This window comes from Electrona antarctica, assembly GCF_951216825.1.
Source record: "Electrona antarctica genome assembly, chromosome: 24".
Lineage (NCBI taxonomy): Eukaryota > Metazoa > Chordata > Actinopteri > Myctophiformes > Myctophidae > Electrona > Electrona antarctica.
Window position 1 is genome coordinate 4,559,288 of NC_136803.1, and position 65,131 is coordinate 4,624,418.

Below are 65,131 nucleotides of genomic sequence, written 5' to 3' on the forward strand. Positions count from 1 at the left end.
AGTGTCTATTTGTACGTCTCTAAATGTTTTGATGATTTGAACATGGTGGACCCTATTGGAAACAAGTGTAATGCTTAATTGGGTCGTCCACTCACAGTTAACAGCCTTTGTATTGAGTTTGTGCTTGAAATGTACTGTAATTCTGCAAACTGTTAATAAATTCTTCAATCAATCAATCAATCTACCCCTGCCAGAATGACTGAATCTACAGACCTACCCCCTGATTCATGATGTGAATTGTGAATCAGGGGGTATGATATGACTAAACTGAGATTTAGACTATTGTTTAAAACCATCTGTGGGAACATTTTTATTCTGTTACCCACATTTACTCTTTCATTGAGCAAAGATGTTTAGTTTGCCTATTGACATTAAGGTCTCGGGCAAGTGCAGGTCATGTTCTACTTGCCCAAAGGTCATGACCACTTGCCTGAAAAGTAAGTTGTGATAGGTAAAACTTGAATTACCATTAAATGTAACACTTATTTTTTTTTACTTTTTGGGGCTATGCCAAATACCTACATAGCTATATGACTATGGGTTCACATAGTAGCAACAGTGAAAACAGCACATTATAGGTAAACACTGCTCTTATTTTACATTATATAGACCATAAGTGCTCTGTACACATTCAGGTATTTACTGTTTAGACAGATCTCATGTTGTCCTCTCAAAACGAGCACTTGCCCGGTCGGGCAGCCTGAAAACAAACACCACCTGTTTTATTTACCCGCCAGGGGCAGGTGGGAAACAAGTGTCAATGCCTGGCTGGTCTATTCTCACAAGTCACAACACATTGTAATGCAAAGCTTGTGTTATCTTAGCAATCTAAAATATCTGATCTGATCTGTTTTGAACTCCCCTTCCTTTCTAATTATTTCACTTCTTTTTAATTGCAAAACTGACAAACCTGCACAAATAATAATTTCACCCACTTTATGTGATGTGACAATAGAGATTGATCTGATCATCATACACTCAACTAGCCCTAGAAGAATGTCTCCTGATGTTGATTCTAGGTCTAACACTCAACAGGCTTACTCGTTCATGTACATGTATTCTCACTGATACCCTGTAAACTGTACCAACATTACAGCCAGCCACCAACTCACCACATATAATTTAATTTCCCTCCCCAATTTTGACACTGTAGGACTATTTGTGAGAATGTGTTGACAAAGGATACAATATTATGCCCTTTACTGTAGCCTACAAGTACATGGGCAAAAACAACACATTTGCTAAAAATAAATAAAAAATACAGCATATAAAGTACAATAAATTGTCTCTGTATTGCACAACAGAACCCGCTTTATGGTAAAAGCTTACATTTATATTGGCAACTCTATATAGGCTGTAAAACTGAGGGTAGATTCCAGAGACACTACTCTTTAGTAATGTCATTCATTGCATACCAGTTGTCATCTCTCTTTTCTTAGTTTTAGATGACACTTTGAATCAACCAGAAATATAAATGTTCTTGTTTAATAAAAACTATAGCATTTTTAATCAACCAGAAATATAAATGTACTTGTTTGATACATTACTTTTGCTGTATACTCATTTCAGACTTTACATTTAAACAAGGCAGATTTATATTTGTCAACGTATGACAAATATCAAATTAATAATCAATTATAGGCTGAGACCCATACTTGTGAACTGCATTCTGTCTGAGTGACCCTGGATGAAAATAGAATCCAACCACTTACATTTCATGTATTTATTTCAACAAACACCAATCAAAACATCTGTGCTGTGAACAATTTAGGCTAACAAGAATAACACATTGTGACATTGTATGACTTTATTTTTTTAACTATAGAGCACTGTACTAAATGTTTTAACTATAGTTTTTTTACAACTTAATTATTATGACATAGTATATCATAACTTCATATACTATTCCGATGTCAATGTAGGGATTTTTAAAAGTGACACCTTTCCGCATGTGATGTTTGCAGGATTTAATTGAAAAGGTTCAATTGAATTAGAAAAATAAGCATACTGTAGGCTACATCATGAAATTATTAGTAGGCTAATGATAATTATTATGATGACTGTTTTCTTTTACAAGGGTAGAAGGCAGACAAGTGTACTGTATTTATAACGTACTTTTTAAGTTATGTTTTCCTTCCAGCAGGTTACTAAATCTATCATACAGATCGATACCTATAGGATTAAGTGTAGCCTAAGGAGCCTAACTAAGGCGTTTACCCATTTACAGCAGAAAGAACCCAAATATAATCATTGAATCATTACTAAGGTGTTTAACAACATATGTACTTACTGATAATGTCTAAACAGGAGAAACAATTTAAACAAACAAACATTTCTGAGCCTGCATGTTCTCAATCAAACTAATTACATCCTGCTTTCTGGAGTTGTCATGTGACCAGCCCACAGCAACAGGGTTGGGGTTTTGGACTTTATTTGAACCTAAACCACAGAAATACAATTCAATTTACAGCATACATAACTCAAATATAATCACTGAATCATTACAGTGTTTAACAAAATATGTGCTTGCCTTAGCCTACTTACATGTCTAAACAGGAGAAACAAATATTTCTGAGCCTACATGACGTAGCCAATGCTACCCTCTGGCGCTTGAAACCATGTATTACATGTAGCAATTCAAATTTGCCACAAGGACAAGGGCTTCAATTTTAGAGTCTGCTACTACAACTCTACAATTAAAGCAATTTCAGTTAAATTATTAACAGTGAAATAAGGAAATTATTCTCTGGACTTTGGATCACATCTCATTTTCATTGTTTTACGTGCACACTCTGTGTGACTGTAACGGCGGCTACCGAACACAGCTCTGCATAGCATGGAGTAAATAAAGACAGAATGTAACAAATCATGCATTTATTGAAACTATGCAGGCAGCTCAGAGTTATGCAGGGGGGACGCAGAGTTGTCTGTATTTCTTGGAAGGTGCGGACGTGCCGATCTCATCATACACCTAAATGAACAGATAAGGCACATTCGTTTAGGATTAAACAGTACAGCATAATGGTAAGACTTGTGAAGAAGGAATGTAAATCTCTGATGTCTAAGCGTACCTCTGTCTGTTCTAGTAATAAAAGGTTCTCATCCTCCTTCCACAGTGTGGTGTGTAGTGTTCGGGCAAAAGAGTTCCCCTCGGGTATACGCACCCCTTTTATTAGTTCCTGATGTTTTTTACATTAACCACTAACCATCCCTATTCTGGTGGGAACATTGACTGAAAATAGTCGATCTACAAGCTCACAATGCGAAAAAGAGCAGAACCAAGTGCCAAAGGTCATAATAAGGTTTTCTAAGTATTAAAGGTTTAAGCGGTAACTGATTGATTGATTTGTCTTTATTTAAGTGTCATGGTTCCAAGGAGTCCCAGCCCATATGGACACTTCATTAAAAATGTTGTAACATTCAGGGGTGTGGTGGACAAAGAGCAGAAACACAAAGAGCTGTAGCCTTAAATGACCTTAACAGATCTGTAACTCTTGAGAGTGCACAAATGGAACCAAATTTACCATTTTGTTCCATTGGTACACATTCAGAGTCATGGGGTCCTTGAAAATAAAACGTTATGGGGTCCTTGAAAATAAAAAGTTTGCGAATCGTACTGTCCTAGTGTCATAGTAAATCAGTGTCAAACATATCCTGAAGTAATCCTGGAGACTGACATTCAGTAATTGGGTCTTAAGATCAAAATAAGAACATTATAATGGTGTGTAAAACAGAAAATCTAACATTGTCCACGGGCCACAGACACATTAGTCTGTGTACGGACATGTTGATGACCTTTAGACATTTAGAAAATACACATTAACATGAATCCAACACAACTGTCAAACAAGTCTGGAGCCGATACAGAAAGAAAAAACAGGTGCAGCTTTTCCCTTCAGGGGTCGCCACAGCGAATCATCAGCCTTCATCTCACCCTGTCCTCTGCCTCCTCTCTCACACCAACTCACTTCATGTCCTCTTTCACTGAATCTATAAATCTCCTCTTTGGTCTTCCTCTAGGCCTCCTGATTTTAGTCTCTGCTACCTCCAGCTCTGCTTCCTGTCTTTTCCTCAGTGCAGCTGTCTCTAAAGCATACAACATAGCTGGTCTCACCACCGTTTGTTCTGTACACCTTCCCTTTCATTCTTGCTGATACTTTACTATCACAGGGTTCACACATGAACACCTGACACTTTTCTTTCTCCACCCATTCCAACCTGCTTGCACTCGTTTCTTCACCTATTTTCCACTCTCCATTGCTCTGAAAAGTTGACCCTGAATAGAAGGCTTATTCATAGTCCAGTTTTCGTTGAAGAGGTGACCACCGAATCCGTGGTTAAAAGAGAGTTTGTGCCTTGCATGGTTTCCTTTGCCATCGGTGTATGAATGGAAATGTGATGCACAGTCTATGTCAAGCTCTTTGGATAAAAGCGCTATATAAATCCACTGTAAGAGGCACGAGCCATATGATGTCTATGGGTTTATACTATTTGATGTCACCACAGGGCATGGCCAAGGTTGCCTGCGTGTATTTAACGCGTCCCCAATCAAGCAGCAGGTGTTACTGATTGGCAGAGGCACACTGTTTTTAACTGTGCAACAGGAGCTGTGGTCTGTATTCTGGACGTTTGATTGTTTATTTATTTAAGTATTTATTGAATGCTGAGGTGACAGATCGGCTGTGAAAATAAATATAGTTTCTTTATGAATTCAACGAACAGTTTGGACTTCAGTTTATCAGCACACGTCTGAACACCTCCTTGCCGTCAGTATACCACAGTGCCTTTTAGTACAGGACTTTGGGCACTACATTAAGGCCCAGGCCACACGTATATGGGTCTTTTGCAAAACGCACATTTCTCTGTGCGTTTGGGCCTTTCAGCCACACGCAAACGGCGTTTTCGGCCACTCAAACGGAGGTTTTTTGAAACGGATAAATAAGTGAAGATTTTCGAAAATATCCGGATCAGTGGAGCGGTGTAGTCATGCGAAACGGAGTTTTTGAGAAACGATGATGTCACCGCCACCGCCCACATGCAGCTTGTCAAGCAGAGGTCCTCACAAGTATAGGTAAAAAAAACACTGCCAGCCCAGTCAATGGCCCGTTGCGCAAAGAGGTTGAGATTTGACTCGTGCTATATTCAGATAATCTTCAACCGATTGTTATAATTCGAAGTGGTATATATTCCGTGAAGTTTATATTTTCATTGGGTGTACAAGTCATGTTTTTAATATGCCTTCATCAAATGATATAGAGAGATGGTAGGGTAGTGCCCAAGCCCGTATAGCCATGCAGCCTATATGAGCTGTGGTGCGCTTGCTAGGTCTACACTCTCAATTAGGGATTTTCCCAGAGGTTAATTTCACTGATGTGTACAACCTTTATTCAAATAGTTTCATTTGTATTGGTGCCGAGTGGAAGCCAATAGGTTCATTGCGGACCGCTACAGATAAACTGTGGATATTAACCTACCAATAAGGACCCAAATGCCATTGCGCAGTAGCCTACACCAACAAGTCTATGCGTGGTGTGTGCATAGCCGCATGTGAAACTATATCGTGCTGTATTTTGCATCATGGTCATGCGAGGAGAGAGAGAGAGAGAGAGAGGGTGCAGAGAGAGAGAGGTGTGAATGGGATCGCATCGTGCGTGCGCATTATGGCACATCTCTCTCATGTTTAGGGCGCACCATTGAATGCATGTCACTGTGCCTACATGCTGACAATGTGCGCGTGAACTTGTATTAGCCTAAAATATAGCCACTCTACAAGCTCACAACTGGTTGTGGACACTTCTATAGGTCTGACTCTGCTATTAATTTCTGTGCAGGACTTGCCAGGTCGCCAGAGCAATGGTAAAGTGTCTATCATTTTTAAATTATATGGAGAGAAAAGTCGAGTCGGGATCTGGAGATTTACGCACATAGTGTGACATGCTGACAGACAATGAAAGAAACATATACTTCCACTCACAATTTAGGTGGCTTTTAAAATGCGGTACTTATTCCTTCATTAAAAATATGATTGGCACCTCATAAGTGTAAATATAAAATCAAATATAATATAGCCTACAATTGAAACCTGCTACTGCAGTGATTTTATCCAGTGTTCAATGCGTTTCTGCGTTTGGGTGTGGACATAGATATCTCTGTCGTATGGCCAGGGATTTTTTCTAAAACGGAGGACGAAAATATCCGTTTTGCAAAAGATCCAGAGTGGTGTGGCCTGGGCCTAAGTTAAAAACAGTGTGCCTCCATTGTGCCTCTGCCAATCAGTAACACCTGCTGCTTGATTGGGGACGCGTTAAATACACGCAGGCAACCTTGGCCATGCCCTGTGGTGACATCATCAAATAGTATAAACCCATAGACATCATATGGCTCTTACATCCACCATTTACGATTCATCCCAGTTTTCTTTCTCCTTCAACTAACATTACAAACAAAATACACATCAAAATATTAAGATTTATTTTGTTATCGTTTATTGTGCCGTTGCTTGTTCGAATCTTTATGGAGCACAATAGCAACAATGGAAACAAGCCTCTGGCTTTTTTTGTTAACAATCCATTTGGCCTTTTTTACACAGCTGTGTTGAAACTTGAGATGCCCTACATGGTCCAAAGGTCCTCCTGAGTTAAAATCCTACAAATAGCGGATCTGAATTGTGAACACTCCAAATATTTTCAGATGAGTGTCTGCGGCCAAATGTGTGAATGTGGGCGTCAAATTACAATTAAAACTACACAACTACTGGGAGAGTGTATTTGTGGTAGAGCATGTAGCAGCCGATAATGTAATACCTGGTTCGAGGATCCCGGTAACCTCCATGTTGTGTCCAAGACACTGAAACCCTAACTGCTCCCGGTGAGTAGGTTGGGGCCTCGCATGGTTGCCTCCACCCTCGGTGCATGACCACTTTATTGTAATTAATTACATTGTAAAGCACTAGAAATACAGACCATTTAACATATATTACAGTTGAACCTGGCTGTCGTGATGTTTGCTACATGCTAGGTGAATTACAGGACAGAATCATTTAATATAGAGAATGAGAGTCCGACGGCTTATGCTGCATTCACATGGAATCAGGCAAGCGGTAGACGGCAAAACCTGCTGGACGGCACGGAACTGTAAAAAGATTAAATATTTTAACATTGATTGATGCCATCTGCCGTTACTGTCGCCGGTTCAGGCTGTCGGGCTGCCGTGCCGTCCTGTTCCATTTACCGTCCTGCTCCCGTCCACTAAAATGAATTCCGTCTGCCTGATCCCATGTGAATGCAGCATTATGGTTTAGAGACAGTCGCAGTGAGGAAAAGACAGGAAGCAGAGCTGGAGGTAGCAGAGACTAAAATGTTGAGGTTCTCTCTGGGATGGATAGGCTAAGGAATGAGTACATCAGAGGGACAGCTCATGTCAGATGTTTTGGAGATAAAGCCAGAGAGGCCAGACTGAGATGGTTTGGACAGGTACAAAGGAGGGATAGTGAGTATATTGGTAGAAGGATGTTGAGGTTGGTCTAGAGCAGAGGTTCCCAACCACTGGTGGTACTTGAGCCCCCTCTGGTGGTACAAAGGAGTCACCCAAAAAAGGAGAAAAGGACAAAAGTGGAATGAAATATTTGTATTACTACAGGTTCTTTTGACCAAGCAATTGGTTGAAATAGGCTCTCCAGCCATGCTGAAATGAGCATGACAGCACACCTCGCCGTTAATAGAAGATTTGAGAACGGATTAATCATATTATAAATATCATCAATAAGTGCTGATTAGTGATTTGACAGTTAGTCAGAGGAGCAGCATTATTGACTTAGGAATGGAACAAAAAGCGCAGGTATTCGCTACCTGTATTTCTTATTATGGTGGTAGTTGGAGAGCCAAATATTTTCTTAGGTGGTAGTTATAAAAACAAAAAGGTTGGGAACCAATGGTCTATCTAGAGGAAGACCAAAGGACATGAAGTTAGTTGGTGTGAGGGAAGAGGAGGCAGAGGACAGGGTGAGGGAAGAGGAGGCAGAGGACAGGGTGAGATGGAGGCAGAGGACAGGGTGAGATGGAGGCAGAGGACAGGGTGTGAGGGAAGAGGAGGCAGAGGACAGGGTGAGATGGAGGCAGATGTTTTGCTGTGGCGACCCCCGAAGGAAAAGAAGAGTCCGACGGCTGACCGACTTCCGCAAAAACAACCATAACACTGAGATGATCACTGTTGACATGCTTTACAAATATAAAAGATATTCTGAGCACAAATCATTTTTTTAAGGAGAAATTGAGCTGGCTAGTTATCAACCATTTCCCCTTTTGTCACCAAGTCACAAATGTTCATGACCTGGCTTCCACACAGCCAGTATCCCCACAGTCTCACTTTTAGAGGTGCTCCGATTGGTGATCGGCCGATTTTGTCACAAAATTACTCCATCGGTGATCAGCAACTTACCCGATCTGGACAAACCGATCTTCAGATATATAGTATAATTCCGTTTTGCATCTTTGTGACAGATCTAAACATTCACCCCTTCCTCCCCACACACACAGGAACAGTTTGACATCATTTTGGAAATATTCACATTCACACAAGATCGGTATCGGCCGATCGCGAGAAAAACTATCAGTGATCGGTCCCAAAAAAAACCTGATCGGAGCACCTCTACTTCTTTTTCCTGTCCTGCGTGGAGGTGGACCACTGGCCCAGCAGGCTCTTGCTGTACCAGATCTGCCAGCCGTGCACCTGCACGGCGATGACGATCACCAGGTACAGGACGGACACGGCGGAGAAGCCGAAGATGAAGCGGTAGGCCTTGCCGTGGCGGTAGAGCTGCTGCGCCACGGGGAACATCTCCATGGAGCCGTAGAGGAGCGGCGCAATGCAGAAGAGGCCGCCGCTGATCATGGAGGCGACCAGGTAGCCGATGTTGTTGCGCGGCAGCGCCGCAAAGCTGAACAGGGTCGGGACGATACTCAGGAGGTACGGGTACTCCCACTGGTACGGAGCTGCGACCACCTTGTGGGACACCAGGCCCAGCTGGCTGACCGTCACCTGCAGGGGACAAAAAAATGTTTAGCAGACGCTCTTCTTAATTCCAAACGTCCTCCTTATACATTTCAACCAGAGTAGCTTGTCTTTCTTGTCACACACACACTATGTGATTAGATTGTTAAGATCTTATCTGGATTGTGACAGCCATGTTTACCAATCATGTACTTTAATTGAAACAAATTATAACTAGAAAGGTCGCAATTTTAAAAAATTGCAAAGTGTGGTTGCCGCAGTCAGTGGCTTACATATGCCCCTCCCACTGATATTGCCAGCCAATTACAATGTCGCGTCACCCCTGCGATCATGCGTAAGTAATTCGGAGGGGATTTATCCCCCAAAAATCATGTTTTTGCGACAAACGGTTACATTTCTCGCATTTGCGGCGCCCCCTATGGATGAAAATGGAATTGCTTTTGGTACTTGGTTGATTTAACCACCCGCGACATGTGATTCAAATTTGGGATGGATCGGACATTTCGTTCGGGATTATAGGCATTTTTTGTAAAATAGGCCCATCCCACTAACTTCGGAAGCCGATTACGGCCGAACGATACGCACTATCAAAATTCCGCCTGTGGTGTCTTCATCGGAAAGGTCCAGAGATTATGTGTAAAACTTTTTGTGAGATTTGGACAAAATCTGTAGGAGTAGGAGCAAAAAGTGTGTTTTGGAGAGAATTCAAAATGGCGGAAAATCTATCATGACGCAAATGGGCGTGGCCTATATGGGGAGATGCGTCATGGCCCAAGGAATACAGGGAGAAAGGAATTTTGAATTTACGACCTACGGTTCAAGACTTATAAGCCAACACGTATAGTGGGCTGTTATAGCGCCACCATGAGGCCGACCGATATAATTATAAGTTAATTAATTTTAGTAAGTATTACGAATTATCCCTCCAAGTTTTGTAACTATAGCCCTTACGGTCTCCGAGGAAAAAATACTTGAACGTGATTTTTCGCATTTTCCCATTCATGTCAATGGGGACATTTAATTCACTAATAAATTAATATCAATTAAACTATACAACATTTCTCTTAGAAACGAGCAAGCACACGATTCCCGATTTTTACAGTCAATTTGACATATGGCTCAAGTGCGTACAGTCAAAACTGTGGGACTAGTAGTGGGACAAACTTTGTCTTACTCTAGTAAAATAATAAAAATAATAAAGTGTTACAATTACAATAGTCTGGTTGCCCTTTAGGGCAACCACACTAATAATTAAATAAGATGTAACATATCTATCCATCCTTATCCTAATCACAATGTCGGTTTAGGCTGTAAATCATATGATAATTTGTCCAGTTGATGTTCCATGGACTGCATGGCAATGGGTAGTCAAACTACTGTCAACAAAACTCTAGGTCAGTCTAGACCATTAAGTAAGTTTGGCCTTAGGTGACCAATATAAAGGCTAATTTAAGAAATGTATGGTTATTGGTTAAAAGCGAGCTGAGTAGCAGTCAAAAGACCTGGGGTCAAACTGTCTACTTTCCAATATAATATGGTAAAATATGTGACTCTACTGGCTCGCAGACTGATACTGATACTGTTGAATTGGAAGCAAGCACAGGTTCCGACTCGCACTACACTTATGAAAGATGTTATGCACTATTTGCAATTGGAAAAGATAAAGTTTGAATTGAGAGGGAGTGAAGATAGATTTTACCAGACTTGGCAACCCTTCATTGACTATTTCAATAGGTGCACGCTAACCCCTCCTATACAATAGATAACATAATCTAAAATTGGAAAGGCAAAAAAAAGGAACCGAGTTTTTCTTTATTTATTTTTTTCTCATTTAAAAAGACAAATGTCTGTAATTCAGTTGATTTACAGCAACTTGTTGGGAAAGTTTGAGAGCAAGAGTGTCTGTCCTGTTGTATTTGTTTTGTTTGTCTGTTCACATTTGTCACTGTTTAACTGTTTTTTTCTTGTTTATCACATTTATATACCTTTTTTATTATGTATTGTATTTGGAACAGTTACACTACCTGTCACTATTTTTTTCCCCATTTTATATCAGTTAATTACTCATTATCTGTCAATGATATTCTGAAGTTATGTCATATACAAAATGCCAAATAAAAACATTAACAAAAAAAGCGAGCTGAGCACAAGGAATATAATTTTAGACAGCACCACGATACAAAGCATGTTGCCTTCAAAGTGGTCTTTCCACACACAGATGCAAGAAAGTGAAAGATTGACAGCAGGTTATGCGCACAGCAGCAGGCTTTACATTTATAGCTTTATACAGCGTTCAGCACCATAATTCACTCCTCTGCTTGATTTGTCTGTGGCTGGTATTCACTCTCAACATGGATAGACGTATAACAAGCATTCATCCGGTGAGAACACATTCTCTATTTGGACACTACTGTATATAAACGTGTTTTCTACAAACATACATTACGGTTTAAAATCAAAGGGCTGCAGAAGAGCAGATGTTTGTCCGTTACCTGAGCTGCCACCAGCACCCAGATCAGGACATGGACAATGTTAAGTTACCTGAGCTGCCACCAGCACCCAGATCAGGACATGGACAATGTTAAGTTACCTGAGCTGCCACCAGCACCCAGATCAGGACATGGACAATGTTAAGTTACCTGAGCTGCCACCAGCACCCAGATCAGGACATGGACAATGTTAAGTTACCTGAGCTGCCACCAGCACCCAGATCAGGACATGGACAATGTTAAGTTACCTGAGCTGCCACCAGCACCCAGATCAGGACATGGACAATGTTAAGTTACCTGAGCTGCCACCAGCACCCAGATCAGGACATGGACAATGTTAAGTTACCTGAGCTGCCACCAGCACCCAGATCAGGACATGGACAATGTTAAGTTACCTGAGCTGCCACCAGCACCCAGATCAGGACATGGACAATGTTAAGTTTACGGATCTCAGACTTCAAGGCAACACTGTAGGAAAAAAAAAAGAAAAACAGTTAGAAAATGGTGGGACAACATTTCCGTTAATTCTCGTTATGGAGGTCAAATCTGGTGTCCTCTAGGTCAGTGTTTCCCAACCTGTGTGCCGCGGCACTTTACTGTGCCGTTTGATGTGTCCAGGTGTGCCGCCTGATTTGACCGAAAATAACACTAACCCTACCCCGAAAGCAATATTATAGCTACTGGGCTGCAGGCTTCCTATTGTTGCGTCGTTGTTGTTGTCACACGTCTAACCATTAGACGTGCGATAACGACGGAACAATAGACTCTAACGACCCTCGGCCATTGAAATGTTAATGCAAAAGAGATGCATCCAGAAGACGCTACATTTCGCGCATATGCACATAGACAGCAGACATACAGTCCTACATGTCCCGACCCAAACACTGAGGAGGTAAAGTAAACGTGACGTTGTTGTGATTAAACATAATGTGCCACGAAAAATAGCTGTCCAAGTGTCCATACATGATCGCCTCGTTCGGCCAACACAATATATCTCCCTCCCTCCACAGAAGCGCAGTGATGCCTGATTTATTCTTCGTCGTACACGTGTTCCATGCTGAAAATGGCTGATTTACAAGCTCAGCTTGTCGATCAGCTATTTTCAGCACGTGGAAATATGCAGGCTGTGAGAACTGAGACCCTTCACAATAAAAGCATGCAGCTTTCACAAGTTGGCCCATAATAAAGACAAGGAAAAGGATTAAGAATTAGGTGGCATTTCACATTCCATATGAGCTATTTATTCTCCAAAATGTATTTTTTTTAAAGGAATGATGAATATATATATGTGTGTATATTATATACACATACACATATGTATGTATATAGATAGGCCTATACACCGTATATCTAGGTGTGCCCTGAGATTTTTAGGCTATGAAAAGTGTGCCCTGGGACAAAAAAGGTTGGGAAACACTGCTCTAGGTACTAGTGCTGTATTTAGTAGAGCTGCACAATTAATTGAAAAAAGATCGAGATCTATGCAATCCCATTTCTAAATTTGATCAAGAATCGTGCAGCACCTCAGAACGAAATACATCGCTTGGATGCACCTGGGACGTATCCTCAGTGATCCTCACTAGTTGGCTGTCCAATTCATTTTAGTTACTCTTATGTTTTTGCTACAAGAGCGCAGCTTTAAGAGAGGTTAGCACTGATGTTGTCAGTTTAACCCATTTTGGGCGGGAACCCCTTTTGGTGTTAGCATTATTGTTATGCTTTAGCTATTGAAAGATAGCAGATCTACAAGCTCGTAGCGCGCCACCGAGTGGCGCGCTACGAGCTCGTAGGTCTGCTATTTTTGAAAAATCGAAGAACGACTGACATAGAAACATAGCTTTTTCAGAAAACTGTCAGGATGTAGAAGACATTTTTAGAATCTGATCTCAGGTCAAAATCGGTTAAAGCCACAGTATTTGCTCCAGGACCAGGTGCCACATTTTGAATGTATTAACATTCAGCAACTACAGACTAAATAGTAAGACAATAAATATGTTCATGGTAAAAAATAAGAATCGTCAAATCGTGTGAGAATCATGATCTCAATTCTGAAAATTCTCAATTTTGAGCAAGAATCGTAGTATTAGTGTAAAAACAAAGACAAACCTCATCTGGTAGTGTTTGGCAACCCTCTCGCGGTGCTGGAAATCACTGCCATCTGTGCCCTCTGCTCTGGGGCCGTCTCGCGAAGCCATGACTGATGCTCCTTCTGTTCTACCCTGAAAAGGATAAACGCATGAAATGAGAGGTGCACTCTTCCTATGCAAGCTCAATGAATTAGCCCAGGACGATTCTGAACCCATGTACCTGTCAAAAAACCACAATCACAACAAACAACATGCAACCCAGATTCGGCTCAAACAAGGGATTCAATTAATTTCGCTCCTATGCCACTAAAAAAAAAAGGTGGAACGCCCTAGTACCAACGGCCATTAACCGAATGTATGTCAAGAACGCGGGACCTCGTTCTTCTCTCCACAACTCACCTGTGCCAAAACGAGGGAAATTAATACATTTCATTTAATCCAGCAATTTAAAAAAAAGTTTTATTTTTTTGCTTTTACTCACATGTTAGACAGCCTCCACACAGAACAGACGCGCACACGCTTAAGAATTGTGAATCCCTAGAAAATGGCAGGATACAACACTTTTGTTGTTTTTCTTCTAATTCTTTGTTCGGCCCAAAAAAAAAATTGTGTTTATTGTCATGATTTGTCACCATCAGAGTAGGCTTTGTCTGAGGCTTACAGGTCTTTAAATAAATACTTTCTGAAACGTCTATGGGAAAAATGCATGGGAAATTATCTTCCGGGACGCTCTTCGTCATTAAAGGGGGCGGGACTTCGACGCTCTAGTCTATAGGTCTTGCAGGACGGTGAGGAAGTCCTCCTTCACATGTTTAGATGAAAACAAATGTGTGGTGTGGTTGTTGCGTTTAGTAGCCCAGAGCAGGTCGAGGTCACCACTAGAGGTTGTTCATAAACTATCTGAAAGGACAGCAGGTCATTTTGAAGCAACGATATTTCAGACTTTTCCCATCTCCCACTATAGATAGTATATATATATATATATATATATATATATATATTCACATATAAAAAACGTGGTCTGGTTCTTCACTCATGTCTTTCAACCAGGTGAAGCAGTACAACCACAGAGAAGCATTATTGTTTTAGCTTCTTTGATGTCATGTCCTAGTATGTGCGGAATCAACATGAGTGTGTTGAAGGTGCAAACAAAGGTGCTTATTGGTCAAATACCCGGATGTGTGTCTCAAATAATATGTCCACATAAACAGGAGGCAGGCACAATTTAACAGCTTAAAAGACTGGTTAGTTGATCACAGTTAAATACATTATTATTTATTGATAGACTGTAAATGTTAAACCACTCATTCAGAGGCCCAATGCGGATGTTTTGTGACTCAGAACTATTTTATTTTGTATTTATGTGTGTGTGTGTGTGTGTGTGTGTGTGTGTGTGTGTGTGTGTGTGTGTGTGTGTGTGTGTGTCTGATTGCTGCTTAGCCGAAAGCAAGGTACAACTTAGCATCCAAGTTGCTTTGCTAGTTGTTGCTATGACACATTTTTCCTGGATTTCTTAATCAAGATAATAAAGTGCATTCAACATATAATTGTGGTGGGAACTGGGGGTTGCATTGTAGCCAACTTCTACGTGTAGATGCATTGAAAATGGTGGACCCTGTGGTAAACAAGTGTAATGCTTCCTGGGGTTAATCATGGTGTCGTCCACAGTAAGTTTTTGTATTGGCTTTCAAAAGCACAAGTCAGTCAATGTACCCGTTGAATGTACCCATTCAACTAGCCCCATATGTGCCCTCTCCCTACGCTCATTCTGTAGCTCTCGGAGCTACAGAATGAGCCTAGTGCTGAGGGAACATACTGGGGCTACCATTGAACCAACCAATCATCATAGATAAAGCAAAACAAAAAGGTGCTAACATTTAAACTATAGAGTGATAACCGAGTCGGTCAGCCAGGTAGGTATTCTGGCATAGGCTATGGACCAGAGCTAGTCAGCCTGGTATACGTTATTGCTGCTTTGTGTACTGTCTGTAAACATTTAAACAAATCATTCGTACTGTACTAGTTGTAAGTAACTTGCAACAGCATCGGCACCAGCTGCCATTTCTGAGCAGCTATAACGCTAACAAGTTTTAAAAGGCTCGTGTCTGAGCAACAGATAAGCGCTAATAGCTAGCAGTGGATTTTGATTCAACAACACAAAACTACATCACGGGTTACAAAGGTTCGTTGTGGCACTTACGCGCGATCCGATGTAATTTAATGAACGTCCTTTTGAGATAAAACTCAAGCCAGTAAAGCCACCACCATGCTCCTGCAGCCAGCCAGCCGGCGGATGTGACCGTGACGTCACGAGGAACACAGGAAGTATGACGTGTCAATCTGTGGTTGGATGAGGGGATGTCCAATGACAACTGTACCCGGGATTAAATTATTACAGTAAACAATATTCTGTAGAATATGTTAGATAAACATGACAAAAAGGGAAGGTCTTTATTTAAATTATTATTCTCTCTCTCTCTATCGCACGCACACTGTAAGTGTAATGCAATATCATGTAATTCAACAATACAATTCACCATGAAATTGTATTATTGTAAACAAGTGTAATGCTTTATGGTGTCGTCCACTCACAGTTAACAGTTTTTTTGTATTGAGTTATACTGGAAATGTACTGTAATTCTGCAAACTGTTAATAAACCAATCAATCATTGTGAAACCCCCTGCCCACTTTAACAGGCTGGAACTGTTTCTATTTCTGTTCTATTCTGTTTCTATTTCTGTCTTTCTGTCTGTTTTTCTACTATTTCGTATATATATGCCTCAGATCAAACAACACTCTGACCAGCGGTGTGACACCTTTTCGGTCACTCACTCTGTCTGTCTCTCTTGTAATAACATCTACATCTGTTTATTGTTCATTTTCTTCGGACACTCTCTTTTAATAACATCTACATCTGTTTATCGTTCACTCCTTCGGTCACTCACTCTTTCTGTCTGTCTGTCTCTTTAAAACTTCTCTGAGCTCTCTTAGTTCCTTTCCTCTCCTCCCGTCTGTCTTCCCTGTGCCCCCACGCTATACTCTGGCTCACGACTGGTTAAATCTCCATCCTCATCGAACAAACTATTATCATTATTACTACGGTTTTTGTTCTATTATTATTACTACCACTATATATATATATATTACCTATTTTTCTCTGTACAATGTGTTTTCCCACCATCCCCATACTTTCCCCCTCATGCCGTCCTAGTCACTACTTCCCCAGTCTCAGAAATCCCTCAAATCTCATCTATCCAGCTCGTTCACCCAGTCACCACATGGTGGTGGAGGGAGGCCTCTGGAACTGCCATGCAGCTACCAAAAAGAAAATGCCTGAATTAATTTCCCAGCTAAGTCCTGCCCGATGCGGGAGCTAACTATTTCCGTAGACAACGCCCTAGTAACGTCTGTCCCAACAGCCAGGAACCTTGGTGTTGTCCTGGACAGTCAGCTCTCGTTCAAAACTCACATCACAGCTGTCACTCGATCCTGTAGGTTCACACTCTATAACATACGACGAATTAGACCGTTCCTCACCCAGGAATCATCCCAGCTCCTAATCTGTCTAAAATACTTACTTCATGTTAACAAAGTCCACACCCACAACACCTACTACCTAGGTTCCATCCTGGAGGCTAATCTTTCCGGTGATAAAATGGCCACCAACGTAATCAAAAAGGTCAACAAAAGAACAAGATTCCTTTACAGGATCTCCTCACTGGTCAACAAAAACACCTTGAAGACCTTAACAGGAGCCCTAGTACAAGGTATCTTTGACTATGCATGCACCTCAAAGGCCCTTAAAACTAGGCTCCAGACTTCCCAAAACAAACTGGTCAGGCTCCTACTTGGCATCACCCCTGCCCACTTTGACAGGCTGGAATGGCTTAGGGTCGACGACAGAGTACAGCATCTTGCAATGGGTCTGGTCCACAAGATTCGATACACCACCAAGATACCCATGTACCTGTCTAGATACTTCCTTAATGTTAACGAAGTCCACACCCACAACACCAGAGGGAGTGCAACGAACCATGTACAACCCAGATTCGGCACAAACAAGGGACTAAATTATTTTCGCTCCTATGCCACCAAAATGTGGAACGCCCTACCAACAGTCATTAAGACATGCGAATCCCTTGGCTCCTTCAAAACCGCTCTCAAGGGGCACCTACGGATGGCTGCAATTCGAAACTGGCCCCCGTAAAATCTGAATCCCCCCCCCACCGCCCCTCCCCCTTTTCCCCTCACTGTATATGTTTCTTTTCCCTTTTTACCTCCATTTTGATGAATTCCTGTTCTGTTCTTTGTCTATAAGTGTCTATTTGTACGTCTCTAAATGTTTTGATGAATTGAACATGGTGGACCCTCTTGTAAACAAGTGTAATGCTTAATTGGGTCGTCCACTCACAGTTAACAGCCTTTGTATTGAGTTTGTGCTTGAAATGTACTGTAATTCTGCAAACTGTTAATAAATATTTCAATCAATCAATCAAAAACACCAAAGGGAGTTCAACATGTGCAACCCAGATTCGGCACTAACAAGGGACTAAATTAATTTCGCTCCTATGCCACCAAAATGTGTAACGCCCGGCCTACCAACAGTCATTAAGACATGCGAATCCCTTGACTCCTTCAAAACTGCTCTCAAAGGGCACCTACGGACGGCTGCAATTCGAAACTCATGGCCCCCATAAAATCTGAATCCCCTACACCCACCCCTTTCCCCCCCTCACTGTATGTTTCTTTTCCCTTTTTACCTCTATGATGATTTCCTGTTTTGACAATAGTTGTGTATATTCATACGACTCTAAATGTTTTGATGAATTGAAAATGGTGGGCCCTATTGTAAACAAGTGTAATGCTTTATGGTGTTGTCCACTCAGTTAACAGTTTTTGTATTGAGTTGTAGGCCTACTTGAAATGTACTGTAATTCTGCAAACTGTCAATGGTGAATTCATGGTGATTAATATTAATCCAGACTGGACAAGACAAATATGTTTATTGGTTCATCTTTATACAAAAAAGAAAAAGGATAAAGAAGATGCTGTGCACCATTGTCCAGAGTACAATTTATCAACAAAATATATTTACATTTGAGTTTAATTCTAAAGTAAGTTAGATATCCACCATTGAAAGTGACAGATACTGATTATTGGTTACATTATAACCAAAATGATTTAATATGACTGACTTGCTCTCATATTCTTAACAATATAGTTCTGGATCGATTCATGTGCTTATGAAACTTTGGTTTGAAGTGGATATTCTTTTCATTTTACAATAAAACCCCTCACTCACTGTTCAACACAACATAATTCCAAGTAATCAGTAGTCATACAAATAAATTACATAAAGGATACAGACAAATAAGACAAGGAGCAATTATTGCTCAGGTTACAAAACATTAATTTGTGAAGCAAAATGTTCAAATGGCTCAAAGGGGTTTAACCACTTCAATCCAAGCATCCCTATTTTGGGGGGAACTTTGGTGGAAAATAGCAGATCTACAAACAACGCAGTGCGTTGTTTGACGAGACTCATATCATCGATATGAATTTGATCCCGGACCACCATCTGAAAATATGTTGTGCCAGGGACCCCCAGAAGATTTGTGTTCTCAAAATGTGTCAACATTTTTCAAAAACCTTAGGAAAATGCCTAACTACAAGCTCACGTGACATACCTGTAGAATAGATAGATGGACTATTTTCGCTAAAATATAAAATAGGGCTAAATGGTTAAACCATTTCGTGTTTGGAACTAAAACGGTTTTTGGAACGTCTCGGAATCCCCCAGGAGGAAGTCACTAATGTTGCTCTGGAGAGGGAAGTCTGGAGCACTCTGGTGGAGCCGTTGCCCCCGCGACCCGACTACGGATAAGCGGTTGAAGATGGATGGATGGATGGATAAATGGTTAAACCGATTTTGCTGGGGACCGACTGGAACCTTATCGAGGACCCCTGGGGGTCCCTGAGAAACACTGCTTTAAGTCAACAGGAAAAACAGCTAATTTGAAAGTGATCATCATGGATGCCTGGGTAATATGCCTGTCCGGATCCGGTCTTTTGCGGCATCAACAGTGTCAACATACTACTTTGGTGTTGGAGGAAAACAAGACGTGTTCTACTTTGGAGACTTTACTAGGATGCTCATATGTTCATCATATATGCTGATTCTCTCAAAAGAGCAGTTTGAGGGTAAATGGAGCGAGGAATGATGAGCAGGGCTGTCACGGTTACAACTTTAAGTTGACGATTGTCACACAAATAATTGTGATTAACAATAGTGTTTTTTTTGCATTGATCATTAGAACATTACAATTTGAATTTCTGTTTGCCTTTTAGGCTTCGTAATCACAAAAATGACATGGCACATATGGCAAATAACTTAAATATACAAAGAAATCACTGACACATTAAAATCATTTTTAATTAAAAAAATAAATCTTTCCAAAAAAATTACAAAATAGCGGAAATAATTAACCTACAAGCTGTAAGCTTGCTGATCTGCTATTCCTGCAAATTTAGAAAAATGTTTGATAATGTATGGATTTTTCAACATGGAAACAATTGATGATTATGCAAAGATAATTGCGATTATCTCAAATAATTGCGATTAGTCGATGATGTAATAATTGTGACAGGCCTAACGATGAGTTAGGCCTCGTCTCACGTGAAGCAAGATGAGGATAGTTTTCTCCTTGATCTCATTGCTGTGAAGTTTGAGGAGATCGAGCTTCACAGCAGCGGTCATCCCAAGAGAGTAGCCAGACCACATACCTTTAGGACTTTGATTTGGGAGAACTAACCCACATATACCTGTATATAACCTGTATATAACCTGTATATTGGATCACTTAAAAAAAAAAAAAACAATCTGGGCCACCTACTTAAAATATCCAAATACACACTTATTTAACAGTTAAACACTCTGATGCTTTGTAACCTAAACAATAATGTACATGACGGCCCCTACTGAAATGATGGAGAAAATGAATATAAGCCAACCATATATTGTCAGATATTGTTATAAACGGAGTAAATGCATTGTACAGTGAACACCAATAAGGTCTTATGTGCCAAAATATGTATAGTCAGAGTTAATGCAAGCAGATTTTCATTGCTCAGGGCAATCTCCAGAAAGGTATTCTGCACTGATATGAATAAAACAATAATGTATGACTTAAACAATATGAATCTAGATATGCAGCGATATTTTAAAACAACAAATCCTCGATTCAAACAATTTGAAGTCTCAATGAAAAACGATTGAGATACGTACATCGGCTGCTGAAAATGAGATTAACAATAGTACGGTTTGTGACATAGATTACATTTATTAATGAAAACATATTTCCTGTGAAGTGAAACTGATCCTCGTATCATCTCACAAATTCTTCCAAACTTTGCAGCATCTTTTTCCTCAGCCGGCAAGTCTCGATAGAGGCCTGTGACAGCACACCTATTTGTCAGAATATCTATATACAGATTCTACAATGATCCCATTTGTGCCCCTCCTGTAACATTCATTTCAGAGGTGATGCTGTACGATCTGTCAAAGTGTTATTGGTTTGCAGTTGCTTTCAAACTGACTACCCATCCAAATGGATAGCATTGGTTCTACATGGTACATTTGGACGTGTAGTACATTTCATCAGCCTCATGGTGTTGTCATAATGGGTAATTATTCCATCTCACTTACAGTGGGTACAATAAATATCCGGAGAACGTCGAGTGGACATACTGACCGGCATAAAGTCCCGCTGCCTGGTCAGAGGGCAGCTGTATGTGCACTGTGTCCCCTTGGTGCAATGGCAACACAGCACTCCCTGACGCTTGGTCCAGAGAGCCCTTTTTACACTCGTCGTATGTGTACATTACTGGCTCATTGTTCCTCATCAGAGCCACCCACACGTTCCCTCCTTTGCAGTGGACATGGTACGCAAAATAGTAGACCCCTGGCACGCTGCAGGTGAATAGGCCACTTTGGGGGTTATAGTTCTGGTTGCCGTTGTGCAGAAGCTTGTCGAAGACGATGGGAGAGCCCACGGGAGGGAAGGGGTTGGCGAGCAAGGCGGTGAACGCCGGCATCTCCAGGCCGCTTCCCCCCAGATCGCCACCATTCTTTGGCTTTGTGTAGCCTTGCTTTTGGCCGTTGTAATGGCCCGTCGCTGGGAGGACGTGTCCCAGGTCAGGAGACACAGAGGCTCCTGGGGGGCCAGGGGGTCCAGGCATGCCTGGCTGTCCAGGAAAGCCAGGGGGCCCACTGGGGCCAGTCGTACCTTGAGGGCCGCCTTGCCCAGGAAGTCCTGGTTTCCCTTCACCGGGATATCCAGGTTTACCAGGTGGACCGATTTCACCTTTTGGCCCCGCATGCCCAGGAGGACCGATCGGTCCCCCTGGTCCAGAAAATCCTGGTATCCCCTTGGGTCCCTGGGGGCCTTTCTCTCCTGGTTGTCCCCCCTCGGCTCTCTGTCCTGGTGCTCCCGGGGTACCAGGGAGCCCGGGCAAACCTTTGTGACCAGGCTCTCCTTTAGGGCCCAAGGGTCCTGGCAACCCTCTATGCCCTGGCTGTCCACCCTGTCCTGGTAAACCTGGCTTACCTGGAAGTCCCGGAGGCCCTAGCTCACCCTTACCACCTGGCAGCCCTTTGTATCCTCCACCCCCCGCTTCCCCTTTTGGTCCTGGGAAACCAAGACCTCCGGGGAGCCCTATCGGACCTGGTGGACCAGGTGCTCCGCTGGGTCCTTGAGGGCCACTGACCCCTGAAGGACCTCCTTGACCTTTGTCACCTTTTGGACCTGGTAGTCCAGGAAAGCCGCCATGTCCCTTGTGGCCTTTAGGGCCTGGAAAACCTGGTTTGCCATATCCTGGCAAGCCAGGACCCCCAGGTGGACCATGTGGGCCAAGTTCTCCTTTCCCCCCCGGGGGCCCAGGTTGTCCTGGTAAACCATTTAATCCGGGTTTTCCTATTCCTGGCAAGCCTGGTGGTCCTGGCGCACCACCTTCGCCTGGTGGCCCTGCCGGTCCTGAATCTCCAGGAGGACCAGGTTTCCCTGGTCCCCCTGGCTGACCAGGAAGTCCATTCAGACCGGGTTTACCAATTCCAGGAAGGCCCCCTTGACCAGGGGGCCCTGGAGGGCCGCTGGGCCCTTTCATGCCTGGCAAACCAGGCAGACCATGTCCTTTGTCCCCCTTAGGCCCTGGGAGACCGGGAAGTCCATGCAGACCCTTATGGCCAGGTTCCCCTCGAGGTCCAGGCTGTCCTGGGAGTCCCTGACCCCCTGGTTTCCCAATCCCTGGCAGACCAGGCGGACCTGGTAGCCCTGGAGGCCCAGATAGACCTATGGGCCCTCCGCCCCCACTAGGCCCGAGGTCGCCCTTTGGTCCATGCAATCCGGGCGGTCCGGGTTTTCCTGGCATTCCTGGAATTCCAGGTTTTCCTATTCCTGGATAGCCTTGGGGGCCAGGAGGGCCTAGCTTGCCTGGTGGGCCTGGCATCGCATGGCCTGGCAATCCAGGCGGGCCTTGTGGCCCTGAAGGCCCCTGAACTCCTGGAGGCCCCTCTCGTAGACCCTCTCCAGCAGGACCAGGGGGAGGTGGGCCTTTAGCTCCTCTGGGGAAGGTCTGTCCTGTAAATGAGAAGAGAAGGGTCAAAATTCACCTACAAGGTGATATGGATTGACTCTAGAATGACATATGTATTCAATATTTCAATATAGTTATTCATCATTCAATTCTCTTTCTCTTAATATTTTTTGTATTAATATTATCTCCACCAACAGCAGGGTGGAGAATTTCGTTTTCATCCATCCATCCGTCTGCCTGCCTGCCTGTCCATCTGCAGATAATCCTTTAGACTACTTCAAAAAACCTCTTGTGCACGGTGCCAGCAGGCCAAATAACTTAATCCCTGAATGTTTCACGGACAGTCGGACACCTGTTATTTTTGTGAATTCATAATCTCACACTCACTGTCCATCCAGGTTATGGGATACGTACATGCCAATCGGGCACACACTGTCTGTCCAACAAACACCAATGTTTTACATTTTGTCAGAGACAGAAAGAGAGAGGGAGAGAGAGAGACATGTAGAGTACACATGCATGCATGCACGTGACTGGCAGTATTCAATTATTGACCACATCTAACACCAACATATGTAACATGACAGGACAGTCACCACATAGTGACAGAGAGGGAAACAATTTGGAAATCTGGTGGCATCACACACTATACAGAATAATCTAATACATTTCTCTGGTCGATCTCGAGGCGAAGTCGTAGTGGAGAGGGTATACAGTTCAGTGGGCTAAGGGTTGGTTCACTGCTTTTTGCAGATGATTTGGTCCTGATGGCACCATCGATCTGAGATCTTCAGCTCTAACTGGACCGGTTCGCAGTCAAGTGTACAGCGGCTGCTGAGGATCAGCATGTTCAAATCTGAGGCCATGGTTCTCAGCAGGAAACCGATGGACTGTGCAGTCCATGTAGGGAATGAGAAATTGCCACAGGTGAAGGAGTTTAAGTATCTCGGGGTCTTGTTCATGAGTGAGGAGAGGATGGAGGAGGAGATCAGCCAGTGAACTGTTGTGATGAAAAGAGAGCTGAGCTCTGTCTACCAAGCAATCTTCGTTACTACTCTCACCTATATGGTCATAAAGTGTGGGTCATGAAAGCTTGCGGATACAAGTGTCCGAAATGAGTTTTTTCAGACGGGTGGCTGGCATCTCCCTTAGAGATAGGGTGAGAAGTTCAGTTACGCGAGGGAGACTGGCTAGTGGAGTTACGCATGTGGCTCTTACGACCTACTGTTGGACTTGGATGGCACACACTAAGGCTGTCCTTGAACATTCGGGGGTTCGAACGTTCGGGTTGGCACTCGAATCTTAATTAATGGGCTTGAACCATTCGTTTTTTTATTTTTTTTACTCGAAAATATATCTCGGCGAGAATGCGATATGCATAATAAGAGTACTATGTTCATTAACTGTTTCATTAAGGCTGTTGGAAATATCTTGTCTTATTATTAATACTATTTTGGATTTATATAGGCTTTTATAAGATTTAGATGTTATTAATAATGGTGCTTAAATCCTTCCTGGGGACGCGTTGTGAACTTAACCCTTATTTCACTGATATACTATATGCACTGTCGCCCCCATAGGATCTATTCATGAATTGCAGCCTGGTTAACAGCACTCGAGCAGCAGCTCGAAGGTTATTTTTTAAATTAATTAGAAACTAATGATTCGGATGTTCGAATTTCGAGTCCTAAAAACAGGGCTAGGGTACAGCCTTAGCACACACCACAGAGAATTATGTGCCACTATATTGACAAGGACTGCACGTTAATTCAGCCGTCAATTTGACACAGAATATGCCCGACACTATTGGGAAAGTAGTTGTTCACAACAATAACGCACGGCAATACCCCCGCCCGGGTGGACTGGGACACGGTTCCGTGTTTCACCCATACACTGCAAATAGCAATCTCAGACGGGTTTGTAAATATCGCATTTTATTATAAAAATAAATAAATAAAATGGTGTATTCGTCTTTTTTATGGGGAAAATAGCAATTTTTTTAGCACATAAAATGTCTCCAAATGGCCATCCCTGCTTTGGACATGGGCACATATGTGCTAGTCTACTAAGGGCAGACATGTGCAAAATAATGCATTTATTGCAAACTCTCCGGAAGTAGTGTCCATAATAAAGCGTTTACATGGTAAATATATCCCGATTCAAACGGTGTTATACATACAACCCCTCCAAACCTGAATGAAAATGAATTTGTGTCAGACCGGAATGGGATATTCTATTCCAATTGAGGTGTTTACATGAGCATTTTTATCCTGCTATTTGGAATTAAAAATTAATTCTGAATAAATGTTGTCCAATGACCCGTCTAAACTAAGTATGCACCCCTGTGTAAATAAATGCAGCCATTATGCATGTCTGGTCCATACAGTATGTGGGCATATGCAGTATGTTCACAAGCCACAGCCAGACAGACAGACAGACAGACAGACAGACAGACAGACAGACAGACAGACAGCCAGACAGACAGACAGACAGACAGACAGACAGACAGACAGACAGACAGACAGTTAAGATGCACTACTGTAAAATTAGGTGATACCTTTAACCCATTTTGACCTGAGATCAGATTCTTCAAATTCTTCGATTTTTCAAAAATAGCAGACCTACAAGCTCATAGCGCGCCACTCTGTGGCGCGCTATGAGCTTGTAGATCTGCTATTTTTCAATAGCTAAAGCATAACAATGCTAACTAAAAAGAGCAAATAATGGTTCACCCTCACCTTTGCCCAGCTCACTCAGTGGCCTCTCTTTGCCCTTGTGCATGGGCAGCTGATGAGGCAGTTCCTGGACATACTGAGGCTGAACGGGCATCTCGTTCCCCAGGTACTGTTGCTGGGCGAAGCCGTCGTTGTACTGCGGCATGGGCTGGTGCTGCTGGAGGGGCTGCTTGTGTCCATAATACGCCCCGCCGTGGACCGAGGACCACCACGTGCACAGCTGGAAGGCCACCATGCACACGTGGACAGGTCGGAGGAGGTTCATGGTTTCTGCGGCCGAGTAGAGAGAGAGGAGTCAGTCAGAGGGGGAGGCATATCAAGCAGTACAGATTAGAGGCCGATTCATCGTCCCTCGGCTGGGTGCATGTGTTTGGCCCGAGGTACCGACAGTCCGTCCGACGCCCTACCCAAAACGCAACCATAAACCTAAACTCACAGGAAGCCACAGGTTAGTTTAACCCATTTTGACCTGAGATCAGATTCTAAAAATGTCTTCTACATCCTGACAGTTTTCTGAAAAAGCTATGTTTCTATGTCAGTCGTTCTTCAAAAAATAGCAGACCTACAAGCTTGTAGATCTGCTATTTTTCAATAGCTAAAGCATAACATAATGCTTTAAACACCAAAAGGGGTTCCCGCCCAAAATGGGTTAAACCTGCCACGGGTTAGTTGGAACCTGCCACGCATGTCGGGAGCCAGGGGTTAATCTTAGCACGCCATGGGTTAGTTTTAACCTGACGAGCACCAGTCCGCGCATGTTGGGAGCGATGGTTTTGTGGGACTACTGCCTGTTGGACTGTTAGTATGTCTAACGTACTGTATGCCCCCCCTCGGCTCACCCGGTGTGTGTCTGGGCAAGACAATTAACTGCTCCCCGACCTGAGTGCCGCATTAATGGCATCCACTGCTCCTAATAATAAAAGCTAAATAATTCACCAGCAATGAGTTCAATAGAGGGTATGCGCATGCATAAAGTGAATGGCAGATCGAGTGTCAAAGTGAGTGACAAAGTGAATTTAACGTTGTTTAAAGTCATGTAATTCAATCAAATATGACTTTTCTGTGTGGATGTATGAGCTGTCAAGGCCAGAAAGTCGTTTTTTGTCACTCAGTAGGCATTCCTGCATAACTTCCGGGTATGATAATGATGTCACGCGCATACCCTCTATATAAATATAATAACGGCCGATATGACCCTGCAAATAATCGGAGATCAGATATCGGTCATAATTTCAACATTGTGCATCTCTACTTATAATATAAGAAATATTATCCTCTTACTTACTATAGTAATAATAGAATATTGTACTGCATACCATCCCATCTTTATTTATATAGCAAATGTAATAATTATATAACTACAAAGTTGTGCCAACCTGCTTTACAATTCATAATTAATTACCACACACCTCATTCAAAACATACAACACACACAGTGTCACTTTCAGCATCAAAAACAGATCATGCTGTGCTTGGAAATGCCAAAGTATAAAAATGAGACTTCAGACTTGAGGAGTGATTTAAACACTGTAATTATGTGTTTGGGTCACATAGATGTAGGCATGAATGAATATTATAGTTCATTAAAAAACTGCACGCCAAAGTGCAAAAACAGCACTGTGTAGCTTGATTTGCACACTTGAACGAGGGAGAGAGAGCTGGGTGCGCAGCGTGGTATAATAATGTTTACATTATTATTATTATTATATTTACATATTTACCATATATTTACCATATTTATTTATTTGAGTTGTGCTTGAAATGTACTGTAATTCTGCAAACTGTTAATAAATACTTCAATCAATCAAACACATACACTGTAGGAGCTCACTGAAGTGTGTCTTGAACAGACAGATGCCTCAGTATTGTAGAATTACGTTTGTATCAACTAACAGTTGAAAAAACACACGCGCACACACACGCACACGCACACACACGCACACACGCGAGCACACGCACAACCCGCTTCAACCTGCCCTCTGAATTGACGTGGCAGTGAATTATGAGGTTCTGCAGGAATATAATCATTTTGAACAAACAGTGCCATCTAGTGACAGGCAGACAGAATGCATTCTGTCTGAACCACATTCTCCACACTACTGGATCAGTGTGCTCTTGAACAGCCTGTCAAAGTCATTGTATACTATCTATTCTACAGAAAGTCCCCGACAGGGAATGACTGATAGTACTAGCCGAATAAATATATTTTTTGTGATAATAGTGATAATAGTGTTGAGTACATACAGTCACAAAATGCACAGACACTTTTGAATTGACTGTAGCTGGATTTCTAAAATGTTCTCATTGTCCAAGTTTTTGTATTTTTCAACGGTCAGCAGGAGGAAGAGGAATCAAATGTCTGGCAATGTTAAGTAAATACAATATCACAGCTGACGTACAGGACAATTAACCTGCTAATGTTTGACCTTGCTTTTGAAAATGATCACCCACACGTTTCCAACAAGGGCATTTTCCTACACCTACGGTGCACTTGCACTTTTTGTTGCGTGGACTTAAAGGACTTCACCACTTTTCAACCTATATATATAATTGGTCCTCACAAATTTTCATGATAAAATAGCATAAAAATAGCATAAATCTATATATATTTAGATTTTTATTACCGTGAGAACGACGGCTTCTATTATTCTATTGCAACTTTTTAGGAATAGAAAGCCTGTAGTTTCTATTAGCTTGGATTCCCCATGGTGGACAGGTTTCTGAACTGCCCATGGCAGACACAGACACAGAGTAGAAAATAATGGTGCTATTTTATCATGAACATTAGTGAGGAAACCAATTATATGAAGAAAATAGGTTGAAAAGTGGTGATGTCGTCCTTTAAGTGCAATTACACACATGCACATTACGTAACACTGGCTTTTTTGCATCTATCCTCTTGTTTTGATAATGGTGACAAATTGTCATTTTATTTATACTGTATATGTCTTATTGCCAGTAAACATGTCAAACCGCAGTTTCTAGAGTGAAGTGTGGTTTCCAAAATTAGATTGATCAAAATTTTTCAAAAATACAGATGTACAAGGTCGATTCTAAAAAGTACATCTGACAAAACCAGCTATCTCTATTGGAACCCTCAAACTCAAACTGTCTGCTAAAGCAGCCAACGCCACCGCCTCTTCCCCTCTCATTCAAGTATCTGACAACATATAAAGTCACAATACCAACTTTGATGAGGCAGCGTTGCTTTGTTTTAAAAATATAAGGATTTCTTCATTTCCTGAAAAATGAACATTTTGGAGTTAACTGGTTTCTGCCCGACAGCAGTGATATATGTGACTATGTGACATATTATTATGCCACATAGCTGCCTCTTATAACAGAGAATGGGACACTAAGCTCTCCCGCACCGCACCATGACTAGAGACTGCAAATGCAAAGTACAGAAATCCCCACTAAGGTACAATATGCAAGAGAATGTAATGCAAGCAGATATGTAATTATTTTATGTAGTTATGTGTGCTGTTTGCCACTGTGTTTAAATCTCTGTAATTATGACCGTTGAAAAAAAAAGCTACATAACCGTAGGTCGTCAAATCCTTCTATTATACACAATTGCCTCAGTTATCAAACCATGACATTTTTTGTTAGAAGAAAAGCTCACATATTGTTTCAGATGATAAGTGTAGGGCGGCAGTGGCTCAGGGGTAGAGTGGCTGGATGGCAACCGCAAGGTTGCCAGTTCGAACCCGGGCTCCCCCAGAGTTAGTGTCGAAGTGTCCTTGAGCAAGACACTGAACCCCTAATTGCTCCTGATGTGCTGGTGGGTACCTTGCATGGTTTCCACCGCCATCGGTGTATGAATGTGTGTGTGAATGGGTGAATTTAATGCACATCTATGTAAAGCGCCTTGGATAAAGGCGCTATATAAATGCACCATTTACCATTTACCATTTAGTGCACAATACGGTGTAATTCTTTTAAAAAGACAGTGTTTGGACATGTTTAACGTCCTGTGTCCGTAAGGTCATTTCTGTTTTCCCTGAGTTTCTGTTGCAAGCTCTTGTTTTTCTGCCATTAATAACCTACTTCGTTGTACAAGAGTTTTACGCAAACACATTATGTGCCGTAAGTCGACGTATATTGTGAGCTTGAAACATTTTGAAAGTGGTTATAACTGTGTCTGGGGTTTTATAAATATTTAACCAATGAAATGAATTAGAGCTTACGCTTTTCTACAGAGCTCATGCTTTTCTAAATTCCCTGAAAAGTAATCTCTCAAGACAGCTTGAGCTTAAAAAATATATATATTATTTTATTTTATTTTTTTGAAAATGGGTTCCCAGATTGCCTGAAAAGTTTTGGACATACAAGGTTAATTTCCACCCCACAGCAACTACACTCTGGTGGCAAATCTCAAACCCTCAGTATGTTGTTGATACCGTAGTTGACTCGTTCTTTAACCCATTTTCGATGGTCGATTAAAAAAAAAGGCTTCTAAATCCTAACATTTTTCTGAAAACCATGTTTCTATGTCAGTGGTGCTCAACCTCTTTCATGTCAAGGACCCCCAGAATTATCTCTATTGGGCCACAGACCCCCATCTCAAAATATGTAGTTCCAGGGACCCCTCAGAAGCCAATATTTTAGTTAAAAATGTTCACTCTGAAATATATATTCAAAGATTTGTGCCACATTTTCACGACTTTTCAAAAATAGCAGACCTACAAGCTATTTGTAGATCTGCTATTTTTCAATAGTTAAATTATAACAATGTTTAAAACACCAAAAGGGGTTCCCGCCCCAAAATGGGTTAAAGTTAAAGTTCAACACATTCCTATCCCTAAAAGGAAAGTACGTTGGCAGCTGGCCTGGCATCATGTAACAGGCCTGAACATCCACCTGTCAGCAGGTAAAAGGGAGAGGAAATGATCGCTTCTCCATTAGGTCAAGTGACTACCCCCCCCCCCCCCCACCTCTTCATAACCCCCTTCCTTTTTCCCCCAACTTGTACATGTCTTTATAAGTTTTTGTGATGATTTGAATTTTGTGGTTATCTTTCATGTCATCATGATTATGAATAGAATACCCAGGGTATGCTATTTTATTCTTGTGTGCAAACGAAATATCGAAACGGTGATTAAAATGACAGAAAGTGAGAACATTTTGAAGCTGGTTGCATCACTGTGGGAACTGGACTGACCTCAACCAAAAAGCTTTGCAGAAGGTCACGGAGGCAGCCCAGCGCATCGGTGTGTGTGTGTGTGTGTGTGTGTGTGTGTGTGTGTGTGTGTGTGTGTGTGTGTGTGTGTGTGTCCTCTGTCTAGGACACATACGTCATGACAGATATTTTTCGCTATTTTGACAGTTTGACACAGCACGAGCGCTTATTCATACTACCGGGAATTATTCACACAATTAGATTTTTTTGATGTTGATAAATCAGTAAATAAATATAGTTATAAAAAGAATATATATAAAGAAAAATCCTGCTGCTGCGGAAAATTAAAAACAAAACAAATCTAAGAAAACCCTTGTGAGTTGTGTGTTCACTGCAGACTGTTTCCATAGACTGTTCACTGCAGACTGTTTCCATAGACTGTTCACTGAGAGCCTGACTCTGCACCCGCCTGTGACGCCTGTCCTCTAAACCCAATAAGCAATCTGGGTACCCATTGGCAAAACAACGGAAAAACAATCTGTGCACACCTCATTGGATATTTGCCATCTCCCTACATTTGGTATCAAACTACTGCACGCAGCCACCAGTATTGGGACAGTGTCCACCCTGGTGTGCATACAAAAAATGCATATTGAGTCATTGTGGGAGTAGGGGGATGGGGGGGGGGGATAGAAAACAGCACTGGTCACGTGACCCATGCAGCGCTCAAGAGTGACAAGCTGGAGTTTTAAATGCATTGTTTTCAGTGAGAGCGGTGCAGATATCAGAAAGCGCCAAAAAAACACTGGTAATTAGCGGTTGGGAGATTAGTCGTGAATGATAGCCAACAATCACAACTACGTTGAAAGGACAAGCTATTAATATGGAATTAATACATTAGGAATCTTAGACCTTTGCTTCACAACTCACATAAACGGTTACACATACGCTGTATACAAGACCATTATTGCTGTAAGTCATCTAATAGTATTGGATTAAGACAGAACAGGAGTGTGGACAAATTCACGGATCCAAGGTTTGAAGACTTTGTGAAAGGACAGTCTATTAATAAATCTCCTGTTGACAATGAGAGGAGCACGGACAAACACGCCAATCCGTCTGAAGATTCAGAGCTGGGGAACGCAAGGAAAATATGCTTTGAAACTTATGGCAGTCAATGACACCGAGATAGCCTGGTCCATACTACAGAAGAAGGGATATACAATAGGGCTGTGAATCTTTGGGTGTCGCACAATTCGATTCGATTCAGATTCTTGGGGTCACGATTCGATTCAAAATTAAAACAAATTCAAAAGCATTTTTTTTCCAGATTCAAAACGATTTCAAAATGCTTCTCGATTCAATACATATAGGATTTCATCACAATCTACTCCAGCCAACTGAAGTGACTCACTACAGTAACTTGAAAATGACTGAAGACATGATGTTTACTGTGATTAGGGTGAGCTTACATTTCATATCACAAACACCATGTAGTAAAAACTCCTGTAACTGTAACCAGAAAAAAAGATTTTTGGAAATTATGAATCGATTTTGAATCGTGCATAACGGGAATCGCGATTCTAATTCGAATCGATTTTTTGTGTAGACATGTGCAGTTACTGCATCGTTCCCTTCACCCGTGGGAGAGAAAGGAGTCGACCTGTTAACTCCATCCTTGAGGAAATCCGGATCCTGTCTGAACATAAAACATCAGAGTATCCTAGTTAGAAATAAGTATTAGTAAAAACCAAATAAATAAATACATTTAAATATATACAAATGCAATTATTAGTAAGTAATGTATAAATATTACAAAGAAGCAGTCTATAGAGGGTCTGAGTCTTATCATTCCATACACAAACTCAATGTGCAAACTGTATATGACCATTTATCGATTCTCCACCTAGTGGTGTAGCTAGTGTGGTGTGGTTTGGTGCAGCTTGATGGCAATACTTCCATATCGTCACGCTGCAACGGACCATATTGACAATTAATAATAATGTATGAGGTTTGAGTTTTCTGTTACTCTTCTTTTTTACTTAACTCATTATTATTATTATTATTATTATTTTTGTTATTTTCTTAGCTTACTGTCTGACAGTTTTGCCAGCTCTATTATTATTATTATTATTAACTTAAAAAAAACTTTAAAAGGAAAAACTTTAAAAGGAAAAACTTTAAAAAAACGTAACTTAAAAAAAAACTTAACTTAAAAAAAATCTTAAAAAATACAAAACAAAGAGAACTTAAAAAAAACCTTACAAAATTACGTAATTTATTCTAATTGTTGTTTTTGCAATTTACGAGCTGCGTTCGCTTCCCGCGTTCGCGCGTCTTACTTGTGTTAAATGACACCACTATCTACCGGAAGTGGGCGTGGAAAGGGGGCTGTGAGATAGGCCTATTCAATGTAGTAGAAGAGCTGACAGTGTACCATGCCGATATCTTATCTCCGCCTACAGGAAATACGTTGGCTGCGACCAGGGGATCTGTCTCTGAATGTGTCTATACGTGTCTCTGTTCTGCCCCATGTGCGGTGTGGGTGGGTACTAGTGTATAAACTGTGGCCATCCAACACTGGAGGTCACTGCCTTCCTTTCCAGCCAGAACTAGAAAAGCTGAAATCTGTAGCACAATATTTCCACCACAAGGGGGCACACACGCATCACACAAAGTTGCCAGCCAGGATGATCTCTCAAGGATTGTTCCCCAGTAGTTCACAGTGGCCATACAAAAATATTTTGCAGCTTCCATGTCCCAGACTTCCAGTTTGAGTTGAGAATTAATCAGGAAATGATACTCATTGTGCAGAATATCCCATTTCACAAGTTTTCAAAAGTAAAAATACAGAAAATAGCACATCTACAAGCTCACAATGCGTAGAGCTGTAGATGTGAGCTTGTAGATCGGCTATTTTCAAATGGCTGAAATGTAATTTACAAAGTAACTGTCAAATAAATGTAGTGGAGTAAAAGTACAATATCTGGATCTGAGATGTAGTGCAGTAGAAGTAAAAGTGTTGGAAATTGGAAATACTCAAGTACAGTACAAATACCTCAAAATTGTACTTAAGTAAATGTACTTAGTTACTTTCCACCACTGCACACAAGCCCCTCCTTTACCGTCAGGAGTCAAGCCCACAGAAGAAAGAAAAAAATAATGAATGTCTGCATTCCTCATTCACACTACTGTACTGTACTGTACATCCATCCAAACAGCAGCCTTGACTGTACAGTAGTCACATTTCCTTGGGAGTTATGCATTGGAGCCCATGCTGCTAAATGAGATGTAACAATTGCACACTTGTGTCGTGTGCCGGGGGGGAAAAAGCAGATCTACAAGCTCACAGCGTGTCGCAGACGCGACGCATTGTGAGCTTGTAGATCTGTTATTTTCGGTGCACGCCACGGATCATAAATGAACAATTAGGGGCCCCGGAGAGTGCCGCCGTTCCGTTTGGTTTAGACCGCAGAGTGCTCTCGCAGGGAGACTTAATCCTTTAAACATGTCGGTGCTAAAGAGGCTGGCGAGACGCTGCCAGAATCAGGGTGTGAAAATAAACGCTGATGGTTGAATGTATGTTTTCCTCTGCGGTGGTATTTGTTGCTCTAAAAACTGAAAAAAGATGTCAAAGAGATCAAATATAATATTCTGATTGAGAGCTGGAAGTATACAAGCCCAGAAAACAAGCAATAGCCTTGTTTTGCCTCTCTTTCTGAATTAGTGATAAAGTAAACAGATCTTATGCATTCATTTGTTGCCATCAGAAGGTTTTCCCCTGCTTGTATGATCAAACCCACTAATTATACAGCTGGTGAAAAACTGTGTATATAAGAAGATTCAGAAGATTCTCAACCTAAGCAAGAAACTAGCAAGTTGGAAATTAGAACTCTGATTCTATTCAAATGTATATTGACTATACACTGACTGGTTGTTGAAAGAAAAAATATTGACCCAATCCCGATGCACATCAATAACTTACCTCCCAAAAAGCAAAAATAAACTTAAATCACCTTTAGAGGCCTTTCCTCGCTGCAAGCTGAAGGCCTCTGCGGTTCCCTTTGTCTAGTTCGATGATGAGCCAAGCCCTGTGTTGGCTTGCCTCAAGTTTCTGGCGTCCTCTATTTCCCCTGGCGTCGGGTCACTGCTCCTCCGGGACTTGCTCGAGGCATGAGCGAGGGCTCTGACACGGCACGGCTAGGGATCCAGCCAGGCGTTCGCTGCTGTCCAGCAGTCCCTGTGCAAAGAAGAAGAAGAAAAGCCAGGCTGAATGGCAGGCAGTGAGGCTCCATGGCGTTTCTCGGGAGGCTGGGGTTTGTAACACAGAGTTGCCATCCCCAACCAGACACAAACTTGGCCTTGATACAGTTTTCCCAAGACACACGTTTACTTGTTTTGTGTGTGTACGTGCATGTGTACGTACGTGTATTACTATACTTGTGAGGGCAACATGTAGAGTAGAATAGTATAGTTTAAAAAAGATTTTGAAAAGTTCGACTTACATAGGAAAAGATTCAGTTTGGGGTTAGGAACAGTAGACGAGAAGTTTCACAGATGCTGCCATTAAAATATATTTTATACACGGCAAAATCCTATTATTATCCACTTCTTGGAAGTGAGTCTCAGTGTTGGAGGCCACAGGTGGCTTGTAACGATGAGAATGGAAAGGGTTTGTCCTTCAAACTGTGACAAACTTCACTTCAAAACAGCATTTGCATAAATCATAGAAATGGTCTGATATTCAAGAGCAATCTGCATACTCCAGTTGAAATGATCTACTTTGTAGTATGTAGGCATTGATTATCAAACTTCAAACTAATTAAAACAAGGTCACTACAAACCAAACATGTTATAGCATGTTATAGCCTACCACAGGGGTGGGCAACTTTGACAATGGAGAGGGCCACTAGGCCTATATTTCCACACTCACTCCAGAGAACCACATTGGGCATAATATTACTTCGCAAAAAATAGCTGCATATAGCATATTTACTGGTAGAAAAAATAGCTGATAGCTTGTAGATCAGCTTTTCTTTTGCTATATTTGAATTGAAATCCTGATTCTTTTTTGCTATTTCTGAATTGGAATCCTGAAAAGTCCCTTTTTATGTTAACTTTATGAACAAATACATTGGACATAAAAAAGACAATAACATTGTAATACTACTAATTAAGCTAGATATATAGACTCAAGTAATTAATGCGGGTCATGTTTGCATGTTTGTAATTGTAACAGCTAAAATCGGATATTAACCTGAGGGCCGCATTAAGTGATGGTGGGGGCCGCATGTGGCCCGCGGGCCACCAGTTGCCCATCTATGGCCTACTATACTGCATTACAAGCAGCTAAGAAAATGTGAGTCTGTGTTCCCAACAGCCAGTGCCCAATGCCGTTTATGAAAACCTATCAATCATTAGGACCCTCCAAACTCCATAATCCACTACCTGCGCTGACATTATACTGAACCAGACCCATGGCAGCCATGTCATACAATGTTATACTCAAAAGTCAAATATTGGACTTTTCCACAGTCAGAAATCCCTCGCATTCTCACAACGCCACTGAAAAATCAAAGCACATGCTTGGCAGGGACATCAGGCGGTTTTGATAAAAGCAACGAGCCGGGACATGACAAACAAAGGAGGCTGAATCGGCTCTTTGAAATACTTGCCGTGTTCTTTCCCCCGTCCCGTCCTCCAAGGATACGTCAGACTCTTAAATGCCGAATTTACGCTCATCATAGGATGGAAAATAGCAGATCTACAAGCTCACACCGTGTCGCTGAAGGGGCACGTTGCGAGCTTATAGATCTGCTATTTTCAGTCCACGACACACGCCGTCCTACAAAAAAAACGTATAAATCGGGGCTTTCTGCTTGGTTGCTGAGAGAAACCAGACAAAAACACATCCTATTTCATTTACCAGACAGGACCCCGCCGTGAATCACACAGCTCATTTAAGAAGCTGGACAGAGCGTCTGGCAGTGTTCTCACACTTGTAGACATTCTTTCACAGCGAACGTTTTTAACTCAAATCTTTGCTTCTGGGGAGGTTCCTGGAACAAAATATTTTGAGATGGAGCTTGGCGACCAAATACATATAAATCTAGGGCTTATTGACATGAAAAAGAACCACTGACATAGAAACATAGGTTTTTCAGAAAACTGTTTTTAGAAGACATTTTGTATAATCTAGTCTCAGGTCTTATGGGTTATTAATGCATAAAATGGCAAATGCTGCATTTATATAGTGCCTTTATCTAAGGCGTTTTACAGAGATTGTGCATTACATTCATTCACCCATTCACACACATTCACACACCGATGCCAGAGGAAACCATGCAAGGCACGAACCTGCACATCGGGAGCAATTAGGATACTTCGACACTCTGGGGGAGCTAGCCCAGGTTTGAACTGGGAACCTTGTGGTTCCTATCCGGTCACTCTAACCCCTGAGCCACTGCCGCCCCCACATAGAACCTACAGTATAGTCAATCTGAAGGCATCACTGCATCGCCATTTTTCACCATACACTTTTCAGTAAACCGAAACAGGAAAAATAGCAATAAAAACTAAAAAGTGTGCCATTGTGTAAATGAAAAGGTGAGTAATTTAGCCCATTTTGACCTGAGATATGTCGATTTTTCAAAAATAGCAGATCTACAAGCTCGTAGCGCGCCACTCGGTGGCGCGCTATGAGCTTGTAGATCTGCTATTTTTCAATAGCTAAAGCATAACATAATGCTAACACCAAAAGGGGTTCCCGCCCAAAATGGGTTAAAAATGGCAATAACCAGTGGTGCGTGATAATGTTAACGCTGTCTTTGACTCATACAGTAGTTGATATATGCCCTTTTCATGTTCCATATTTACATAAGTTATCTGCAAGTTATCAGCTGCAGTGAAGGTTGAACCTAATGCTCTATATTTTGATAGCAATCATTGCTGTAAAGCCCAATGCAGGCTACACTATACACTATGAGCCGGAGAAGGTTTGGTTTGGGAGGGCTCGATCGCCAAACCAAATTTAGTTTGGCTCTAAAACCTGCCCCCCACTGTGGTGTCGAGTGGTTCGAGTCCACTGCAGAGTGTTTAGTATCACTGGAGGCCCCCCCTCTCTTACCCCGTCTCTCTCGGTTCCTTTCCTCTCTCTCACGCCGTTAAGTTACAACTTACACCTATTTCCTGGGTAAAATGTGCAGCAATGGGAGGCAAAGGGACTTTATTGTGAAGGGGTGACAGGATACAGGAGTGGTGTTGTTGCTTTGTCGAGACTCCTGCGCGCAGATTTAAACTGTCAAAACTATTTGTATCAATACAAGTTAAAATATGCCACAGACACTTTCAAACGAGAGGAAGATGCACAAGCAAGACGTTAATCTTAAAGGTGGACGGACCATGGGCACAACATGTACTGTACATTAAAGATGGAGTGCCACAATTTTTGTATTTTTCCAGTTTTTCATGTGTCTATGAGGTGACAGTACTTCATTAGACACCCTGGAGTCGATTTTATGTGCAATGGCGTATTAACTTTGTATTTAGGGTTTCTTCATGGAGGCTGAACCCTTGACAGTCAAACGGGCCAATGAAATAAACAGTAATATAGTGACATCACATTATCAGTCCCTCCCCTAACCCCTCCCCCTTTATCATACAACTTCAGCTGAGGGTGCAGCTTCAGTTCAGGTGGATCACCATCCATCAGGCAAACCAGGCATACTTAATGAACTGTTAGCGCACCACTCGGTGGCAGACCTACGAGCTTGTAGGTCTGCTATTTTTGAAAAATCGAAGAACGACTGACATGGAAACATAGCTTTTTCAGAAAACTGTCAGGATGTAGAAGACATTTTTAGAATCTGATCTCAGGTCAACATGGGTTAATTAGCCTGATCAGGCTAGGGGTGCTAGCTACGGTTAATGAGGTTCATCTGCTTTATATACAGATGTGCCATTCCAACTCTTCACGCTTTCCTGATATTTTCCTGAAGGTTTTCTGAAAATGCAGGTATTATTCACTGATTAGCCTCGTTAATTCTACTGCTTTACTACTGAAAAAAAGTGTCCAGCAGAGGAACTCTTATGTATTCAGGGGATCTGAATAGAACTAACATATAACACCTTGGCTAATATGCCCCCCATTCTCACCAACAATGTTCTGAAAATGCACTGACAATCTACTGAATTGCCAATGGCAGGACATGTGAAGTTCTCAAACGGCACATCTCTATGCATTACACAGAAAAATCAGTCTAATGTAAAACAATGTATTTCACGTATTGATTCAAACCCTGGTCTGGGTGATTTTAAGCTTCTGGGCGACAGGCAGGGCCACTCAGTACTGTACTGCACTGTGCATGCCATGCTGTGTGAAACAGAACAACAGAATCTCCTTGAGGGATAATTCCAGACGATGGGACTTTTGTTGTGTGACACCACTGTGTCGTGACACCGACAAAGCAACTGGGCTTAAAGCGGTTTCGTCTCGTAAACCATGTGGCTTCAGCTGCAGTTTACATCAGGGTTTACATGTTCAACAATTTAAGGACTTTTAAGAAACAAATATATGCGTACTATAAGGACTGGTCAAACATTGGCCACATTGCCAAATAGTATAAGAAAGAGGCAAACAAAATGAACAGTTGTGTTCCTCTTGAGAAGATTACTTATATTTTGAGAAATTCGAAAGGGTTTGAAACATTTTTGAAGATTTTTACAACCTTATTTGAATTATATGGAAAAGTAAGATGCGTCAACTCCCTACAATTCCAAGTGCTCGTCACTGGGGATCCCCAGTTCAAATCATGATTTGTTTTTGGGGGGGGGCAGCCTGAAAAGGTTGAGAACCACTGCTTTACAAGACGATAATCCCCCTCCTTTGACCAAGGCTACGCGCCCCACAGCGGATGCCGGTTCAGCCGCATGTCTTTGCCAACATTTACAACCACAGACAGCCCTCATGCTTGCTTGGTGATGAGCCACAAGTCTTCTATCACTCACTCCATGCATAGCTTTGAACAAATAATCACATTTCCATTTCTCCTCAGTCCTCAGTAGTGTGTGTGCATTTTTCCCCCTCCCTGACCGGTTCCAGATGGGCAACTCCAGAGCTCGATAAACAAAGCGGGTTTCGGAGAGGAGGCATGCGAGGAGGTACGGACCGTGTCATTTGCTTACAGATATGTGGCTGCCAGTCTTAATTGCCGGTGGTCAGGCCTGGAAGGGCTTTGTTTTTCGAAGAGCGGTTTGACGCCCTTCTCAACTGGTACTATGGACAGGACACCTTCTCAACTGGTACTATGGACAGGACACCGGACTGTAGGCCCTTCTCAACTGGTACTATGGACAGGACACCGGACTGTAGGCCCTTCTAAACTGGTACTATGGACAGGACACCGGACTGTAGTGGTACTATGGACAGGACACCGGACTGTAGTGTGCACAGTAAAAGCAAGGTTTCATGAACTCCCAACGAGAGATTTCAAGTGCACTACTGATTACAAAAAATGGGTGGGTGGATGAAAGGCAGACTATTATTATGTAATAGTAAAGAAATAAAGCATGCATGCACGGCTGCACGCACACACAATCTTTCTTCTATTCTTCTTATTTTTGCTTTGGTTTTTGAGGGATGTGTAATGATGATTGGGAAGTGTAATGACGATAGGGATCACTCATTTTAGGCACACTCTCACGCACGCACAACAAATGCTGTGTCTGCATACGTTGGCCCACGTTGACATGACTTAAAAGTGTTTTTTGTGACATCCATCTGGCTTGTGTGTCCAGGTGATTTAACTCGGCTCAAACAACTCCAAATACCACCAGGCAAAGGTCACATCTCAGACAACGCGGTGTCCTTGGCAGGAACACACCAAATTAATGCAAAAATTATCCTTAACTAATATCTTATTATCTAATTATCTCAATGACATTCAGCAAAACATGTGATTACTATCCCAGACCCTCATTTCTACACAGTAAATCCTCCATGTTCGTTTAAAGATTAGTGTGTAAATATCAACCCCCAAAAATTATATTAAATATAAAGATGGAGTGCAGCCAGTGATCTGTTTTGTTAGCCCCTCTCGGGACCCTCTGTAAAGTTTGTTTACACTAGACTTTACATAGGGTCCCTTCCCATTGGTCCCAGGCTAAATGGTATACAGACGGACTTAACTTCGGAAACGTCCGTGCTGCGCTGTTTGAGTGGTCGTGATATGTTTCAAAAGAAGCATGCGTCTGCTATAGGAGACAACGGAAACCTCCAGCACCGGAACTGGCTAGCTGCGACAGAGCAGATCAGAGGCAGGAACGTAGGGACGCGCAGCTAGCCAACCTGGTGCTGGAGGCGGTACAATGGGATGTCAATAAGGAAGTCAAGGAAGGAAGGAAGAGAGAATTTCAGAGCTGCCAAAACGGTCAAGCAAAGATTAAAAATACTTAACGGCTTCTGCGCCAAAAGGAAAATTCGTTGAGGTTTCCGTTAGCAGACACATGCTTCTTTTGAAACATATCACGACCACTCAAACAGCGCAGCATGGACGTTTCCGAAGTTAAGTCCGTCTGTATACCATTTAGCTTGGGACCAATGGGAAGGGACCCTATGTAAAGTCTAGTGTAAACAAACTTTACAGAGGGTCCCGAGAGGGGCTACTGTTTTGTATGCGTCTATGGAGTTAACATTACTCTATAATAGAGCCCCAGGTGTGGTTAGAATATTTAAATATGTCTTCCCTGACTGTGTATTCTTGGTTTCTTCCTGAAAGCTGAAAGCCTTTGAGTCAAAAGGCCCAATCAAAATACACCCCTTTAGTGACATCATTACCCTAACCCCTCCCCTAACAATTCAATTCAAATGTATTGGTATGAGAACGCATACGTTTACGTTGCCAACGCAACAAAGTGGAACGATACAATCAAAACAAAAATGTACGTACAATTGAAAGTCAGAATCTCCAATCTCGATGCATCATCATCACCCTAACCCCTCCCCATTATTGCATCATCACCCTAACCCCTCCCCATTATCATACAACAACAGCTTCCAGGTATACTTAATGTACAGGGCAATAACTTTCCGGAACTCTCTACCAGTATGCATCACAGAAATGATGGGTAAAAGCAGGGCCGGATTAACACCTCTGAGGGCCCCTGGGCACTGAAGCTCGAAGGGCCCCCCCTTCACGCGCGCGCAAAATGTTTGCGGTTTTGGAGCCGTTTTGGGGCAGTTTTATGCCGTTATATTAGCCTATTTCCGGTCGCCTACCCCCCCCAGACACCATTTATTTCAGGGAAATTTTATGTGGAGCTAAAAAAAATAAAAAAAAATAAAAAAAAAAAAAACTTTTTTTTTTTTTTTTTTTTTTGAGGCCCCTGGTGGCCAAGGGCCCCTGGGCACGTGCCCAAAGTGCCCTATGGTAGATCCGGCCCTGGGTAAAAGGCATTTTAAGAAAATACTGAAGGATTTTCTTGTCAATGTATTATGTAATATTTATCTAGAGTGAATGCACTAATCATATTTTTTATGCTGTAATGTATTATCTTCTTTTGTGATATCTGTAAACTTGTTTTTATTTTATTTACTTTTTGTATGTATATTATTCTGTGAGGAAGAATAGCCTGTTGCCAGGTGTAGCAGCTAATGGGAATGCTCCTAACTAAACTAAACTAAACTAAACTAAACTAAACTAAACTGGTGGATGTGGCCATCTAAAACATCCTTTTAACACTTTCTGTACTTTCTTTCTGTACTTTCTTTCTGTACTTTCTGTGTCACGACACGACACAACAAAAGGGTGCAAAGTGCAAACCGATTGTTGTTGTTGTTCCGTTTGCTCCTCGCATGTCAAAAACGAAAGAAAACATTACACTGATCCGCTCCGCCCAACCCAGTTCCTCTCCCGACCTGTGTGTGTGTGTGTGCACGTGCATGAATGTGCGCGTGTGTGCGTGCGTGTGTGTGTGCGCGCGCGTGTTTCCCGTATCCAACATTCCTTCACACCTACTCGATCTCTTCATAGAGCGAGGTCTGTGGGTATCGATGATGAGGTCTGTGGGTATCGATGATGAGGCCGAGTGGAGCGGTGGTGGAAACAGTACTCTATTGTTTTACTTAAGTAAAAGTATCAATACTGCAATGCAGAAAAGTAAAAGTCTGGAATTCAAAATGTACAATGAGTAAAAGTACAGAAGTACTCGCATCAAAATGTACTTAAAGTGCCAAAAGTAGAAAGTACTCCATGTGCCATTTCAAGTTTGCAAATGTATACAAATATTTTGAAAATAGCAGATCTACAATATTTATTTATATACAATATTTTGGACAATATTTGCCTCTGAGATGTAGTGGAGTAGTACAGTATTTAAGTAAATGTACTTAGTTACTTTCCACCACTGATTATGAGGCAGAGTGAAGGTCAGTAGAAGGAGGAGGAGGAGGAGGAGGAGGAGGAGGAGGAGGAGGAGGAGGAGGAGGAGGGCTTTTTTATGGTGGCCCTCCTCGCATTTTTAACACTTGTTCCAAATTACAAGGCTGACCACAAAGCATGTTGAGGGAGGGGAGGGGGGGGGGGGTGCACGCTTGCAGTGTTTGCATACACATATACTGTTCTCCTCCCAACCACTGACACACACACACACACACACACACACACACACACACACACACACACACACACACACACACACACACACACACACACACACACACACACACACACACACACACACACACACACACACACACACACACACACACACTCTTGACCCCTTCACCCACCTCTCACTGACAGACTTCCCCCTCCCCTGCATTTAGGGGGAGAAGAACCACAAGTCACTGGCGCTCCGACCACAATTTAGATTTCATGCGGAGAGCAGACTGGGAGCAGAATTATTTTCCTATTAGCCTTGAGTTCTGTCAAAACAGAGTATCTTGTATCGGGCCGGGTTTGGACAGTCAATGGCAACTCAGAGCTCAGAACTGAACCAAAACAGAGTATCTTGTATCGGGCCGGGTTTGGACAGTCAATGGCAACTCAGAGCTCAGAACTGAACCAAAACAGAGTATCTTGTATCGGGCCGGGGTTTGGACAGTCAATGGCAACTCAGAGCTCAGAACAGAGTATCTTGTATCGGGCCGGGGTTTGGACAGTCAATGGCAGCTCAGAGCTCAGAACTGAACTACCTCTTGGGGATTCTGTTGCATCCGAAAGCCAGCAGTTGTTCCTTAATATGTTTAGGAAAAGGCCGGGGGTGGGGGGGGGGGGGGTCACCGATGAATTCAACCATCCCACGACCGTTGATTTTACATGACATGCGTTGTGTATCCACAACATCCGTGGTTGTTCCACGGTCTGGGTGAGTGACAAACAAACAAAACGAACAAGGGGGCTTCACAATCTGTTCCAAGCTTTTGGTTTTGATCTGGCTGTTGTCTGGGAGCATGCAGGACTGTGACTTTCCAACCCACGTGCTCCTTGCCAGTTAAAGTATGCAGCGCTTTCCTCTACAGAGATGAAGGTATGCTGGGAATTTTGTTGGAAATGTTGCACCAAAAAAGAAAAAAAAGAAGAAGTCCTGCATAGTTACGCCTTTGAGTATCCTCTCTGTAGGGCGGACACCTTGTATTAATCTATGTTTATATTTATGTTTCTTTCATGAATCGCATCCTCCTACAAATTGAATATATTCGAACTACAGAAGGATGAGTTAAATGGGACATTAGATGAGCCTTAGACAGCATAGCTTCCCGCAATGAACTGCTGCTGGCGTAGTAGTGACTGGACACAGAATATAGTTCCATGGTTTTGTACTGCTGCTGTAGTAGTAGTGACTGGACACAGAATATAGTTCCATGGTTTTGTACTGCTGCTGTTGTAGTAGTGACTGGACACAGAATATAGTTCCATGGTTTTGTACTGCTGCTGGCGTAGTAGTGACTGGACACAGAATATAGTTCCATGGTTTTGTACTGCTGCTGCATAGTAGTGACTGGACACAGAATATAGTTCCATGGTTTTGTACTGCTGCTGGCGTAGTAGTGACTGGACACAGAATATAGTTCCATGGTTTTGTACTGCTGCTGGCGTAGTAGTGACTGGACACAGAATATAGTTCCATGGTTTTGTACTGCTGCTGGCGTAGTAGTGACTGGACACAGAATATAGTTCCATGGTTTTGTACTGCTGCTGGCGTAGTAGTAGTGACTGGACACAGAATATAGTTCCATGGTTTTGTACTGCTGCTGGCGTAGTAGTAGTGACTGGACACAGAATATAGTTCCATGCATGTGACAGAGGGGCCAAAGTTGAATGAAAGTTGCGATATATGGATAGAAATAGGTCAACAATACAAGTGACGCTATTTGACGCTAACTGACTGGAACTACTTAATATGCACCAAAACCAGACCAGAACTCCCACCACGGGACTCAGGCAATCAATTAATTCCTTTGCAACCACTATATTCAGTCCAAAAATCTGAACTAACGCTTTAAGCAGCTGCATCATTAAAATGTACTTTCAGTAGTAATGTATTCATGTGTTTTTAACATGAATACATTACTACTGAAAGTAAAGTACAGTACAATCCTAGCATAACAGCAGATTAAAGTGCAAACCAGTTAAAAGGAGTACCTTTGCCAGCGCTTATGAACAACGATGATAGTAATGGGCTGTGATCACTGCCCTTGGGAAGGCTAGGCTAATGTGTTACACAGCTACACTGTTACACAGATACACTGTAAAAAAAAATATGCCATTGAAAGAAATATACGGCCTCCTTTCCGTAGCAGTCCAGATGGTTTTAGTGCTGGAGTGGAACTCCCGAGTTATAGTAAGGATAATAAGGTGCTACTGTGACAAAGATATGCCGGGATAAAATGATTCTGTCATTATTAACCTGTAATTAAGACATAGTATTCGCCCCAGTGTAGCGGTTAGAGCGTATGCCTTTCATACGGAAGGTTGTGGGTTCGAACCCTGCCAGGGGCGTTCCCAACGTCAAATAGAATGGGTTCAGATCTGAGTGAAGTCTCCTGAGGAGGCGTGTCTGAAGCCTGTCCTGGACAAATTAAGACATACTGTAGTATTGGGAATTTATCTACTTCATCCTTACAAAATAAAAACACACCCGTGTGAACTGAGTGGTGCAACTCCCCTCTCCCTCCCTCCCCCCCCCCTCTCTGTCTCTCATTAGCAGGCAACAGTGCAGCACTATCTCTCTCTCTCTGTTTCTGGCACAACAGCGCCACTTTTTCCCCTACTGGTACTCATAGTCACACACATAGGTTAACAAACACGGACATTGCTGTTCCTTGGAGTGGTTGTACCACTCAAAAACGTAACCAACATTTGGCAGGTGAAAAACTGCAACATATAGGCCTACTGCACAGTATCCAAAATACAGAGGGGGGTCGAGTACTATCTTTTAATTAATTAACCACTTTCAACCGGGCATCCCTATTTTGAGCATGTCGTTATAGGCCTACATTTTCACAATTTTCCGTTCTTTTTTTATTTCGAAATATTAAAAATAGCATATTATCTAAAAGCTCACAAGGCAATCACAATGCGAGTCATGGTGAGATTGTGGATCGGCTATTTTCACTATTTGGCATACAGCAAAGGCTTAAAGATACATTTTCTGTTTTGTATGTGTCTAACTATGGCGTTAACATTACTCTTACTTTTGAGTCAAAAGGCCCAATCGGAATACACCACGTTAGTGACATCATAAAATCATCCCCTCCCCTAACCCCTCCCCCATTATCATACAACACACAGCTGTGGGCGAGGGGAAAATCACGGCACTCCATCTTTAAGAGGTTGGTTAAATAAAAAATTTAACCAACCAACGAAAAACACTACTTGGGCTTAAAACGGCCATAGCCAACATCACAAATGGGATGAGGTCAGCACATTTATGGACAATTGGCTATGGCCATTTTTAGCTCAAGGAGTGTTTTTCGTGCAAAACTAATGCTTGGGGCCTGGGCCATGGCTCAATGGTCCAGGCACCTTGGCTGGTAATCCAGGTTCGACTCCCGATCCCGACGGCCTTTACTGCATGTCACCCCCCATCTCTCTCCCCATTTCCTGTCAGCCTACTGTCTGTCCCTCCATAAAAAAATAAAAATAAAGGCGAAAGCCACAAAAAAAACATAAATAAAATAAAATAAAATAAACTAATGCTTGGAATGGATTCAGAATCATGAATAACCCCTAGTTTGACACGTTAAATACTACTTAAAGCATAATTCAAATTAGACATTTTGGATGTTAATGGTACCCAAATTTCAACCCCTGACTTTGCCATGATCCAAAATGTATATAATTCACAATGTTTAATATTTGGATGACCCTAAGGATCATACAAAACCTTGAATGATTACTATTGCAATTTATTTTGGGTCACACACCTTTTTAGCCTAGATTGACTGTGGGAACAAAGAGAAAAGCAGCTGGAGACATACGAGGTATCAGCCAGGTCCAACAGAACCCCCCCCCCCCCCCCCCCCCCCCCCCAAGACATACGAGGTATCAGCCAGGTCCAACAGAACACCCCCCCCCCTCCCCCCCTCCCCCCCGAGACATCGCAGTGCATATTTTAGTTGCTGGTTATACTTTAACGCCAAGCACACGTACCGCGTGCACCCCTGCAGCTATAGTTCATGATCATGACGGGGTCGTGATACTTCACACTCTGGAGACCACCGCTCGCTCACAGGCGCCGAAAAGAAATCACACCTCCGTCAACGTAAACATGAGAAAGCGGACGCAGGCGATATGATTTAATGCGGTGTTATAGGGGTCATGCTTTTCTAGCCATGATTTGGCCTGTTTGCAATTATCACTACTAGGAGCTGAAGAGTGAATCAATGAGGACGCTGATGGATGGCAGCTGTGTGCCGTTGACCAGATTCATATGGTGGTCATTTGGCTCTTACACAACACATGCAACCGCTTCTGATGTTATCAGCCTATAATCACGAGTATGTGCGTGATCAGGACGTTGGAATGAGGCCAGTATGTGATGTTATCAGCCTATAATCACGAGTATGTGCGTGATCAGGAGGTTGGAATACGGCCAGTATGTGATGTTATCAGCCTATAATCACGAGTATGTGCGTGATCAGGACGTTGGAATACGGCCAGTATGTGCGTGATCAGGACGTTGGAATGAGGCCAGTATGTGATAATCACACATACTGGGAAACGCGGAAGTGAAACTATACTGACAAGTGAGGGAGCGCTTGCTTTTTGTGACGATGACCATGACCATGACGGAGGCGCACCGTCTCTGGTCTGGTGGCCTTGAGCCACATGAGGCACCGCCGAGCGTTGCGACGGCCACCACAGCTGACTCAGCGAGTTGCGTACCGATAGGTACATAGTAAATATTAGTGCTCCCTACATTCCATGCCCTCGACACATCCAGACTCCAGCAGGGGGAGTGATTTAGAGTGATTTAGACCAGGCTATGTCCTGCATGCTTGCAGCCCAAGTGAACACAGCCGAGTGCCATCACTGAAAACAACGTCAATATGGCCATGATTGGCCAACGTCTTGATAACGGTTGATAAGGTGAATATAATGCAGTGATAACATATGAATCCGTCATACCATAGATATAAGAAAGGCTAAACTAAGACAACAAACAAAACTAAGTTATCCGCCTATAAAACAGCTTGTAAACCTTTGATAACCCTCCATGAGGATCCAAGGAGCAGTGCAATATAATTCCTGCACTGCTGGATGGCGCCACCTGCGATAATTACACCATCCATCCATCTTATCCGTAGTCGGGTCACGGGGGCAACAGCTCCACCAGAGTGCTCCAGACTTCCCTCTCCAGAGCAACATTAGTGACTTCCTCCTGGGGGATCCCGAGACGTTCCAAGGCCAGTGAGTCGATGTGTTTCCTCCAACTGCGCCTTGGTCTGCCCCGGGGTCTCCTCCCAGTGGGACGTGCGTTCGAGGACCTCCCTAGGGAGACGCCCGAGAGGCATCCTAACCAGATGCCCGAACCACCTAAACTGTCTCCTTTCCAGGCGAAGGAGCAGCGGTTCTACTCCGAGTCTCTCTCGTGTGACTGAACTTCTCACCCTCTCTCTAAGGGAGATAGGGTGAGAAAACGTTACATTCCTGCACTTCCACCTCAGATCCACCTCACTGAGCCCCATTGGAGATACTTTAGGCACGAGACGCCAGCGGCAGAAAACAATGGCGCCGTCCGGACACCAGTGCCGGGGGTCCCGGGTGCCAATACTTTTGTACTTTTACTCAAGTACATTTTGAATTCTGGACTTTGTACTTGTAATAGAGTATTTCTAAATTACAGCATTCATACTTTTACTTAACCCATTTTGACCTGAGATCAGATTCTAAAAATGTCTTCTGAATCCTGACAGTTTTCTGAAAAAGCTATGTTTCTACGTCAGTCGTTCTTCGATTTAAAAAAAATAGCAGACCTACAAGCTCGTAGCGCGCCACTCGGTGGCGCGCTATGAGCTTGTAGATCTGCTATTTTTCAATAGCTATAAAGCATAACATAATGCTAACACCAAAATGGGTAAAACATTGGAGCACTTTTTCCACCACTGTGGAAGCCCCGCAATACTGTACGAAATGTGATTTTAGAGCTGCCAGTCTGATGTAATTGCTCTCCCAACGAGTGGAGATCATTATGCAGTTGCTTTTAGGTAGATGCCAGGATTTCCATCTGATAACAGGGTTACGGCGAGGGCTTGGCGGGGTACAGCTGATCCCAGGCCAGTTATTATAGGCCCAGACTCCCTCTCTCTCCCGCACAGTGCTGGGAGAAAGGGAGGATGCAGCTGCACGTCAAGGCCTTGGACCCGCACGCATGCACGCGCACGTACCACACACACGCGCACGTACCACACACACACACACACACACACACACACACACACACGCACACACACACACACACACACACACACACACACACACACACACACACACACACACACGAGAGCATAGAGAACAGGGAATCTGTTAAGTCGGGGCTTCCTGGCTCTTTCTAAACTGTATAAATGTGATGGGTCATCATCTCTTTCTAAACTGTATAAATGTGATGGGTCATCATCTCTTTCTAAACTGTATAAATGTGATGGGTCATCATCTCTTTCTAAACTGTATAAATGTGATGGGTCATCATCTCTTTCTAAACTGTATAAATGTGATGGGTCATCATCTCTTTCTAAACTGTATAAATGTGATGGGTCATCATCTCTTTCTAAACTGTATAAATGTGATGGGTCATCATCTCTTTCTAAACTGTATAAATGTGATGGGTCATCATCTCTTTCTAAACTGTATAAATGTGATGGGTCATCATCTCTTTCTAAACTGTATAAATGTGATGGGTCATCATCTCTTTCTAAACTGTATAAATGTGATGGGTCATCATCTCTTTCTAAACTGTATAAATGTGATGGGTCATCATCTCTTTCTAAACTGTATAAATGTGATGGGTCATCATCTCTTTCTAAACTGTATAAATGTGATGGGTCATCATCTCTTTCTAAACTGTATAAATGTGATGGGTCATCATCTCTTTCTAAACTGTATAAATGTGATGGGTCATCATCTCTTTCTAAACTGTATAAATGTGATGGGTCATCATCTCTTTCTAAACTGTATAAATGTGATGGGTCATCATCTCTTTCTAAACTGTATAAATGTGATGGGTCATCATCTCTTTCTAAACTGTATAAATGTGATGGGTCATCATCTCTTTCTAAACTGTATAAATGTGATGGGTCATCATCTCTTTCTAAACTGTATAAATGTGATGGGTCATCATCTCTTTCTAAACTGTATAAATGTGATGGGTCATCATCTCTTTCTAAACTGTATAAATGTGATGGGTCATCATCTCTTTCTAAACTGTATGAATGTGATGGGTCATCATCTCTTTCTAAACTGTATGAATGTGATGGGTCATCATCTCTTTCTAAACTGTATAAATGTGATGGGTCATCATCTCTTTCTAAACTGTATAAATGTGATGGGTCATCATCTCTTTCTAAACTGTATAAATGTGATGGGTCATCATCTCTTTCTAAACTGTATAAATGTGATGGGTCATCATCTCTTTCTAAACTGTATAAATGTGATGGGTCATCATCTCTTTCTAAACTGTATAAATGTGATGGGTCATCATCTCTTTCTAAACTGTATAAATGTGATGGGTCATCATCTCTTTCTAAACTGTATGAATGTGATGGGTCATCATCTCTTTCTAAACTGTATGAATGTGATGGGTCATCATCTCTTTCTAAACTGTATAAATGTGATGGGTCATCATCTCTTTCTAAACTGTATAAATGTGATGGGTCATCATCTCTTTCTAAACTGTATAAATGTGATGGGTCATCATCTCTTTCTAAACTGTATAAATGTGATGGGTCATCATCTCTTTCTAAACTGTATAAATGTGATGGGTCATCATCTCTTTCTAAACTGTATGAATGTGATGGGTCATCATCTCTTTCTAAACTGTATAAATGTGATGGGTCATCATCTCTTTCTAAACTGTATAAATGTGATGGGTCATCATCTCTTTCTAAACTGTAGAAATGTGATGGGTCATCATCTCTTTCTAAACTGTATAAATGTGATGGGTCATCATCTCTTTCTAAACTGTATAAATGTGATGGGTCATCATCTCCTTCTAAACTGTATAAATGTGATGGGTCATCATCTCTTTCTAAACTGTATAAATGTGATGGGTCATCATCTCTTTCTAAACTGTATAAATGTGATGGGTCATCATCTCTTTCTAAACTGTATAAATGTGATGGGTCATCATCTCTTTCTAAACTGTATAAATGTGATGGGTCATCATCTCTTTCTAAACTGTATAAATGTGATGGGTCATCATCTCTTTCTAAACTGTATAAATGTGATGGGTCATCATCTCTTTCTAAACTGTATAAATGTGATGGGTCATCATCTCTTTCTAAACTGTATAAATGTGATGGGTCATCATCTCTTTCTAAACTGTATAAATGTGATGGGTCATCATCTCTTTCTAAACTGTATGAATGTGATGGGTCATCATCTCTTTCTAAACTGTATGAATGTGATGGGTCATCATCTCTTTCTAAACTGTATGAATGTGATGGGTCATCATCTCTTTCTAAACTGTATAAATGTGATGGGTCATCATCTCTTTCTAAACTGTATAAATGTGATGGGTCATCATCTCTTTCTAAACTGTATAAATGTGATGGGTCATCATCTCTTTCTAAACTGTAGAAATGTGATGGGTCATCATCTCTTTCTAAACTGTATAAATGTGATGGGTCATCATCTCTTTCTAAACTGTATAAATGTGATGGGTCATCATCTCTTTCTAAACTGTATAAATGTGATGGGTCATCATCTCTTTCTAAACTGTATAAATGTGATGGGTCATCATCTCTTTCTAAACTGTATAAATGTGATGGGTCATCATCTCTTTCTAAACTGTATAAATGTGATGGGTCATCATCTCCTTCTAAACTGTATAAATGTGATGGGTCATCATCTCCTTCTAAACTGTATAAATGTGATGGGTCATCATCTCTTTCTAAACTGTATAAATGTGATGGGTCATCATCTCTTTCTAAACTGTATAAATGTGATGGGTCATCATCTCTTTCTAAACTGTATAAATGTGATGGGTCATCATCTCTTTCTAAACTGTATAAATGTGATGGGTCATCATCTCTTTCTAAACTGTATAAATGTGATGGGTCATCATCTCTTTCTAAACTGTATAAATGTGATGGGTCATCATCTCTTTCTAAACTGTATAAATGTGATGGGTCATCATCTCTTTCTAAACTGTAGAAATGTGATGGGTCATCATCTCTTTCTAAACTGTATAAATGTGATGGGTCATCATCTCTTTCTAAACTGTAGAAATGTGATGGGTCATCATCTCTTTCTAAACTGTATAAATGTGATGGGTCATCATCTCTTTCTAAACTGTATAAATGTGATGGGTCATCATCTCTTTCTAAACTGTAGAAATGTGATGGGTCATCATCTCTTTCTAAACTGTAGAAATGTGATGGGTCATCATCTCTTTCTAAACTGTATAAATGTGATGGGTCATCATCTCTTTCTAAACTGTATAAATGTGATGGGTCATCATCCCGTGTCCTCCAGAGCTATACCAGACACACATCAAGTGTAACACTACACAGAGAATGACAAAACCCGGAGCTGCACTCCAGCAGCAGGATGGATGCGGGAGGTCCATGACCTTGACTCCTCACATCTGCTACGTCGTGCTCTTCTCAGAGTGCCGAAGCTTCTGTGCAGTGACTGAATGATAACACTGTGGAAGGGGAGAGAGCGAGAAATGATGGCCTTTTGGTAACGCCGAAAAATGGCAGGACCCAGAACTATATCCACACCCCTATGAGCCAGAACTTTATCCACACCCTCTATGACCCAGAACTATATCCACACCCCTATGACCCAGAACTTTATCCACACCCTCTATGACCCAGAACTTTATCCACACCCCTATGACCCAGAACTTTATCCACACCCCTATGACCCAGAACTTTATCCACACCCTCTATGACCCAGAACTTTATCCACACCCCTATGACCCAGAACTTTATCCACACCCTCTATGACCCAGAACTTTATCCACACCCCTATGACCCAGAACTTTATCCACACCCCTATGACCCAGAACTTTATCCACACCCCTATGACCCAGAACTTTATCCACACCCCTATGACCCAGAACTTTATCCACACCCCTATGACCCAGAACTATATCCACACCCTATGACCCAGAACTTTATCCACACCCTATGACCCAGAACTGTATCCACACCCTATGACCCAGAACTTTATCCACACCCCTATGACCCAGAACTTTATCCACACCCCTATGACCCAGAACTATATCCACACCCTATGACCCAGAACTATATCCACACCCTATGACCCAGAACTTTATCCACACCCTATGACCCAGAACTATATCCACACCCTATGACCCAGAACTTTATCCACACCCTATGACCCAGAACTGTATCCACACCCTATGACCCAGAACTTTATCCACACCCTCTATGACCCAGAACTTTATCCACACCCTATGACCCAGAACTTTATCCACACCCTATGACCCAGAACTATATCCACACCCCTATGACCCAGAACTTTATCCACACCCTCTATGACCCAGAACTTTATCCACACCCTCTATGACCCAGAACTATATCCACACCCCTATGACCCAGAACTTTATCCACACCCTCTATGACCCAGAACTTTATCCACACCCTATGACCCAGAACTATATCCACACCCTCTATGACCCAGAACTTTATCCACACCCTCTATGACCCAGAACTTTATCCACACCCTCTATGACCCAGAACTTTATCCACACCCTATGACCCAGAACTTTATCCACACCCTATGACCCAGAACTTTATCCACACCCTGTGACCCAGAACTTTATCCACACCCTATGACCCAGAACTTTATCCACACCCCTATGACCCAGAACTATATCCACACCCCTATGACCCAGAACTATATCCACACCCCTATGACCCAGAACTATATCCACACCCCTATGACCCAGAACTATATCCACACCCTCTATGACCCAGAACTATATCCACACCCTCTATGACCCAGAACTATATCCACACCCCTATGACCCAGAACTATATCCACACCCCTATGACCCAGAACTATATCCACACCCTCTATGACCCAGAACTATATCCACACCCTCTATGACCCAGAACTATATCCACACCCTCTATGACCCAGAACTATATCCACACCCTCTATGACCCAGAACTATCCACACCTCTATGACCCAGAACTATATCCACACCCCTATGACCCAGAACTATATCCACACCCTCTATGACCCAGAACTATATCCACACCCTCTATGACCCAGAACTATATCCACACCCTCTATGACCCAGAACTATCCACACCTCTATGACCCAGAACTATATCCACACCCCTATGACCCAGAACTATATCCACACCCCTATGACCCAGAACTATATCCACACCCCTATGACCCAGAACTATATCCACACCCCTATGACCCAGAACTTTATCCACACCCTCTATGACCCAGAACTATATCCACACCCTCTATGACCCAGAACTATATCCACACCCTCTATGACCCAGAACTATATCCACACCCTCTATGACCCAGAACTATATCCACACCCTCTATGACCCAGAACTATCCACACCTCTATGACCCAGAACTGTCCAACTTACTTACAAACTAGAAAAAGTGCCCTTCTGGGCACAGGTCTCCACCAGGAGGATAGGATTGTGTGTGATGTTTGGCAAAATGTTTAGGAGTAATATAAACATGTTTATTTGTTTGTTTAAGGAATTATCCACACATCCTCTATGTGTGTGTGTGTGTGTGTGTGTGTGTGTGTGTGTGTGTGTGTGTGTGTGTGTGTGTGTGTGTGTGTGTGACGCGACTAGGCCTGTTGTAGCGCCACCATGAGGCTGATTTGAAAACTGTCAAGTGGCATTTCTTCCTCAGCCTAGTAGTGGGAATAGGCATGCACAGTTTCACCGCAATCGGACGCTGCGTTGCGGAGTTGTGGCAATTTGTACAAAACGGGCTACTCCTGAAAACTTTAGAAGCCAATCGTAGCCAATCAGGATGGATAATTATGAGAAATCAAACAAATCACATGATCACATGACTATGGAGAGCATGTGTACCGATTTGCGTGACATTTGGATAAAGTCTGAAGGAGTAATATTAGAAAATGTGTTTTACATATGTCGGCCTCCTGGTGGCGCTATAAAGAGCAGATGTGAAAAATTCCAGGCAAAGGTTTTTCTTTGGCCTCTAGGGAGTGTGCATACATGGTTTTACACAGATCGGTGCAGTTATAGGTAAAAACACAAATCGGCCAGTTATAGCGCCACCATGAGGCTGAGTTGAAAATATTCAAGTGGCATTTCTTCCTCGACCTAGTGGGAATGTGCGTGCAAAATTTCACGGAAATCACACCATGTGTTCATGATTTGCAGCATTTTGTTTGAAACGGAGCACTCCTGCGAACTTTGGAAGCGAATCTTAGGCAATCAGGATGGAGTGTGAAAAATCTGAAAGACCCGTTTTGTTGAATGGCTCTAGAGAGACTGTGTACCAATTTGCGTAATGTTTGGACAAAATCTGTAGGTGTACTGTCATATTTTTTGCACAAAGCGGCCTCCTGGTGGCGCTATAACAGGCCAATGTGAAAACTTTGGGGCAGAGGTTCAGCTCTGGCATTCAGGGAGTGTGTGTGCAGAGTATGGCTGCGATCAAGCCAACGGTGCCAGAGATTAGCTGTTCACAGACGGACGGACACACGGACGGACGGACGGACGGACACACGGACGGACGGACACACGGACGGACGGACGGAGTGCAAAACATACTCTCTCCCCATGCCTTCGGCCTGGTGGAGACAATGAACGAAGGTACATAACCTACGGTATGTTTATGAAGGTATTAATGAAGGTGTCTCATCCTCTAATACTTTTTGTTCCCAGTGCAAGTGCTCGTCCATTATTCTACATGGAAATAAAATCATATTTATTAAACATCTTCTCTTCTCCCGTGTCACCCCATCTGCACATATTTCAAGATTACATTATCCTCCAAACTGTCCGTCTGAATTATATTTTTGAAGCCAACGCTTTACTTTATTGCAATGTCGAAGTCTTATTTTACTCTTTTAGTTTGTGACTGATTTCAGTCATGATTTAGGGTGTGGGCAGGCATGACACACACACACACACACACACACACACACACACACACACACACACACACACACACACACACACACACACACACACACACACACACACACACACACACACACACACACACACACACACACACACACACACACACACACACACACACACACACACACGACTTTGTGGTCAGATCATTTGTGACAAGCAAATGCAAAGAAACTGTTTTACAATGTGTCAAGCTGGGAGGTTAAAGCTGCAATCAGGAATGAATCTGTACAAGTTATATTGTATTTAACATACCACAGTCTAGTCACACTGCAAAGCGATTTGAGCTTGTAGATCAGCTATTTTAGCCATTTTTGAATTGAAATCATGAATTATTCTTTTGCTATTTTTGAATTGGAATCCTGGAAAAGTAAAAAAATGTTCTATTATTTCAAATGCATTTAGTTATACTTATGTTAACTTTGTGAACTTAAATGCAAATACATTGGAGTACTAGTCATTCAGCTACTAATATAATAGAACTAATTAAAGCGGGATCATGTTTGGAATTTAACAACTACAATATATAACTATTCCGATATGAACCTTCGGGCTGCATTAAGTGAAGGTGGGGGGCTGCCAGTTGCCCATGTATGCGCTAGGACAGTGGTTGTCAAAGTGGGGTCCGGGGACCCCATGGGTCCTTGAGAGACCCTAAATGATAGAAAGTTAGGAAACAAATGGACCCTCATGGTTCTGTAACTCAGAGAGTGTACAAATGGGTCCATTTGGTTCCATTTGTACACGCTCAGAGTTAAATTAACTGATTGATTTTACAATATAAATTGGGGTCCCAGAGATCAAAATATATAACATTACATGAGGGCCTGTAACCTAATGCATGTCAAACTGGGGGTCATTGAAATTAAAATGGTTGAGAATCACTGCAAGATCCATAAAAATCTTCTCTTATGGAGGTCCCTGGAGGTCTCCTGGAGGTCCCTTCTCTTATGGAGGTCCCTGGAGGTACCTGGAGGTCCCTTCTCTTATGGAGGTCCCTGGAGGTACCTGGAGGTCCCTTCTCTTATGGAGGACCCTGGAGGTACCTGGAGGTCCCTTCTCTTATGGAGGACCCTGGAGGTCCCTTCTCTTATGGAGGTCCCTGGAGGTCCCTTCTCTTATGGAGGTACCTGGAGGTCCCTTCTCTTATGGAGGTCCCTGGAGGTCCCTGGAGGTCCCTTCTCTTATGGAGGTCCCTGGAGGTCCCTGGAGGTCCCTGGAGGTCCCTTCTCTTATGGAGGTCCCTGGAGGTCCCTTCTCTTATGGAGGTCCCTGGCATATCTTTTCAAATGGGGTTCCGGGGGCTAATAAGTGTCAATTTGGAGGTTCCTTCCTGAAGCTCATGAAGTGCAACTTCTCCTCTGGACGAGCAGAGATCGCCTCTTGACTGAAAATGTGGCCTCTCTCAAGCAAGGAGGCTGCAGGTTTGAATCCCAGGTCAGGTTACGGATTGTAGCTTTTAAATGCTGCATGGTTTTCCCAACAAACGCCTACCCCGAGCAGGAATGTTTAGTTTCTACAAACCCTACAGTATGTTCATATCCGACTCCACATGGGATCCCGACCGCAAGTTTGGAAAAGCTTTTTTATAGGACATAACTTTAAAGATCGCCAACTATTCAATGGAGCCCATCCCATCCTGCAAAAAGAGAAAACATACAGGATATATGTGTGTGTGTGTGTGTATGTGTGTGTGTGTGTGTGTGTGTGTGTGTGTGTGTGTGTGTGTATATATTTTTTAAGTGAGAGTGTGTGCAACATATATCTTTTGTTGTTTGTCGTTTGTTGTTGCTGTGCGGTAAGGACGGCTCCCCATGCTCTCTCTAAAGTACCATTTAGAAGATTTCCTGTAATTTCTAGACCAACGTTTCCATTCCTGCAAAGTCATTTCAACTCAGACTGTTACCAGGAAACCATGACGAAAAGATGATGCTTCCCTTCAGCACCGATTTGTTCTAGGCTCGTTAGATAAAAGGATGTGGTGAATTACAGCTGTTTACTTGTCATTTGATGTGGAAATAAAGTCCTCCTCAAACCACGGGAACATTGCTACTGCTGTCCTACGGAATAATGCACAAACCCCCCCTCCCCCCAACACACACACACACACACGCACACGCACACGCACACGCACACGCACACGCACACGCGCACACACACACACACACACACACACACACACACACACACACACACACACCAAGTGCCAGATGAAAATAGACAGGAAAGAATACTACATGTCAACCGCGTATCACAATAAATGGGGTGGAAACATTGTCCACGTAGGATGTGCATTTACCTACATGCATAAACCTTTGACTGATTATTTGCAGGTGTGGCTGCACTGGATGTCCTTTGGCCCACACTGTCAGATCTTAATCAGATGAGAGTTTGGATGCAGTATCCCGAACAGTGGATACAACTTGCATGCTTCATCAACACTTTTCCGAGAACAAGACAGAAAAGGAGAGGAGAGAGAGAGAGAGAGAGAGAGAGAGAGAGAGAGAGAGAGAGAGAGAGAGAAAATTGGAAAGAAGCAACACAAAAGCAGAGTAAACTACAATGCTATCTCCATATAGAGAAGACAAACTATGCACCCACTGCACACAAAATGAAGTGGAAACAGATACATTTCCTAACCATCTTTCCACTGTACCAAGACATCAGAGACACATACTTCCCACAGATTACAATCACCCACAGAGATTTTGAAAACATGACCCTCCCATATCAATAATGTGCAAACACAGCAGCAAGATTCGTGAGCTGCCGTGATAGGAGAAGGATATCAAATGGAACACAACCACTCTAAAGACTAATCATTGTGGGTATTCCTGCACTATCTCCATTTGTAAATACATTTTGTTTTGATTGTATTGTTCCACTTTTTGCTTTGGCAATGTAAACATATGTTTTGTCGTTCCAAAAAAGCCCTTTGAATTGACAATTGAGAATGAAGGAAAATCTCCTCTGCCTCTTTCTTCAATCCAGTGTCTGCGTGAGTCGCAGGTGCGTACTGGTTGACCCTTCGAAAACAATAACCACGGCTCACGCCAAAAGACACCGGGCTCCTGCCAAAGCACACTCTCCCTCCTCTGCCAACAGAATGAGAGAGACCTTCTCCCTCCTCTGCCAACAGAATGAGAGAGACCTTCTCCCTCCTCTGCCAACAGAATGAGAGAGACCTTCTCCCTCCTCTGCCAACAGAATGAGAGAGAGACCTTCTCCCTCCTCTGCCAACAGAACGAGAGAGACCTTCTCCCCCTCTGCCAACAGAACGAGAGAGAGACCTTCTCCCTCCTCTGCCAACAGAACGAGAGAGACCTTCTCCCTCCTCTGCCAACAGAACGAGAGAGACCTTCCAAAACACAAGCCACTCCAGTCCAGACGCCGGCCCGGTGGACGATCCCACCACAGACACTGTGACACTAAAGCAACAACACGCCTACAAGTGCGTGCGCAAAAAAAGAAAAACATGCATAACCCGAATCCAGAGCAGACATATCATCAACAGCCCTCGGAGGAATTATCATCCAAGTTGATGAGGGCAGCTTAACACCTTGCCAGTGTTGTGAGTGACGTGCCACTTACCTTTCGTCGGTGTGTGCCTTTGTGGGTGTGTCTGTGTTTGTTTGTGTGTGTGTGTGTGTGCGTGCGTGCGTGGTGGTGGTCGCACGTCGGAAATATCACAGGCGTCAGAGAAGTGTGTGTGTGTGTGTGTGTGTGTGTGTGAGACAGGACAGGCAGCAGAATAGAAGAACTACTGCTCCAGTTATAGGCTTTTTATCTGCAGGTGGGCGGGGCCGCCTACTGAAGGCTTCTGTGGGAAGGTGGACTGAAGGAGGAGGAGGAGTGGGAAACTTCTGGATCTGTGTGTGCGTGTGCGTGTGCGTGTGTGTGTGTGTGTGTGTGTGTGTAAGAGAGAAGAGAAGGCCACAGAGCCATACCGGAGGAGGGGAGTGACACAGTGACGGAGCAGCAGGCGACCTGCAAGAGAGTGCAGAGAGTGAGAGAGAGTGAGAGAGTGAAGTTCTCAAAACGTTTTAGCAACACAGCAGCACAACAACAATACAGCAGATCCAAGTCATTTGACTTGGAGCCGGGAGTGCATTCTTTGCACGCTCGTAGCTTAATCCATTTTGGGCGGGAACCCCTTTTGGTGTTAGCATTATGTTATGCTTTAGCTATTGAAAAATAGCAGATCTACAAGCTCATAGCACGCCACCGAGTGGCGCGCTACGAGCTTGTAGGTCTGCTATTTTTGAAAAATCGAAGAACGACTGACATAGAAACATGGCTTTTTCAGAAAACTGTCAGGATTTAGAAGACATTTTTAGAATCGTTCCCAGGTCAAAATGGCTTAAAGGCAGGGTCTGTTCTCTTGGCCGTGGCTGAGAAAGCTCAGAGAAAATCTCGAGGTTTTCATCAGCTTCAGCAGCGGCGCAGGCAGCCCGTGCGCAGGCAGCCCGTGCGCAGGCAGCCCGTGTGCAGGCAGGGGCTGTACGGGTTGTGCTGGCCAGCCTTAGCGTGTTATGGGTATTATGTACATAACCCACAGCCCAGCCCAGGCTGCAGTACAGTACATGTACAGTTGATTTACTTCCACAAGTCTTGTTTGTAAAAACCGAATCGTCTGACTTGATAATGGCTCCGACTGAAAAATAATTTCTACTTTTCCAAAAAAGTCTTCGCTGGAGCTGCAGAGAAATCTAAAGGGGGGGGACCCTAAGAGGGGACGGTTCAGTGTTGTTTTCCTTCCTCTCAACAGCTGGTTTGTATTTTATGTGTTGTGCTTTAGTTTTTTTCTTTTCGCTTTTTCATCCCGCTCTCGCTTTTTCATCCCGCTCTCGCTTTTTCACTTTATAACATGTTCTGCCCATGCTGGTGTTTTTACGAAGACAACATTTTGATAGTCAACCACCCTCGATTAGTCTTCACTGTTGGGGGGTAAGGGGGGGGGGGGGCTAATTGCTGCTTGTTAAAGTAATTTGCCATACAAATACTAGTACACACTGGTCACTTTGACACCGGTATCACCCCCAGCCACCTGCGTTGCAATAGTGGAAAAAAGTACATTTGTTTTTAACTTAAGTAAAAGTATCAATGCTGCAATGTATAAATACTCTGTTACAAGTAAAAGTTCAGAATAAAAAAAAATACTTAAGTAAAAGTACAAAAGTATTAGCATCAAAATGTACTTGAGTACCAAAAGTAAAAAAAAAAAAATACTCATTATGCAGAATGTCTCATTTGAAGTTTTCAAATCTATAAAAAAGTATTTTGGAAATAGACGATCTACAAGCTCACAATGTGTCGCTCTAATAACAAAACAATTCAAATAAATCTAGTGGATTAAAAGTACAACATTTGGGTCAGAGATGTAGTGGAACTAGAATTTGGAAAGAGCGTACATTTACTGACTACTTTTTTAACTTTTTTTTAATGAACCCTACAAATAATAAATTCTTCCCCCAAGGGGTACCTAAGCCAAAAACGTTTGGGAACCCCTGATGTAGATTAACAATAATTTTAACTCTTGAGAGTTAATAAGGGTCCATTTGGTTACTAACTCCATCTTTTTGGATGAGGACCACCTGGAACCCCCTCACGGACCACTGGTGGTCCCTGGACCAGTGTTGAGCCAATTGATCACCATAGCAACCCCTGATTAGGTGAAAGGCTAAATCCTCCAAACCTGTATCTTGATTGGAGTCACACACTCAGTCACTCACACTCCTCTGTCATGCAGCTACACAGACACATCCCAGGCACACTGTGGTAGGCCTATAGCCCTGTCCTGTTTGGTAGGCCTATAGCCCTGTCCTGTTTGGTAGGCCTATAGAGCGTCGCAGTCCCGCCTCCTACCCGGGACCAGGAAATGAAATCCAATGCATTATTCTCATAGACATTTCGTAAAGTATTTATTTAAAGACGGTTACGCCGCGGACAAAGCCAACTCGAGTCGTGACAACTCATGACAACACAAACAATATTTTGGACCAAACAAATAATTAGAAAGAAGAAAAAAACGGCAGGTTACAACACTTTTTTTGTTGTTTTTCTTCTTTCTAATTATTTGTTTGGTCCAAAATATTGTTTGTGTTGTCATGAGTTGTCACGACTCGAGTTGGCTTTGTCCGCGGTGTAACCGTCTTTAAATAAATACTTTACGAAATGTCTATGAGAATAATGCATTGGATTTCATTTCCTGGTCCCGGGTAGGAGGCGGGACTGCGACGCTCTATAGCCCTGTCCTGTTTGGTAGGCCTATAGCCTGTCCTGTTTGGTAGGCCTATAGCCCTGTCCCGTTTGGTAGGCCTATAGCCCTGTCCTGTTTGGTAGGCCTATAGCCCTGTCCTGTTTGGTAGGCCTATAGCCCTGTCCTGTTTGGTAGGCCTATAGCCCTGTCCTGTTTGGTAGGCCTATAGCCTGTCCTGTTTGGTAGGCCTATAGCCCTGTCCTGTTTGGTAGGCCTATAGCCCTGTCCTGTTTGGTAGGCCTATAGCCCTGTCCTGTTTGGTAGGCCTATAGCCCTGTCCTGTTTGGTAGGCCTATAGCCCTGTCCTGTTTGGTAGGCTTATAGCCCTGTCCTGTTTGGTAGGCCTATAGCCCTGTCCTGTTTGGTAGGCCTATAGCCCTGTCCTGTTTGGTAGGCCTATAGCCCTGTCCTGTTTGGTAGGCCTATAGCCCTGTCCTGTTTGGTAGGCCTATAGCCTGTCCTGTTTGGTAGGCCTGCAGCCCTGTCCTGTTTGGTAGGCCTATAGCCCTGTCCTGTTTGGTAGGCCTATAGCCCTGTCCTGTTTGGTAGGCCTATAGCCCTGTCCTGTTTGGTAGGCTTATAGCCCTGTCCTGTTTGGTAGGCCTATAGCCCTGTCCTGTTTGGTAGGCCTATAGCCTGTCCTGTTTGGTAGGCCTATAGCCTGTCCTGTTTGGTAGGCCTATAGCCTGTCCTGTTTGGTAGGCCTATAGCCTGTCCTGTTTGGTAGGCCTATAGCCCTGTCCTGTTTGGTAGGCCTATAGCCTGTCCTGTTTGGTAGGCCTATAGCCCTGTCCTGTCCACTTTGGTAGGCCTGTAGCCCTGTCCTGTTTGGTAGGCCTATAGCCTGTCCTGTTTGGTAGGCCTATAGCCCTGTCCTGTTTGGTAGGCTTATAGCCCTGTCCTGTTTGGTAGGCCTATAGCCCTGTCCTGTTTGGTAGGCCTATAGCCCTGTCCTGTTTGGTAGACCTATAGCCTGTCCTGTTTGGTAGGCCTATAGCCTGTCCTGTTTGGTAGGCCTATAGCCCTGTCCTGTTTGGTAGGCCTATAGCCTGTCCTGTTTGGTAGGCCTATAGCCCTGTCCTGTTTGGTAGGCCTATGGCCCTGTCCTGTTTGGTAGGCCTATAGCCCTGTCCTGTTTGGTAGGCCTATAGCCCTGTCCTGTTTGGTAGGCCTATAGCCTGTCCTGTTTGGTAGGCCTATAGCCCTGTCCTGTTTGGTAGGCTTATGGCCCTGTCCTGTTTGGTAGGCCTATAGCCCTGTCCTGTTTGGTAGGCCTATAGCCCTGTCCTGTTTGGTAGGCCTATAGCCCTGTCCCGTTTGGTAGGCCTATAGCCCTGTCCTGTTTGGTAGGCCTATAGCCTGTCCTGTTTGGTAGGCCTATAGCCCTGTCCTGTTTGGTAGGCCTATAGCCCTGTCCTGTTTGGTAGGCCTATAGCCTGTCCTGTTTGGTAGGCCTATAGCCCTGTCCTGTTTGGTAGGCCTATAGCCCTGTCCTGTTTGGTAGGCCTATAGCCCTGTCCTGTTTGGTAGGCCTATAGCCTGTCCTGTTTGGTAGGCCTATAGCCTGTCCTGTTTGGTAGGCCTATAGCCTGTCCTGTTTGGTAGGCCTGCAGCCCTGTCCTGTTTGGTAGGCCTATAGCCCTGTCCTGTTTGGTAGGCCTATAGCCCTGTCCTGTCCACTTTGGTAGGCCTATAGCCCTGTCCTGTCCACTTTGGTAGGCCTATAGCCCTGTCCTGTTTGGATGACAATATTGCCTTTCCAACAGATTTTCATAAAAAAAAGGGGAAAAAAAGATTATCGATTATTCATTTTAATAATTGATTTCGGGTCCTGTTAACGATTATCGATTAATCGATTAATCGATAATCGATTAATCGATTAATCGGACCCATCCCTAAAACAAAGTGGATTCTTCTCCCAAATCAATAATCAGCACACATTTTCTTTGTACAGTATATTATTGGCACAGTCTGCATTGTTT

General features: G+C 42.8%; 2 protein-coding genes across 2 annotated transcripts; both read right to left on the reverse strand.

Annotated features, from left to right (window-relative positions):
* Window positions 1-8,201: 8,201 nt before the first annotated feature.
* LOC306917541 (protein jagunal homolog 1-B-like) lies at window positions 8,202-15,924 on the reverse strand. The gene is made up of 4 exons (XM_079495831.1): window positions 15,786-15,924; window positions 13,605-13,717; window positions 11,894-11,966; window positions 8,202-9,036 (listed from the first exon to the last, which is right to left on the reverse strand). The coding sequence occupies exons 2-4, from the start codon at window positions 13,691-13,693 to the stop codon at window positions 8,647-8,649; spliced, it is 552 nt and encodes a 183-aa protein (XP_079351957.1). The 5' UTR covers window positions 13,694-13,717; window positions 15,786-15,924; the 3' UTR covers window positions 8,202-8,646.
* Window positions 15,925-19,994: 4,070 nt separating this feature from the next.
* LOC306917012 (uncharacterized protein) lies at window positions 19,995-60,604 on the reverse strand. Its single transcript, XM_079495131.1, has 4 exons — window positions 60,482-60,604; window positions 35,051-35,274; window positions 25,916-26,182; window positions 19,995-23,221 (listed from the first exon to the last, which is right to left on the reverse strand). The coding sequence occupies exons 3-4, from the start codon at window positions 26,175-26,177 to the stop codon at window positions 21,288-21,290; spliced, it is 2,196 nt and encodes a 731-aa protein (XP_079351257.1). The 5' UTR covers window positions 26,178-26,182; window positions 35,051-35,274; window positions 60,482-60,604; the 3' UTR covers window positions 19,995-21,287.
* Window positions 60,605-65,131: the final 4,527 nt, after the last annotated feature.

Excerpts from the sequence above, each read along its gene's own strand:
- LOC306917541 (XM_079495831.1), bottom strand. The coding sequence starts at position 13,693 with ATGGCTTCGCGAGACGGCCCCAGAGCAGAGGGCACAGATGGCAGTGAT. Across the intron at positions 11,967-13,604 it reads GCCAAACACTACCAGATGAG|TGTTGCCTTGAAGTCTGAGA; the intron begins GTTTGTCTTTGT and ends TTTTTCCTACAG. Across the intron at positions 9,037-11,893 it reads GGGTGCTGGTGGCAGCTCAG|GTGACGGTCAGCCAGCTGGG; the intron begins GTAACTTAACAT and ends TGTCCCCTGCAG.
- LOC306917012 (XM_079495131.1), bottom strand. The coding sequence starts at position 26,177 with ATGAACCTCCTCCGACCTGTCCACGTGTGCATGGTGGCCTTCCAGCTG. Across the intron at positions 23,222-25,915 it reads ACTGAGTGAGCTGGGCAAAG|GACAGACCTTCCCCAGAGGA; the intron begins GTGAGGGTGAAC and ends TCTCATTTACAG.